Source organism: Trichomycterus rosablanca, chromosome 4 (genome assembly GCF_030014385.1).
Source record: "Trichomycterus rosablanca isolate fTriRos1 chromosome 4, fTriRos1.hap1, whole genome shotgun sequence".
NCBI classification, from domain to species: Eukaryota; Metazoa; Chordata; class Actinopteri; order Siluriformes; family Trichomycteridae; genus Trichomycterus; species Trichomycterus rosablanca.
In genome coordinates this window covers 16296634-16368722 of record NC_085991.1, presented here as the reverse complement: position 1 = coordinate 16368722, position 72089 = coordinate 16296634, and the positions used below count along the sequence as shown (strand labels likewise).

General features: G+C 46.4%; 2 non-coding genes and 2 pseudogenes across 2 annotated transcripts; 1 reads left to right on the top strand and 3 right to left on the bottom strand.

Moving 5' to 3' along the window:
• Positions 1-44275: 44275 nt before the first annotated feature.
• LOC134312684 (U2 spliceosomal RNA) lies at positions 44276-44397 on the bottom strand (annotated as a pseudogene).
• A 117-nt stretch (positions 44398-44514) lies between these two features.
• LOC134312943 (U5 spliceosomal RNA) lies at positions 44515-44629 on the bottom strand. The gene has a single exon (XR_010011854.1). It is a non-coding gene; the product is annotated as a U5 spliceosomal RNA (small nuclear RNA).
• Positions 44630-45019: 390 nt separating this feature from the next.
• LOC134313468 (U2 spliceosomal RNA) lies at positions 45020-45193 on the bottom strand (annotated as a pseudogene).
• An 809-nt stretch (positions 45194-46002) lies between these two features.
• On the top strand, positions 46003-46185 carry LOC134312660 (U2 spliceosomal RNA). The gene has a single exon (XR_010011613.1). It is a non-coding gene; the product is annotated as a U2 spliceosomal RNA (small nuclear RNA).
• Positions 46186-72089: the final 25904 nt, after the last annotated feature.

The following is a 72089-nucleotide window of genomic DNA, read 5'->3' as shown; positions in this document are numbered from 1 at the left end:
CTGTACAACCTCTCCAGCCCCCAACAAGAAGTCCACAGGCAACCTTGGGTGACAGCTAAACATGTGAAAGTACGGAGTCTGTCCAGTTGTCTGATGAGGAGTGGTATTATAAGCAAAGGTTAGTTGAGGAAGGTGACGCGGCCAATGCCTCTTTTCAGCCAATGGCAATGTTCGCAATAGATCGTGTAGCGTACGGTTAAACCGTTCGCATTGCCCATTCCCTTGAGGGTGATAAGGGGTAGTTCTACTCTTCTGGATGCCATACGTTTTACACAGCTGCCGAATCAGTCACAGTACTTGCCCTCTGATCCTTAGTAGCAACCGCCTGTGTAAACTTAGTAAAAATGTCAGTCAAGATTAGGACATTTTCCTTACCATCACTTGCATGTTCCAAAACTGTGAAGTCGATCGCCAAGATTTCGTTTGGGCGGGCGGCCTGTAACGTCCCCCGAAACGCACGAACCTTGGGCTGGACAGCCTTTACCTACGTACATCTTTGGCACTGTTGACACCACCGTTCCACATCTTGGGCCATATTTGGCCAAAAACACCGGTCTCGCGGCAGCTGAAGGGTCCTTTCTGTGCCCTGGTGTCCATGTTCATCATGCACACTACGACGGACCTCCTTCTGTAAACACTGCGGAAGCAAAAGCTGAAAATGTTCTGGTCAGCCCCCTGGAAGGTAGACAAGACGGTATAAGACCCCCTCCCGCTCAACCAACCGATCCCATTGGCGGATTAACACTTTACTAAGATTGCATAAAGCTTCCCGCTCTTCTGCCCTAGGACGGCGACCCTCTCTGCAAAACCCCCAAACTGGCCCAATCACTGGGTCAGCTTTTTGCAGCAAACTCAGGTCATTGGACGAGCGCCCTGGGAAAGCAACAACCTCTCGGCACTGACCCTCTATGATATCCAGTTCTTTCCCAGAACCCACGGCCACCAGGGTTGGAACTGCAGTCCCCACTGCAAAACGCTCCAAGTACTGCCGAGACAAAGCATCAGCATTCTGATTATGCTTACCTGGATGATACTTGATAGTAAAGTTAAAGGATGCCAGCTGAGATGCCCACCTTTGCTCCATTGCCCCCAACTTGGCAGTCTGCAAATGACTCAAAGGATTATTATCGGTGAAGATGGTAAAAGTGTGTCCGAGTAGGTACTCTCTAAACTTTTCCGTCACAGCCCACTTCACTGCGAGGAGTTCAAGCTTCATGGAACTATAATTTTCCATGTTCTTTTCCGAGGGTCGTAACCCCCTACTAGCGAATGCAATCGGCCGCACCTTTCCATCCAATTCTTGTGAAAGAACCGCTCCCAGCCCACCATGACTGGCATTTACTTCCAAGATAAAAGGCTTGCTAAAATCAGCATATGCCAAAACTGGGGCAGAGGTAAGTCGTTCCTTTAAAGCCTGAAAGGCATATTCACACTCTTCATTCCATGACGTATCCAAAGAAATACGAGGGGTCTTCCTTTTCCGCCGTGGTCCACTCAATTTCCCTATCAGATGGTGCAAGGGAGCCGCTAACTTAGAGAAACCCTCAACAAAACGTCTATAATAGCTTGCGAAGCCCAAAAATGAGCGAAGTTCAGCAAGATGGCCGGGACGCTTCCATTCCTTTACCACTTCGATCTTGGCAGGGTCAGTCGCCACCCCTGCAGCAGAGACCACATGGCCCAAATAACTTACCTGGTGTTGAAAGAACTGACACTTGGACAATTTAACCTTTAAATTGTGTTTCTGAAGCCGGGAAAACACCTCCTCTAATCTTTCTAGATGTTGTTCCACAGTGGCCGAAAACACAATCACGTCATCAAGGTACAAAAGCACAGATTGGTAACGACAGTCACCAAACAAGCGTTCCATGAGACGCTGAAACGTACCTGGAGCATTACAAAGCCCAAATGGCATACGATTAAATTCGAATAAGCCGAAGGGAGTACAGAAAGCAGTCTTGGACTTATCTTTTTCAGCAACTGGCACTTGATTATAGCCACTAGCCAAATCAAGAGTAGAGAACCATTTCGCCCCACCAAGCGCATCCAAGGACTCTTTATTCTCGGAAGAGGATAAGCATCACGACGGGTCTTTGAATTTAACTGTCTATAGTCCACACAGAGCCGAAGGCTTCCATCTTTCTTAATCACCAGAACAATAGGAGAAGAAAAGGGACTACAACTCTCCCGAATCACCTGGCTATCCAAAAGCTGTTGAATATGGGATTTCACCATTTCATACTGAGAGGGGGGAATCCGTCGATAGGGCTGGCGCACTGGGACATCATCCAACAATGGAATCTCATGGGTGATTAAAGTAGTACACCCCAAATCCGCCTCTTCTTTAGCAAATACACTACCATACTTGTGGAAGAGGGCCTTAGCCTGCAAAACCTGCTGCTCGGTCAACCCCTTAAAGTCAAAAACCAAAAGATCAGAAGGAACGGTACACACTGCTTCCTGTGTGGAGATGACAGCCAGACCATCTTCCCAAGAAGAATTCACAGAAACAGGTGCTGCTGACCCCGGGGAGGTCACCGCCACTGTTTGCACAGTACCAATTGCATGGCGAGGTGGAAGCCACACGTCGGTAGTGCCCACATTAACAACAGGCGCATAGAACAGACCCTTCTTTGCAATAACAAGGGTAGGGGACACAAGCAGACCTTCTGGCATATGTCCATCTTCAAAGCCCAAAGGCTCCAGCAAAAACTCCATGGACTGCCCCAAAACTACCACATCTAACTCCAAATAACCTACATAAGGTATATCAAGTCCATTTGCAGCCTTCAGACCCAACCACCTACAGTCTTTCATTTCCAGAGAAGAAAAATGTATACCAAAGAAACTCTCAGTTATAGTGGTAACCATCGACCCGGTGTCAATTAAACAAGGAACTACGTATAATGCCCCCCATGGACACAGATAACACAGGGCAACTACCTACCAGCCGACTATATATGGGAGAACAACAAGGCACTGAGCCAGAACCATCCTTTCCCAGTGTGTGGCTCTGCACACTGGGGATTTCTAGTTTTCCGACTGACTAGAGTTACCGCGTGGAGCCTGGTGTACCGGCCTAGTACTATTCGGAGGAGGGGCAGCCTGGCAGTAACGGGCAATATAACCTGGCCTATCGCATTTAAGGCAAATAGGTTGACCATCAGAAGTACGTTTAAAACGACTACCCCTTGGTAAAGAAGACACATTCGAATTGCTAGTAGAGGGGCCTAAATGTCTGACCAACATATCTAATTGGACCTGCTGTTTTAAAACTATATCCCTCAACTCAGCCAACTCAGAAGATTGTGCAACAGTGCCCTCGCACTGGGATACAAGCTGAATCTCATTACTATGCCCCAAGGCACGCTGTCCCCGGTCACGACCTGGCTGGCACTCCTCCATCCACCTGATGGCTTCCTGGCGTACGTCTAAAAGAGACACATTATCAGTAGTTCGCACAAACCTTTTAAGCTCCCTACGCAGGGTAGAGTCCTTCACATTCTCACAGAACTGGTCACGTAAAACCACATCAGAATTGGCAATAGCGTTACACTTACATTGCTTTACCTTATCCATAAGTTCCATCAATGCATGAGAAAAAGAGACTCACTCTCCCTCTGCTTCCTATCAAAAAAGCGTTGTTGCCAATACACGTAAGATTTTGTACAGCCATAAACCTCCTTTAAAACAGTTATAATTTCATCAGGGTTCTCTCTAATAGTAGCAGGTCTGTACTTTATCTCCTTACGGGCCTCCCCCTCTAAATGATCAAATAAAAACAGAGCCTTGTCTAAATCAGACATACTTCTTGACCTTGTACAGCATTGGACTTCATCAACCCACTCTTCTACAGAAAGAGCCCCTGCTACTGTGGAGCCTGAAAATTTAGGACATTTCCTTTCCCTGGGCAAATAAAATGCCTGCTCCCACCGTGCAGGTTGGGTAACATTTTCCCTTCTATTGTCCCCGGTACCTCCATTTTGTGTCGCGGAAAGTCTCTCATTTTCTGATTGGAGGCGCTCCACCTGCTCCCGCAGCCTCTGCAGCTCGCCTTCCATGGCTCCTCCTGGTACGAGTCCCTCGGTTGGAATGCCAACTGTTTCCTTCCCTTTTCCTTATGTCCTCCGAAACCACCCCACCCTGATGCTGCTCAAATTCCCCACTATACCTTAATTAATAACCAAACTGAAAGGGAAACAACGTCAAGAACAACAATCCTGCCGACAACGCCAGAATGTGGCCTCCCCCAATGAGCTAGATGCCAGACAACGCCACCCCTTGGTTTATTCCTGGAGCGAAGGGGAAGCTCCGTGTACAAAAAAACTCACAAACGCAGGTTTAGAAAAGTACAAAAGATCAACTTTATTAAGTGTTCTGAAGTCATTAAAAACCACTGTCAGTTTGGTTTCAGGACAAGAATAAAACAAAACACAGGCTCTGCCCAATAGGAGTAATTGGGGGGGGGGGAACCCACAGATTTAATGTCAGTAACAAACGTGGCTAAATTCTACAATATAGTATGACACGGTAATCTCACACTACACAGCACTGCAAATTGATCACACTGGTGAACAACACCCGATTATACCCACCAACCTGTTGGTTTCCCACCATCCCTCAATTACCCAGCACTATAAGACCTTTAAAAATAGAGCAGCATTCCCATAAAAGCTAAGGCCTATAAGTTTGAGGATACAACATTTAAAGTTGCCAATAGCAGCACAGTCGAACAGTTTCAGAGTACAAAGGAAAAAGAAAAAGAATAAGAAAACAGTTGGCAACCCAAGCAGCTGTACAAATCTATAAAGTGCATATAAAGAAGTGAAAATGTTACATTCTGTACATTAATTCATGAAACACACCATAAAACACTTTTCATAATAATAATGTAAACCGAACATACCAATTTTCACTGAGCAACTGGATAATGCTCCCAGGCAAATATTACGTGACCTCGAGCCTGGACAATTAAAAATGCACAAAAAATGAATTGTGATATACAATATAGCATGCACTTTACTATCTTTGCTATTCAATAAATACTAAGTCTTAACCCAGTAACTTTATTAGCAGCATCCAAGCTAGCAGCAGTAACTCGAACCAGTCGGAAACCAGCAGCAGTAGCCAAAAGCTACAACCAGGGGCCACAAAATGGTTATTTAGCTTAACTACATGTTTAATAAATAAAACACATACATACCTGCTCTAACATAGAGCAAACGGCATTAGTCAGACACTATCCTGCTGTTTGTGTTCTCCCACACGGCCAGGTTATTTTAGCTGCCGGCTAATAACAGGCAAAACAGCATTGGATTATCAATCATATCAAACAAAACAGAACCGAAATAAAACGAATGCACTCCACAGTACCCTTTCTTACATGTGGTTCTATATCCACTTTAAACTGTACACCACGCTGTCGTCAAACAGCACCAGCTCAGCTCCACTCAGAGCAACTAATGCTACCGGGAACCAAGGCGTCTCGTCTATGCCCGTCCCTCACTATCTAGACAGAAAAACCCACTTCAGTCGCTGGCTACAAATATTACATTTGAAGCAAACAAACAAATAACGCAACCGACCTTCACAGCAGCCAATGCTCCACCAAACAGCCCAGGACGCCGAACACCGCTACCCACGCTAGCCCAGCAACGAGGCCAATCTTCCGGTTGATAGCTAAATTCCGGTTAACTAATGATGTGTAAATATGTAGTTCATTAATAAATGGATACACAGGTCTGCAAAAAAAAAATTTTTCAAGAGCTGTTTTGGTTATTCCACGTAATCTTTATGTTTTTGGGTGTGCTGAATCCGAAAATGACCTCCGTTTTCACATTTTCTGACAATTTAGGTAACTATGTTAAATAAGGCAATACCTCAAAATAAATGAAAGTAGACTTATAAAATTAATTTTTTATTACAAATTTTTCATGAAAATCATTTTTTTTAACTGGAATGAGCTCACTAACACACACTAAAATCGATTATTCTTCCCTGTGAGGCTCCTCTTGGTACATTTACGCTTGTGAGTAGCATCTGCAATGTCTCTCTGAAGCGTCCAATAGTAGTCTGCCATCATTGTAATGCTCCATCTTCCCTGGTATCTTCTTTCCATCTCTTTAATGTCCTGGTGGAATCGTTCACCTTGCTCTTCACTCACAGCTCCCAAATTTTCAGGAAAGTTGTCAAGGTGGGAGTGGAGGAAATGCACTTTCAAACTCATCAGGCAACCTAAAGCTTGAAATGCTTTCAGCATTCGTCCGACGATCTTTTTGTAGTCAGGATCTTTGTTATTGCCTAAAAATTTCTTTAAAAGTAAGGAACGAACTCCTTTTCACGATGTCTGAACCATGAAAAAGACACTCCTGGCAACAATAAATTCCTGCTTTTGAGCCTTGATCCGAGTAACTCAGCGGCATCTTTGGGAAGATTCAAGTCTCTTACCAAATCATTCATCTCCTCCTGGGAAAACAATTTTGGTCTTGTTTCATCTTCAAAGTCAGAACTTGATTCATCATCTGGTTCAGGTATGACTCCATCTTCATCGGAGCTAGTTATCTCTTCCAAGGTAGCAGGGGCCTTGGGTACTGGTATATCTGTGCCATGGGGGATGGGACGAATTGCTGAGTGAAGATTGGGGTATGAAATGGAATGCTTCCATTTTGAATTATACCCTTTCACATCGCATGAACAAAAGTAACAATCGTCACTATGGTTCTTTTGCTCTCGCCATACCATAGGAATTCCATAACGGAAAGTTTTTTCTTACCCTTGAACCAATTTCGAAGGTCCTCAACACACCGTTTGCACAATTTATGAGGCGCCCAAGCTTTATCTTGATCTCCAAGCTTTAGTCCGAAGTATGCGAAGTATACTTTTTTCACAAAGTCTGTAATATTCAGCTGTTGCTTCAACACTGTATATTCACCACAAATGTAACAGAAACTGTCAGGCGAATTAATACACTTCCGCTGAGCCATAATGCTAATTTTAAGAAACACGGTTGAATAATGACGAGCTAATACGAACTGAGATAAAAAAGTGTGAACAGGCGAGAACCAAGAAAAAACTATTGAATCAAGCCCGGGCATGTCAGAGCCTGCGCGTTCAGCTTGCAACATGTTGATGCTGGTTTCATTAGCTCACTGTGAAAGTTCATTTCTTTGAAAGTTATATATTTTTGGCATTGTATATCTTGAATGCACTGATGTGAATTAATTAATAGTAATTTTGACTTTAAATTTGGTTAAAAACCCTAAGATCAAAAAATATATAAACTATATGCTATAGTCTCTAACTGTACAACAGCAAGGTGGAGCTGCAAGGTAGATATGACTAATAAAAGGGCGGGTAAGTGTACACTACAACAGGGGTTTTCAACCGTGCAAGGCATCACGAGATTATTATTATGAACCGGTGGTACAGGAGATTGAGTCGTGCCTCATCAAGGGGAAACAATAGCTGGTCAGTGATGGGTTATGTATAATAAAAATGTCAATACATTTTTTCATGCTTTTCCCAGCTTTATTTAATGTTGTGTGTGAAACATAAAGGACAAGAAAACTGTGGAATACTGATTCAATTTACCTTCTCAAAAACACCAACTACAACTGTTGTTCAAGACCTGATAACTACAGGTATATAATTTGGCCTATATACATGTATATATAAAAATGATATATAAACAGTGTCTAATTTAAATAGTCTCTGCATATGCAATTTATTGTGCATTACTGGAAAAATGTTAATTAATACAGTAAGGAATTAATTAGTTAACAGAATGACGTAATAGTATGTACACATATCATTCATTTATGATGCACTAATTATTAGATTATGTATAAACCCATTGTTTTAAATTGGTAGTTAAGTGTTAGTATATGCTTAGTTTTGTACCAGTATTGTAAAGTGTTACCGATATTTAGATAAGATAATCCTTTATTAGTCCCACAGTGGGGAAATTCACAATAATTTAATATTAGATTTATCCAGTCTGCCAATTAATGTTTCAACAAAGCAATACATGAAATTATACAGACATGAATCATTAGTTACACAGCAAACTTGAATAAAATAAAAGTGATCTAAATGACTAAAAGGCTTATTTTTTTGTTTTGCACACACAGATGTAGTGTGGAGAAGTATACAGATGATGGCAGAATGTATCTACGTCGTTGTAGACACTGTAACAGCTGTACTGTTGGAAAGGGAACTTGAAGAGAGGAAATGGTTTAAACCTGCTTAAGAATGTCAACAGACTTCGAGCCACATGATTGTGCAGTTCAGCCATGGCATTGCTCGCTTATCTTTGTCTCATTTTACCTTACTTAGGTAAGACACAACATTTCATTTAAATGTTTCTTATTAGCAGAATACAGAATACAAACAGCAAGAAAAAATTAAATTAATCTGTACTTAACATGTATGTTTAAATATGATGTGATGGTAGATCCTCAGAAGGTTTATTCTTACTCTCCCACCTTTTTCTCTTAGTCATTAAAAAATTAATAAATAAATATAGACAAAGAAAAAACATCTGATATACAGTTACCATCCATTTGTATAACTAAACAATGATTTAATTATCACTTCAATTTTTCTTTTCAACAGGTTATAATTCAGCACAGTATATTAAAGCAGTTTCTACCATCAGAAATGAACTGGAGAGAACCACAGTTATATTATCCTGCAATTACAGTGGAGATGCTGGAACTAATAACCTGCTGTGGTATCGTCAGTTCTCCACATTCAGACCAGAGTACATCATTCTGGTTAGTGAGTTTGATAAAAAAGCTGCAGTTTCTGGGTTTTCTGTAAAGATAAATGAAGATAAAAATCGAGTGGATCTGAACATCTCCTCTGCTGCAGTATCAGATTCTGCTCTCTACTACTGTGCTCTGCAGCCCACAGTGACAGGAAATCATTCTATACTGTACAAAAACCAAACACCTACATTAAGTGTGCTCTGTTATTTCATGGTGGGGAAATATACGGGGCTGTGAAAAAGTATTTGCCCCCACCCTGTTTCTTCTATTTAATTTTTAGATTTAAATGTTTCAGGTCTTCCAACTACGTTTAATATAAGATAAAATAGTAAATACAAAATGCAAGATTCAAGATTTACTTAAAACCTGTATCCCCCATGTAAAAAAGTAAGTGCCCCCCAAACCTGATAGCTGGATGTGCAACCCTTGACAATAACAAAAGCAATAACGTTACATTGCAGTAGCTCTCCTGTGTGATCTGACCACTCCACAGCTCTTCCATGGAGATTGTCAAGAGCACTACATTTCTTGCTGTTTACCCAGTCCCTCAACACCAGCTTTATAACCACAGCTCATGTGCAACCTTCCATTCTCAATACATTCTGCAGAAAACAGAAAATCCTGAGCAGCTGCATCACTGTCTGGTTTAGGAATTGCACAATAATCAAATGCATGAGTCCCCAGAGAATAGTAAGGACAGCTGAAAAGATCATCACGGTCTGTCCTCCATCTCTTACTGACATTTACAACAAACACTGCATCAACAAAGCCCTCATCATTGTGGAGGACCCCCCAAAAAGATAGTAATGTTTCTATGTCACAACATAGTGCATCAAACCATTCTGTGTTTAAGGTCTGCGTGGACAGGCAAGGTGTCCATGCTAACCACTGTCAAAATCACCTACAATAGACATGCAGGCATTGAAACAGGACAGCAGCAATGGAAAAGGGACGACTGGTCTAACAATCCTGCTTTCTCTATAATTATGTAGATGACTGGGCAGATGTGCATTGTTGACCCATGGAAGAGATGGCACCATGGTGCACTGTTGGACAATCCGCATGGCAACGTAAATAAGTTAAAGGACCTGCAAGTGGTGTCCTGGTACCAGAGATCACAGAACATCTTCAGATTTCTTGTGGAGTCCATGACTTGACGAATCGAGCTGTTTTGACATTTTGGATGCTTTATTAGCCATGTTTTTCATTTTAATCACTAGTTTATTTTAAATTAACTCATTAAAACAGAGCTCAAATAAGTGGCTAAAATACACTATACACTGATCAGCCATTACATTAAAACCACCTCTTTGTTTCTACACTCACTGTCCATTTTATCAGCTTCACTTACCATATAGAAGCACTTTGTAGTTCTAGAATTACTGACTGTAGTCCATCTGTTTATCCAAATGCTTTGTTAGCCCCCTTTTATGCTGTTCTTCAATGGTCAGGACCCCCACAGGACCACTACAGTAGGTAGGTAGGTATTATTTGGGTGGTGGATCATTCTCAGCACTGCAGTGAAACTGACATGGTGGTGGTGGTGTTAGTGTGTGTTGTGATGTTATGAGTGGTTAAGACACAGCCATTTTTAAACACCTTACTGTCCCTGCTGGACTGAGAATAGTCCACCAACCAAAAATATATCCAGCCAACAGCGCCCTGTGGGCAGCGTCTTGTGACCACTGATTAAGGTCTACAAGATTACCAACTCAAACAGCAGCAATAAATGAGCGATCGTCTCTGACTACGTCTACAAGGTGGACCAACTAGGTAGGAGTGTCTAATAGAGTGGACAGTGAGTAGACACGGTATTTAAAAACACCAGCAGCGCTTCTGTGTCTTATCCACTCATACCAGCACAACACACACTAACACACCACCACCATGACAGTGTCACTGCAGTGCTGAGATTGATCCACCACCTAAATAATACCTGCTCTGTGGGGGTCCTGACCATTGAAGAACAGGGTGAAAGCAGGTTAAGTATGTAGAGAAACAGATGGACTACAGTCCATCTGCTGGGATCTGGGTTTAAATCTGCTATTGGCCAGCTGGGCGTCTTACATAGATATTTCTTCCTTGCATCCAGTGTTTCCCGGTAAAATCAGACCTGCCACCACCCTGACCAAGAGTTTGATAAAAATGAATGAAATTAGAATATTTTAAATACGGTCTCACAACACAGCCGACTAAATCTACAGCAGTGACTTGGTAAACCATAGATACTGTAAATGATGATGTGTGTAGTTATGCTGTAGCATCTGCACTTCCTGTGTGTGTGGCTTCCTAGAGACTTATGTGCTGAGTTTAATCCAGAGTGCACAAAGTTGTGTTCAGAAATGGCTCAACTATGCAACTTAGTGCACATTGGGAGATACATAACACTGATTCTCATTGTAGCATCAGGTAATAGTAAAATATTTATTTCTATTTTGGTAATTTATTTATTTCTATATTGGTTCAACAGTTCAGACATGATTGTATTGCATTATTTTTAGTTCAGGTTCTCTTCTTGTATTAAATTATACATTGTTTTTTATCTTTCCAACAGGTGGTTTTGCAGATGAAATTGGACCAATAGATGCCAACATTGTCCGGAAAGAAACAGAGACTGTTACTCTAAAATGTTCATATCAGTCAAGCAGCAGCAGCATTTTGCTTTACTGGTACAAACAAAATCCTAACAGTGCACCACAGTATTTACTGTATAAAGGTGCCAAATTACGTAGTAGTGAGGAGCGCAAACCGACTGACTCTCGATTACAGTCAAGCACAGGTGATACATCTACTGAACTCACCATCAACAATCTACAGCTGACAGATTCTGCTCTCTATCACTGTGCTCTTAGAGACACCCAGTAATACAAAGTTATTGAGATGCTGTACAAAAACTCACATATTTGAAGTTCCTCAAAGCTCAGAAGATCAAAGTTTTTATTTTTATTGTTATCAGTTAACCACACACACACACACACACACACACACACACAGACACATGCATACACAGTGCAGCATAAATGCACATGCCCCCTCTGTATGATCATGTATTATTAAACAAAACATAAAAACATGATATTTAACACCCAAGGTAAGGTACTTAAGGTAGGTAAGCTACTTTAGGTATTTATGATGTCTCCAAGGCTTTCCAACCCAAAATAAACAGATTATACTGCAGACAAAATATGTAAGATTAATTATTTGTTCTTTAGAATCATAATTTAATACATTTGTGCCTTTTTGGCTCTAAGACTCCAGACTCTGTCCATAGACATGGTACGCTCCCCCATTTCTTCACATCAGTCTGTGAAAAAGCATCACTGAATCACTTAGTTAAACAAGTCCGAAACAACTCTTTTTTATTAGGATGCCTGTTGTAGCTGGTGAACGTGCCCCGGGTTCCCAGCGAAGCAGGCGTTACAGAGCTCAGCAAACAAAGGCCATAAGTAGGAGGTCTGCTAATTAGGGCTGATCACCCGCAGCTGTGGGCTGGCTATATAAGCCAGCTCCGTGCAGCAGCGGGTGTCGCACCTTTTGTTTGTTCTTTTCTCTCTCAGTGGCAGCTCACCCACGCTCCTTTTTTAGGGTCAGCAGGTATCCCCGGGTGGCATTTAGGCCAGTCGGGTGTGTAGACTGAAAGGTCGAGGTAAATAGCATTGCTTTATCTCCTCTAGGGCCAGTGTGGTGCGACGCCGTGCAGTCCTCAACTGCTTTTGTTTTTCTCGTGCCGGTTTTGCGCTAGCAGCTTTGCTAACCGTTAGCACCGTGTTCCGGTGAAAGCCTTTTCTAATAGCGCATTACCGATATTGTGTCCCGATTTCACAACCGCTGGGTGGCGGCGCCGTGAAGCACTCGGCTGGCGAGCCTACATCCCTGGTTTGAATCCCGACCATAGCTGTGTCTGTTCTCGCTAATTAAATTTCTCTCTTTTTCAAATCGGCGTGCTTTTTCTCTCGGAGAAGCCCAGTTAAAGTGTTCGCCGATTGTGCTCCGCCTTGATCACCGCTTCCTGGGTTGGTCTGCAGCGAGCGTTTTCTCCTATAGCGGTCCTACCGCAGCGCTAAACAGCGCTTCTCGTTTGATTTAAACCCGCGCTCTAATAGCGTGGTGGTAACGCACCCTACGTGCACCGGTGCGACCCTGGTTCGCGTCCCACTTCATTATTTATTTGTTTTCCTTTTTCAGTTTCTGTTGTCCGCAGCGCCAGCGGTCTGCATCGGAATTCCTGATTGCTTTTTTGGTTTTGATTATTTTCTTTTATTGTTTTTTTGCTTTAAAAAATAAAATTATTCTTTATTTTTTAATCTGCATTTGAGTCCATCCTTCTTCCACGTAACAGCAACACGTAACAGACTGCGCCATCAATTTGTTGCCCGTCACCACTCCCCCTAGAGGGCGCCTTTTCTCGCTCTCCGGTCCAGAAAAGGTAGCTATGGAGGAGTATGTGCGCGAGGCCCTTAAACAGGGGTTCATTCGTCCTTCGTCCTCCCCAGCCGGGGCAGGGTTCTTTTTTGTGAACAAGAAGGACGGCACTTTGCGTCCCTGTGTCGACTACCGCGGTCTGAATGCCATAACGATCAAGGATCGGTACCCGCTGCCGCTGATGGCCACGGCTTTTGAAGCCCTTCAGCGAGCGTCTATTTTTACAAAGCTCGATTTACGCAGCGCGTACAATTTGATCCGGATCCGGCAGGGGGATGAATGGAAGACTGCGTTCATTACGCCCACTGGCCACTATAAGTATCTGGTGATGCCATTTGGGTTAATGAATGCCCTCGCAGTCTTCCAGAGGTTTATCAATGAGGTCTTGCGGGAGACTCTTGATAGATTCGTCTACGTTTACCTAGACGATATCCTTATCTTTAGTCGGTCCATCGACGAGCACATAGGGCATGTCCGGCGGGTTCTCCAGCTTTTGCTCGATCACCATCTGTTCGTCAAGCTGGAGAAGTCTGTCTTTCACTCCCCCATGGTTTCGTTCCTGGGGTTCGTAGTGTCAGAGGGCACCCTTCGCATGGACCCGGCTAAAGTTGTTGCTGTGGAGAAGTGGCCAACTCCAAGTTCTGTACGCCAGATGCAAAGGTTTTTGGGCTTTGCTAATTTTTTCCGGCGTTTCATTCAGAACTTTAGCTCTGTTGCTGCCCCGTTAACGGCCGTTACTGGCAAGGGTCTTTTCAAGTGGTCGGTGCAGGCCCAACAAGCTTTCGATAAGCTGAAAGCTCTCTTGACAACTGCTCCTGTTTTGCAGTTGCCTGACCCTAAGGAACCCTTCGTGGTCGAAGTGGATGCCTCAGAGATTGGGGTGGGGGCAATCTTGTCCCAGAGAGTGGGGCCAGGAAAGAAGCTGCATCCGTGTGCCTTTTTTTTGCACCGCCTGACTCCGGCTGAGCGGAATTACCCGGTCGGAGACAGGGAACTTCTAGCCATTAAGTTGGCTTTAGAGGAGTGGCGACACTGGCTCGAGGGGGCCAAACATCCTTTTCTTGTCTGGACAGATCACAAAAATCTGTCATTCATCCAGCAAGTCAAGAGGATGAATTCTCGTCAGGCCCGGTGGTCCTTATTTTTTGATAGGTTCCACTTCACGCTGTCGTATAGACCGGGCTCCAAGAACACTAAGCCGGATGCCCTGTCTAGACAGTGGGAACCGACTAGGCCGGAGACCGGACCTGATCCCGTGATCCCCTCGACCCAAATAGCTGCCCCAGTCACCTGGGGCATTTCTAAGGTCATTCGGGACGCCCAAAGGGCCGAACCCGACCCCGGTGGGGGACCTCCTGACAGACTGTATGTACCTTCTACTGTACGGCGTCAGGTGTTTGAGTGGGCTCATGCTTCCCCTTTTGCGGCGCACCCAGGCGTGACTAAGTCCCTGGTTTTGCTGCGCCGAAGATTTTGGTGGCCGGGGATGGAGAACCAGGTACGTGACTATGTCCGTGCCTGCTCTGTGTGCGCTCTGAACAAGAGCCCCAGAGAGCGCCCGCGAGGGCTTCTCCACCCGTTGCCGATACCTGCAAGACCGTGGTCCCATATTGCCCTGGACTTTGTGACAGGCTTGCCAAAGTCCAGAGGGTTCACGGCGGTATTGGTAATTGTCGACCGGTTTACCAAGTCTTGCCTGTTTGTTCCACTGCCCAAGCTACCATCTGCCATGGGCACTGCGCAAATCATTCTGCAACATGTGGTGAGAGTGCATGGGGTCCCATCAGACATTGTGTCTGATCGGGGCCCGCAGTTTGTGAGCCAGTGCTGGCGGGCCTTTTGCCAACTTATTGGCGCCAAGGCCAGCTTATCCTCAGGGTATCACCCTGAGTCGAACGGGCAGTCGGAGAGGCTGATCCAGGATCTGAGCAAGATGCTCAGATGCCTGACGGCAGGGAATCCGACCACGTGGTCGGATAAATTATTGTGGGCAGAGTTTGCTCACAATACCCTGCATCATTCGGCGATTGGTATGTCACCGTTTGAAGCTAAGTTCGGGTACCCTCCGCCGCTCTTTCCTGAGCAGGAGCAGCAGGTAGTGGTCCCGTCTGAACAGCTTCATGTCCGCCGCTGCCGCGCCGCCTGGCGTAAAGCAAGGCAGGCACTTGTGGCCACCCAGCGCTCCATGAAGCGCATTGCTGACCGCAGGCGGCAGCCGGCTCTCACCTTCCGGCCAGGCCGTGTGCTTGTCTCGACGAGGGATCTCCCCGTTCGAGGTGCCCCTCACAAGTTGGCACCCAAGTACATTGGTCCGTTCAAGGTGGTAAAGCGGATCAACCCGGTGACTTATAGGTTGGAGCTTCCTCCCCGGATGAAAGTGCATCCAACCTTCCACGTCTCCCAACTCCGACCATTTATGTGCGGGGGAGTTTCACCCCCTCCAAACCTCCCGCCCCTCGTATTATCCAGGGTGCCCCTGCCTTCACTGTCCGCCGGCTGATGGATAGCAGGAAGGTTCAGGGTAGCACCCAATACCTGGTGGATTGGGAAGGTTACGGCCCTGAGGAACGTTCATGGGTACCGGCTCGGCAGATCCTGGACCCTGAACTAATCCGCGAGTTCCGACGGATCCGAGCTGCGGGTCTTGGGACCTCAGGAGCTGTCCCTAGAGGAGGGGGTTCTATTAGGATGCCTGTTGTAGCTGGTGAACGTGCCCCGGGTTCCCAGCGAAGCAGGCGTTACAGAGCTCAGCAAACAAAGGCCATAAGTAGGAGGTCTGCTAATTAGGGCTGATCACCCGCAGCTGTGGGCTGGCTATATAAGCCAGCTCCGTGCAGCAGCGGGTGTCGCACCTTTTGTTTGTTCTTTTCTCTCTCAGTGGCAGCTCGCCCACGCTCCTTTTTTAGGGTCAGCAGGTATCCCCGGGTGGCATTTAGGCCAGTAGACTGAAAGGTCGAGGTAAATAGCATTGCTTTATCTCCTCTAGGGCCAGTGTGGTGCGACGCCGTGCAGTCCTCGAACTGCTTTTGTTTTTCTCGTGCCGGTTTTAAAACTTTAAAAAACAAAATTATTCTTTATTTTTTAATCTGCATTTGAGTCCATCCTTCTTCCACGTAACATTTTTAAACAAATTATTCATTAAAATCGAATCAGGGAGCTGTGCTCTTATCTGTGGTAAAGATTCATTTATTTTGCTCACTCTCTTTCATAAGGTGTCATGCGTAAACAACTCCTTGGATCAGTGCGCATTCGTTTCAAAGATTCAGTCACTCTCCATGTGCGTCATCTAGGTTAGCTGGCAATGAAAAACTGTCTCTTTTATTGGTTGTAGAGGTATAAGTGACAGTTTAGATAATTACCAGTTTCAGCTTTTAAACGTGAAAGCCGAGAGAATAAATTATACACTTGATATGGATTTACAGTGCCTTGCAAAAGTATTCAGCCCCCTTGAACTTTTCAACCTTTTGCCACATTTCAGGCTTCAAACATAACGATATGAAATTGTAATTTTTTGTGAAGAATCAACAAGTGGGACACAATCGTGAAGTGGAACGAAATTTATTGGATATTTTAAACTTTTTTTAGAAATAAAAAACTGAAAAGTGGGGCGTGCAATATTATTCAGCCCCCTTGCGTTAATACTTTGTAGCGCCACCTTTTGCTGCGATTACAGCTGCAAGTCGCTTGGGGTATGTCTCTATCAGTTTTGCACATCAAGAGACAGAAATTTTTGCCCATTCTTCCTTGCAAAACAGCTCGAGCTCAGTGAGGTTGGATGGAGAGCGTTTGTGAACAGCAGTTTTCAGCTCTTTCCACAGATTCTCGATGGGATTCAGGTCTGGACTTTGACTTGGCCATTCTAACACCTGGATACGTTTATTTGTGAACCATTCCATTGTAGATTTTGCTTTATGTTTTGGATCATTGTCTTGTTGGAAGATAAATCTCCGTCCCAGTCTCAGGTCTTTTGCAGACTGCAACAGGTTTTCTTCCAGAATGGTCCTGTATTTGGCTCCATCCATCTTCCCATCAATTTTAACCATCTTCCCTGTCCCTGCTGAAGAAAAGCAGGCCCAAACCATGATGCTGCCACCACCATGTTTGACAGTGGGGATGGTGTGTTCAGGGTGATGAGCTGTGTTGCTTTTACGCCAAACATAACGTTTTGCATTGTGGCCAAAAAGTTCGATTTTGGTTTCATCTGACCAGAGCACCTTCTTCCACATGTTTGGTGTGTCTCCCAGGTGACTTTTTATAGATATCTTTGAGAAATGGCTTTCTTCTTGCCACTCTTCCATAAAGGCCAGATTTGTGCAGTGTACGACTGATTGTGTCCTATGGACAGAGTCTCCCACCTCAGCTGTAGATCTCTGCAGTTCATTCAGAGTGATCATGGGCCTCTTGGCTGCATCTCTGATCAGTCTTCTCCTTGTTTGAGCTGAAAGTTTAGAGGGACGGCCGGGTCTTGGTAGATTTGCAGTGGTCTGATACTCCTTCCATTTCAATATGATCGCTTGCACAGTGCTCCTTGAGATGTTTAAAGCTTGGGAAATCTTTTTGCATCCAAATCCGGCTTTAAACTTCTCCACAACAGTATCTCGGACCTGCCTGGTGTGTTCCTTGGTCTTCGTGATGCTCTCTGCGCTTTAAACAGAACTCTGAGACTGTCACAGAGCAGGTGCATTTATACAGAGACTTGATTACACACAGGTGGATTCTATTTATCACCATCAGTCATTTAGGTCAACATTGGATCATTCAGAGATCCTCACTGAACTTCTGGAGTGAGTTTGCTGCACTGAAAGTAAAGGGGCTGAATAATATTGCACGCCCCACTTTTTAGTTTTTTATTTCTAAAAAAAGTTTAAAATATCCAATAAATTTCGTTCCACTTCACGATTGTGTCCCACTTGTTGTTGATTCTTCACAAAAAATTACAATTTCATATCGTTATGTTTGAAGCCTGAAATGTGGCAAAAGGTTGAAAAGTTCAAGGGGGCTGAATACTTTTGCAAGGCACTGTATATATTCTGAAAACATGAAGGAAAACATTTACAAAAAGTGTATTATTTTCCTAATAGAACAGCACAAGCATATAAATTTGGTCTCAATTTGAAGAAGAGAAGCTCAGGTAAGCAGCAGTTATGATTTTATGCTGCTGTGTGGTTGATATGGGTCACGGTGCTGCTGTTTACCATGCGCTTTTATTTCGCAAAGCATAATAGCAAAGCATTATCAAATATTGAACTTTATTTTGATGCTCATTTATTTGAAGTGAAACGGACAGCATACATGTGATTGTGAGATTCTTCCGGTTTGTTTTATATAAATATTACCAATATGAATACAAATACAGCCTGTAATAATACAAAATATAAACAATGCAAAAATTACATTCATTTGTAAAGAGGAACCAACAGTCAGTCATCTGCGTCTCCACGCCCCATCTGCCGGACAACAATGGCAAGGCAGTACAGCATGATTCTGTTATGTTTTCCCCCAGCCAATCTCCATGGCACATGGGCCCATTACACAAACAGACACACTCTGCTTTGATCATACTGAAAACAGTGGTAAGTCATGATCCAACAGCAATAAACAATATCTTTAGCACATGCTACAACATGCTATACCCTCCCGATAATCAATGCATCCCAAAGAAGCAGAAGCAAGGCAAATTTATTTATATTGTACCTTTCACATACTGCAGTAATTCAAAGTGCTGTACAAATTACATAATGCAAAGGTAATAATTAAACTTTAACAGATGAAAATAGAATTTAAAATAAAAACATAATAAAACATGATCAAAACAACTGATTTATGATAGAATAAATCAAACTAATTAAAAATCAAATAAAATGTACAAATAATACATTTATGAAAAGTGCCATTACAGAATAAAAAGTAATCAGTGTTTTAAACTCAGCTGTAAACCTGCTCAAATAACAATGTTTTTAGTCTGGATTTAAAAGTGTGTAAAATATTTTAGTCTTCACATTAGGCCGGACTATATGGCTTGTTTTTTTAATTATCTGAGATTTCTGCTTGGCTTATATCTCTCTAGCATATCTAATAAATATGCTGGTCCTACACAGTTAAGAGATTTATAGACCAGTAACAGCACCTTAAAGTCTATTCCAGGTGTCGACAACCTACATTTAAAGAAAAGTCAAACTGTCATATTTAACCAAAATTAAACTACCTTGGGAATCACAACATTTAATTATTGATGTAATGTTTTAACATCTTGGTTGGAAATGTGTCTCAGTATATGGTAGTATAGGCAAAAATAGAATAGTGAATGATGAATTCTAACATCTTGCAGTTTTAGAAGTTACATAAAGAAAAGACTTCTCCACAGCTCAAACATAAAGAAATATATTTTTGTATATCTGCATAGATCGGGTAACAAACATATGAGCTCATTATTTGCAGTCCTTAGCCTCCATACACATACTTCTGTGGTCCACAGCAGCAGTTCTAAAAAAGATGAAGCAAATGATAAAATATTACCTGCGCTGATATTAGATGCATCTTTGTGGAACATCAATTATTTGCAGGGTCGTTCTTTGGGCTAAACCACCAATAAAATCCTCTGTTCCCAAAGTATAACAAGTGTAATAAATATTTTATAATGTGTTAAAGAAACTAAATGTAAGCAAGTCCATTACTGAATGACTCAAAATGAGCAAAATTAAGGTCCAAAATCCCATTGAGATGCTGTGGCAAGACTTTATTCAGACAGTTTATGCTCAAAATCCCTCCTTCCTTTTGGAATGGAGACTTTCTGCTTCCCCCTGCTTAATGGTAAGGTGATTTAATACTGGTTTACATGGTTTTGTGTAATGTTGTTGATTAAGCTCAGCAGTACAAGCACAGTGTGGTATAATATATTAGGCCCAGACAACTGCAGTGTGTAGATTCATGATCTAAAAGGCTTATTTTAATACAGGGAGGAGAGAGGTTTTACACTGAAAATAAACATAAGTACTTGCAAGCCAACACAAACCACAAGTAGTAGTGAAGTAAAGTGTTGTAACAAGAAAATTATACACCAGATGGCGACTCCATCTACAGCTTACAAAACACTGAAACAGCTACACAGTTTAAACAGGAAGTCAAGTTAAATGGTTCAACAGCAAAATAAATTATTGCAGGCTGAGAAAAGTCATACTGCAGTTCAGCCATGACACTGTTTGCTCATCTTTGCCTTCTTCATATTCTTTTAGGTAAGATAAATTTAACCTGTTGTAAAAAGTCTTTCTTTTTTCTCCATTAGCTTTTAACATTAAATAGTGTAAATAATATAAGAAGAAAAGAAAAAAAGAGAAAATAAATAAAATTAATAGATCTGTTTTTCTTTCAAACAGGTTATAATTCTGCAGCAGACATTCGGCCCGTCTCTCCAACTAAAACTGTCCTGGAGAAAACGTCTGTTACTCTGTCCTGTAATTACAGTGGAGATAGTACTAATGATTATCTGTTCTGGTATCGTCAGTACTCAACATCCAGACCAGAATTCATCATTTTGATTACTGAGGGTAATTATGAAAACAAAGCTCATCCTGATTCTGGGTTTTCTGCTACAATAAATAAAGATAAAAATCAAGTGGATCTGAACATCTCCTCTGCTGCAGTATCAGATTCTGCTCTCTACTACTGTGCTCTGCGGCCCACAGTGACAGGAACTCATACTATACTGTACAAAAACCAAACACCTACATTACATGTGTTCTGCTGCTTTATGGGGGAAATGTTTTAAATCGGTCAGGTTAAATTTAGACCTAAATTTATAGTATGTATTAGCCATACTGTCACGAGTACTAATTCTCTCCCTGCTTCTAACAATACAGACTCCATTTTTCTTAATCCCATAAACTCTCACATGACCATCACTTGTCCCCAGTCAAGTCAAGTCAAGTCAACTTTATTTATATAGCGCTTTTTACAATATACATTGTCTCAAAGCAACTTTACAAAATCCAGGACCAACAGATACAAAAACCCCTGTTGAGCAAGCCGAGGGCGACTGTGGCAAGGAAAAACTCCCTGAAAATTACAGGAAGAAACCTTGAGAGGAACCAGACTCAGCAGGGCCCATCCTTCTTGGGTGGCCTGGAGGATACTTTAAATAAATACACGATTTACACAAATCATACAAACACAGAATTAAATGATCTAAAAGTCATAACTGGTAATAAATAGATAAACAAACAATTAAATAATAATAGAGTTGTTATCCGCTCTAGTCTTCAATAAAGTCTGTAGTGATTTCTTGTCGTTGCAATTACTCCAGACCCGTCACATCTGACAGGAGCAGCATCGTTGTCCCGGCAGTCTCGACTTTAATCCTTAACCTCGGCGGGTAAAACAACAGAGAATGTAGTTAATAATGTACAATGCTAGTTGACAAACAGTTTTACAGAGTTTTAGACTCCGGCAGCCCTAATTATTACAGCATAACTAAAAGGGAGAGCAAGCAGGTAACAAGGTCATGAAGGCTTTCACAGGACATCAGCGCCCATCTCCCCACCGTCATCAAACCTGAGTGATCGGACAAGAGAGGCAGGACGACAGCAACCCAACATCCCTGATCACCACAAGTTTCTATGACCAAGAACCCCCAAGCTCTGCGCCTTTGTCTATACTAATCAAAAGCCTGAGAAAATAAATATGTTTTCAGTCTAGACTTAAACATTGAGACTGTGTCCGAATCCCGAACAGAGGCAGGAAGATTATTCCAAAGTTATGGAGCTTTGTAAGAAAACGCTCTTCCACCAGCCGTGATCATTTTAATTCTAGGAACTATAAGTAACCCTGCATCTTGTGAACGAAGTGGACGTGCTGGATTGTAGTAATTAATAAACTCACTCAGATACTGTGGAGCCAGACCATGTAGCGCTTTATAAGTTAGTAAAAGTATTTTGTAATCAATGCGAAATTTAACTGGCAGCCAGTGTAGAGATGATAGAACAGGAGTAATATGGTCAAATTTTTTAGTTCTAGTTAGCACTCGAGCTGCTGCATTTTGAACTAACTGGAGTTTGTTTAACCCTTTAAAGCCGGCCCATTCAAATTTCGAAACAATAATTTTGATGGCTTGAAGCCTTGTATCTCCGCCGTCCAATCACTGATTGTAAATCTGAAAACTGCCCCAGGTAGCTGACAACCCAGGCTAAAAGGCAATGTCATTGGTCAAGCGGTTTGTGTCGTGGCTGGTTTGCATATTTAATGAGAAGGCGGAGAATTAATTTTTTTCATTCGCCCCGCCCTCACACGGAGCGCGGAGACAGGAGACGCGTGACAGCCGGGAGCGTTACCACCGCGCTGAAGTGGTGCTGGGAAACGGGGGCGCGAGAACCCCTAATACGTTTAGGAGCGAGTGGAGAGGAGGGGAACTCCGAGGAGCGCTAGACCCATCACCGCGATCAACTACAGCAGTGAACGGTCGGCACGCTCTGGGTCGCGGAGCTGACACACACCGATCTGAAACAAGAAAGAAACAAATAGGCAAAGTTAGGCAGGGGTAGACTGCGGATTCGAACCGGGGATATTTGGCGCGACAACCGCTTGCTCAGCGGAGTCGCCACCCAGCGGTTGAAGAATCCAATGTTTGGTTTAACTAAAGGCACTGGTGCCAAAATTATCCTCAGCGCTAACACAGCGCTGAGTGAAACCGCTAATGCTAAATGCTAGCGCAAAAATGAACTGCAGTTCGAGGACTGCGCGGCGTCGCACCACACTATATCTAAGAGACCAAAAGAACATACCAGTTACCTCAAACCTTGCGGTTTTACTTGCCCGAATGGCATACGCCACCAGGGCTACCAGCTAAGGCTACGAACGTGTGGACGAGCTGCCACCACGGACCGGAAAACAAACAAAGGTGCGACACCCGCTGCTGTGTGGAGCTGGCTTAAATAGTCAACCCCACAGCTGCGGGTGATCAGCACTAATTGGGAGGCCTGGTATAAGAGGCCTTAGTTTTCTGAGCTCTGTAATGTCTGCTTCGCTGGGAACCCGGGGCACGTTCACCAGCTACCACAGACCTCGTTATAGAACCCCCTCCTCTAGGGACAGCTCCTGAGGTCCCAAGACCCGCAGCTCGGTTGCGCCGGAACTCGCGGATCAGTTCAGGGTCCAGGATCTGACGAGCCGGTACCCATGAACGTTCCTCAGGGCCGTAACCCTCCCAATCCACCAAGTATTGGGTGCTACCCTGAACCTTCCTGCTGTCAAGCAACCGGCGGACGGTGAAGGCAGGGGCACCCTGGATGATACGAGGGGCGGGAGGTTGGGGAGGGGGTAAAACTCCCCCGCACATAAATGGTCGGAGATGGGAGACATGAAAGGTTGGATGCACTTTCATACGGGGAGGAAGCTCCAACCTATACGTCACCGGATTAATCCGCTTTACCACCTTGAACGGACCAATGTACTTGGGTGCCAACTTATGTGGGGCACCTCGAACGGGGAGATCCCTCGTTGACACAAGTACTCGTTGGCCTGGCCGGAAGGTAAGAGCCGGCTGCCGCCTGCGGTCAGCTTTGCGCTTCACAGAGCGCTGGGTGGCCACAAGTGCCTGCCTAGCTTTGCGCCAGGCGGCGCGGCAGCGGCGGACATGAAGCTGTACAGACGGGACCGCTACCTGCTGCTCCTGCTCAGGAAAGAGCGGCGGAGGGTACCCGAACTGAGCCTCAAACGGTGACATTCCAATCGCCGAATGATGCAGGGTGTTGTGAGCAAACTCTGCCCATATCAACTTATCCGACCACGTGGTCGGATTCCCTGCCGTCAGGCACCTGAGCATCTTGCTCAGATCCTGGATCAGCCTCTCCGACTGCCCATTCGACTCCGGGTGGTAGCCGGAGGATAAGCTGGCCGTGGCGCCAATAAGTTGGCAAAAGGCCCGCCAGCACTGGCTTACAAACTGTGGACCCCGATCAGACACAATGTCTGATGGGACCCCATGTGCTCTCACCACATGATTCAGAATGATTTGCGCAGTACCCATGGCGGATGGTAGCTTGGGCAGTGGGATAAAAAGGCAAGATTTGGTAAACCGGTCGACAATTACCAATACCGCCGTGAACCCTCTGGACTTTGGCAAGCCTGTCACAAAGTCCAGAGAAATGTGGGACCACGGTCTAGCAGGTATTGGCAACGGATGAAGGAGGCCCCTCGGGCGCTCTCTGGGTGTCTTGTTCAGAGCACACACAGAGCAAGCACGGACAAAGTCACGTACCTGGTTCTCCATCCCCGGCCACCAAAATCTTCGGCGCAGCAAGACCAGGGACTTAGTCACACCTGGGTGCGCCGCAAATGGGGAAGCATGGGCCCATTCAAAAACCTGACGCCGTACGGATGAAGGTACGTACAGTCTGTCAGGAGGTCCCCCACCGGGGTCGGGTTCAGCCCGGTGGGCATCCCGAATGACCTTCGATATGCCCCATGTGACTGGGGCCGCTATCAGGGTCGAGGGGATCACAGGATCAGGTCCGGTCTCCGGCCTGGTCGGTTCCCACTGTCTAGACAGAGCGTCCGGTTTGACGTTTTTGGACCCCGGTCTATAAGACAGTGTAAAATTGAACCTTCCAAAAAATAAGGACCACCGGGCCTGACGGGAGTTCATCCTCTTGACTTGCTGGATGAATGACAGATTTTTGTGATCCGTCCAGACAAGAAAAGGATGTTTGGCCCCCTCGAGCCAGTGTCGCCACTCCTCTAACGCCAACTTAATGGCCAAGAGTTCCCTGTCTCCAACCGGGTAGTTCCGCTCGGCTGGAGTCAGGCGGTGCGAGAAGAAGGCACATGGATGCAGCTTCTTCCCTGGCCCCACTCTTTGGGACAAAACTGCCCCAGCTCCGACCTCGGAGGCATCCACTTCGACAACGAAGGGTTCCTCTGGGTCGGGCAACTGTAAAACGGGAGCAGTTGTCAAGAGTGTTTTTAGCTCGTCAAAAGCTTGTTGGGCCTGCACCGTCCATCGGAACGGACCTTTTCCTGTGAGGTCCGTTAACGGAGAGGCGACTGAGCTAAAGTTCTTAATGAAACGCCGAAAAAAGTTTGCAAAGCCCAAAAACCTTTGCAGTTGGCGTAAAGAACTTGGAGTTGGCCACTTCTCCACAGCCGATACCTTAGCCGAGTCCATGCGCAGGGTGCCCTCGGCCACTACAAACCCCAGGAACGAAACCGTGGGGGAGTGAAAGACTGACTTCTCCAGCTTGACAAACAAATGGTTGTCGAGCAAAAGCTGGAGAACTCGTCGGACATGCCCTATATGCTCGTCGATGGACCGACTAAAGATAAGAATATCGTCTAAGTAAACATAGACGAATTTACCAAGAGTCTCCCGCAAGACCTCATTGATAAATCTCTGGAAGACTGCGGGGGCATTCATTAACCCAAATGGCATCACCAGGTATTCATAGTGGCCAGTGGGCGTAATGAACGCAGTCTTCCACTCATCCCCCTGCCTGATCCGGATCAAATTGTACGCGCTGCGAAGATCGAGCTTGGAAAAAACAGAAGCTCGCTGAAGGGCTTCGAAAGCCGTGGCCATCAGCGGCAGCGGGTACCGATCCTTGATCGTAACGGCGTTCAGACCGCGATAATCGATACAGGGGCGCAGGGTGCCGTCCTTCTTGTTCACAAAAAAGAACCCTGCCCCAGCTGGGGAGGAGGAAGGACGGATGAACCCCTGTTTAAGCGCCTCACGCACATACTCCTCCATAGCCACCTTCTCTGGACCGGAGAGCGAAAAAAGGCGCCCCCTAGGAGGAGTAGTGCCGGACAAAAGATTGATGGCACAATCGAACGGTCTGTGGGGGGGCAAGTCCTGCGCCCGGGACTTGCTAAAAACCTCCCGTAAGTCATGGTACACAGGAGGAACAGCTGCCAAATCCGGGACCTCCATCTGCGGTTCCGTCGGAGCAGAACCCGTGCTAGCTTGCAGCAAGCACGAGTCGCGACACCGCGTTCCCCAGATGAAGATTGATCCGGTGGCCCAGTCGATCTGAGGGTTGTGTCTTTGCAGCCACGAATACCCCAAAACCACCTGGAGGTGAGGAACGTGAGTTACAAGAAAGGTAATCCGTTCCTCGTGGTTTTGCAGACGCAACGTGAGAGGTTTTGTCTGTTGGGTTATCGGGCTGCCCGCTACAGGTCGGCCATCCACCGCATGGACCGACACTGGTGATGCTAGCGGTTGGACCTCAATCCCCAGCCTGTGTACCAGATCGCTGTCAATAAAATTCTCCACCGCACCTGAATCGACACAAACCTGAAGGTTTGTGTTCCCGAGGCCCCAGGACAACCGGGCCTGCAAAAGCAGACCTTGGGCAGGGATGGTAGGTTGGCTCGCTCCCGAGTCCCTGACTCGAGAGCGGCCTAGAAGTTTTTCGGCCGCCGGGGTCTGGAGAACGAGCCCGATGCCGAAGGAGCATTGGCACGGGCTGAGCCCAACTGCATGGGTTCGGGATCCAGGGCCGGTGGAGGAGACTTAGGGGGCGCCAGTGAGCGGGTAAACGGGGGACAGGTACCGCGTTCCCGGTTTCGCTGGCGAAGACGGGTATCGATGGCTGTGGCCAGCACATAGGAGGCCTTAAGGGTCGTTGGACGGTCCCTGGTGGCCAGCTCATCCTTTATCTTCTCAGATAAGCCACGATGAAAGATGGCGGTGAGAGAGCCCTCATCCCACCCACACTCCGCCGCTAGTGTCCTAAATTCAATTACATAATCTGCGACTGGCCGATTACCTTGGGTTAGCTCAAGTAAGCGTGGGCCTGCCTCACGACCCCCCGAGGGGTGGAAGAAGGTCTCCTTTAAGGCCTCCTTAAAGGCGCTTTCGGACGAGCATTCCGGAGCGTTCTGCTCCCAGAGGGCGGTAGCCCATTCCAAGGCTCGGCCAGTCAAGAGAGATACGATATAGGCAACCCTCGACCGCTCTGTGGGGTAGCGGGAGGGCTGCAACTCGAAGACTAGGGCGCACTGGAGGAGGAAGCCACGGCACCTCTTGGCTTCTCCCGAATATCTTTCAGGAGGAGGGATGGGGGTGTCGCGACCTCCACACCCTCCAGAGTGGGGTGGGGGGTGTGAGCCGACTCCTAAAGCTGGAGGCTGCTGGGTAAGCGCAGCTACCTGCTGCGCCAATTGATTGATGGCCACCTCGTGCCTGCCTAACGCCACACCCTGGTGGCGTATCACGTCGATAGGGGGTGGCTCTTCTGCTGCGTCCATGGTTGGTCGCACCTTTCTGTCACGTGGGAAGAAAGGACGCAAATGCAGAAGTAAAATTATAACAAAATATTTATTTATTTATTAAAGATAACAGAAAGATAAACAGCTAAAAAAACCAGAACACAAAAACCCGATCGGAAACTCAGACGGAGCTGCTGACGCAACTAAATGAAAAATAGTCAACGGAAAACCAAATTGAAGAACGCGGGACGCGAACCCCGATCAGCCGCGTGACAGCCGGGAGCGTTACCACCGCGCTGAAGTGGTGCTGGGAAACGGGGGCGCGAGAACCCCTAATACGTTTAGGAGCGAGGGGAGAGGAGGGGAACTCCGAGGAGCGCTAGACCCATCACCGCGATCAACTACAGCGGTGAACGGTCGGCGCGCTCTGGGTCGCGGAGCTGACACACACCGATCTGAAACAAGAAAGAAACAAATAGGCAAAGTTAGGCAGGGGTAGACTGCGGATTCGAACCGGGGATATTTGGCGCTACAACCGCTTGCTCAGCGAAGTCGCCACCCAGCGGTTGAAGAATCCAATGTTTGGTTTAACTAAAGGCACTGGTGCCAGAATTACCCTCAGCGCTAACACAGCGCTGAGTGAAACCGCTAATGCTAAATGCTAGCGCAAAAATGAACTGCAGTTCGAGGACTGCGCGGCGTCGCACCACACTATATCTAAGAGACCAAAAGAACATACCAGTTACCTCAAACCTTGCGGTTTTACTTGCCCGAATGGCATACGCCACCAGGGCTACCAGCTAAGGCTACGAACGTGTGGACGAGCTGCCACCACGGACCGGAAAACAAACAAAGGTGCGACACCCGCTGCTGTGTGGAGCTGGCTTAAATAGTCAACCCCACAGCTGCGGGTGATCAGCACTAATTGGGAGGCCTGGTATAAGAGGCCTTAGTTTTCTGAGCTCTGTAATGTCTGCTTCGCTGGGAACCCGGGGCACGTTCACCAGCTACCACAGACCTCGTTATAATTTCTACTCAGAAAACTTGGCTTTAATGGTAAAATTGTAATATTATTAGTGTTTACGCTTTGGAAAAGCTGAGGTGATTCTGAGAGTTGCGTTCTAAGTTTAGTCAGTCAGCTGCACAACTCTCCTTTCTGAATCGATTGTAATGTTTTTTATGTCCATCTAGATGGAAATAAATACGTGTGGAGAGTTTATCAGATACCCTTTTAGTCTCGTTTGTTTAGTAGTTTGTAAAGTATGCAGCAGTTTTACACAAATAAGTGATTAGTAGTGAACCTAAGCTAAGCTAAGCTACCGGAGCTGTTTGTTGCATCCTGCAGCCATGTGGTTTGAAAAGGCTGCTAAAGGCTGCTCTCAAACTCCAAAGTTAGATTTTATGCATGTAATCTTGAAATCAGTTATAGCTTACTTGTTTTACTTCAATACTGTCTAAAGTCTGCTTAGAAATCACCTTAGCTTTGCTCATAATATCATTACATTTTGCATTGCATGCATTTAGCATGACTGGCTGAGGCAGAAAGCATAAAGGTGTGGATAATATGTCAGTCTGGGCAATTTATAACCTTTATTTCCATGGTATATTTTATCTGTGGTAATTTGTACTTATAACAGAGAAATATTATTTTATCTATAAAATATTTCTGTCAAATTTGCATCATTTTCTAAAAAATTGCTGCATTTATTTGAAAGAGACTAAAGTATGCTATGCTACCATATAGGTGCATATAGGTAGGTAACATGTCAGTCTGGGCAATTTATAACTTCTTTTTTTACCATAATATATTTTTTTCTGTGGTAATTCTTACTTGTATCAGTGAAATATAGTTTTATCTATAAAATATTTCTGTCAGATTTGCATAATTTTCTAATGTATTGCAAGAGATATTTGAAAGGGACTAAAATATGGTATCAAACTTTTTTTGAAAGCATACAGGTGCATAACATTTCAGTCTGTGACTATTTACAACATTTTAAATATAACCATAGAATCAAGTTTGGTCTTGTATTTATTGCTCCTCTTAGATAATTATTGTTTTATGTGTAAACCATGTGCCAGATTTGAGAAACTTTTGTCATATGTATTGGTTCAGTGTACTTGAGTTTACTTCTAAACATGAGCCTGTGGACATTAGCTTCTCTGGCAAAAACATATAGAGTATTTGTGATTGAATTCTACATATATGTAATTATTTTTTTAAATAACATCACTGTCACCACCTTTATTCACTGTAATCTCTTTCTTTTATTATTCTGAGATGGATGGAGACAAGGCTCAATATTCACGCCTTATGGAGTCTCTGAAGAGGAGACAGCGGCTAGGCCCTGACGAGCTTAGACTTATTGCTGAACATGACAGCGATGAAGATCATGAAGGCATGACCATTGAAGAGGAGGACTTCATGGACATGGAGCTCCTGGATGAAGGGGAAGAAGAGGATGAAGAGGAGCAAGATGAGCAGAGGGATCAACTGTTAGGATTCCGCCGGCGCTTACCTTTTATTTTCGGGTTTCCCAGCGTTTTGTTTTTATTCCGGGTTGCATTTTGTTTTTCTCTGTTTTCTTTAGTTTCCCCCGATCGCTTTTGTTCTTGGTGGGGTTTTGCGTTTGTTTCCCGTTTTTGCTCCCTTCTCCCCCTAGCGGCCTGGAGCGGTACTGTTTTCAGAGGTTGCTGCGGAAACCAGCCTATAGATCGCTGGAGGGCGGACTCCACACACACCTGCGCCTCATTCTCCGTCTCATCAACTACTGCATTTAAACGCCGGCTTTTCCTTCACTCCTCGCCAGATTGTCTGCTCGCCATACGACCTTCTCCCCGCTCCTGGTTCCGCCGCTCCTGGTTCTCCTGTGTTCCTGCGGCTTCCTGTTTTCTGGTCCCCCCGTTCCTGGTCTTCCTGCGTTCCTGCCGTCCTTCTGCATCCATTCTCCACCTGTGCCCTGCACTCCGGCTCCACTACTCATCGTTCGTTCCCTGCATCCCGGTTCATCGCTCCTGGTCACCTGTCCGCCCTGCAGTTCCCCGGCGCTACCAGTACCGCTCCTGCCGCTCCCCTCTCGTTTCGGTTATCCTTTTGGTTGTTGTTTTGTCTTCATTTAATATTGTTTAATAAACGTTGGTTTTTACGTTTGGGGTTGGTTGTTTGTGCATTCGCCTTTTGGGTTCCCCCCCCCTGGTTCTTGGTGGGCTACGACCCCACCATAACAGTACAATCTGGCCCCAATGGAACCCACGGGTGCACAAACGGGTGAGGACCTGACCGTTGAGATGGTCCTGACCCGACCTTAACCAGATGCTGGGGACACTCAGCCAGCAGCTCGCTGACTTGACCCGACAAGTAGCGCGTCTAGTACCTCCTAACACTGTACCTCCTGCTTCTTCCCAGGTTCCGGTCGTACCTCCGACGGGTCCCGTGGTTCCAGGGTCCTCCGTGGAAACACCTGTCCCCAACCCCGAGCCTTTCTGTGGAGACCTAGAGAGGTGCAGAGGGTTTTTGTTCCAATGTGAATCCATTTTACGTCAGCGTCCCACTACCTTTGCCACCGAGGCCAGTAAGGTGGCCTTTATTATTGGTCACCTGAGAGGCAGGGCCCTGACCTGGGCTGAAGCGGTACAGTCACAGACGGACCCTCGAGAGGGCTCGTTTGTTGATTTCCTCGCCCGGTTCAGAACAGTGTTTGACAACCCGGATTATTCGGGGAGTGCCTCTTCCCGACTATTTTCCCTGCGTCAAGGTTCCCGGTCCGTGGCGGAATACTCTATTGAGTTCTGGACCTTGGCCGCCGACTCCGGGTGGAACGACGAGGCCCTCCGGGAGGCCTTCCAGCGGGGCCTCATCGACTCCCTGAGGGATGAGTTGGCGGTAAGGGACGAGAGCCCCGACCTCCACTCCCTGGTAGCTCTGACCATCCGCCTGGATAACCGCCTCCGCGGCCGCCGCCATGAAAGGGCGGCCAGACCCGGTTCCGGGCTACCTTCCCCTTTGACCTGTTCGAGCCCCTCAGAGCCCTCAGGTGCCTCCAGTTTTGTCCCTAGACCCTTAGTACCAATGCCTGAACCCATGCAGTTGGGGCGTGCCCGGTTAACCCTCCAGGAGCGGGCTAACCGCTTCAGGGCCGGGCAATGCCTTTATTGTGGTCAGGCAGGCCATATTCTCTGGGCATGCCCTGTCCGGCCAAAAGAGGGCGCCCGTCAGTAGCCGTGGGGGTACTGGCGGGCGACTCTCAGCTATCCCTTCTCCCCCACCTATCCCATTCCTCCCGGCAACGCAACCTCCGTATGCAGGCAACCCTCTGCTGCCATGGCTGCTCGATCCCTCTCCAGGTCTTAGTGGACTCGGGTGCGGAGGACAACCTGTTAGACGAAGGGTTGGCTAGTCAGCTGGGGGGGACCCTGGAGCCCCTGGACCCTCCCATCACTGCGCGAGCCCTGGATGGGCGGGTCATTGCCCGGGTGACCCACCGTACCGCGCCTTTGTCCCTGATCCTCTCAGGGAACCACCGGTAGACCCTCTCCTTCGTAGTTATCAAGGCTCCTCAGACCCCCCTAGTCCTGGGCTACCCCTGGTTGGCACGTCACAACCCCCACATCGACTGGGCTCGTGGACGAGTTGTGGGTTGGAGCGACTTTTGCCACGCCAACTGTCTGGTCTCCGCCATCCCTCAGCCGGGGGACGGGACAAGCACCACCCCCTCTGCAGCATCCCCTGACCTGTCCAAGGTGCCCCGGGAGTACCACTTCCTCCGCGAGGTGTTCAGCAAAGACCGGGCCCTGTCTCTACCTCCTCACCGACCCTACGATTGTGCCATCGACTTGCTGCCTGGTGCCCCACTGCCTACCAGTCGGCTCTTTAACCTCTCTCGTGCCGAGAGGAGCACGATGGAGAGCTACATCTCTGAGTCTCTAGTCGCCGGGATCATCCGCCCCTCATCATCTCCCTTAGGAGCTGGCTTCTTTTTTGTTGAAAAGAAGGATAAGACCCTGCGGCCATGCATCGACTACCGGGGCCTCAACCAGATCACGGTCAAGAACCGGTATCCCCTGCCTTTGATATCGTCGGCCTTTGAACCCCTGCACGGTGCTACCATCTTCACAAAGTTGGACCTGCGTAACGCGTATCACCTGGTGCGGGTCCGAGAAGGTGACGAGTGGAAGACAGCGTTCAACACCCCGCTCGGCCACTTCGAGTACCTCGTGATGCCCTTCGGGCTTTGTAACGCCCCAGCAGTCTTCCAAGCCTTGGTCAACGATGTGCTCAGGGACTTCCTCAACCGGTTCGTGTTCGTCTACCTTGATGACATCTTGATTTTTTCCAAGTCCCGGGAATAACACGGAGCGCATGTCCGGAAAGTCCTCTCTCGGTTGTTAGAGAACTGATTGTTCGTCAAGGTCGAGAAGTGCGAGTTCCACGTCGGCTCTGTGGAGTTCCTCGGGGTCGTTCTGGAGAGCGGACAGGTTAGAGCCGACCCCCACAAGATCCGAGCGGTCACAGAGTGGCCTACCCCAACCACTCGGAAGGAGCTCCAACGCTTCCTGGGTTTCGCTAACCTCTATCGACGATTCATCCGGAGCTACAGCCAAGTTGCAGCACCCCTCACTCGCCTCACCTCTACTAAGATTTCCTTCACCTGGCCCCGGGAGGCAGAGGAAGCTTTTCTCCGGCTCAAGACCTTATTCACTTCCGCCCCCATCCTCATCCAGGCCGACCCCGACAAGCAGTTCGTGGTGGAGGTAGATGCATCCGATACGGGGGGTAGGGGCTGTGCTCTCCCAGCGAGTCCCGAGAACCCTCTGCACCCTTGTGCTTTTTTTTCACGTCGCCTTTCTCCTGCTGAGGCAAATTATGATGTCGGTGACCGTGAGCTGCTGGCGGTGAAACTGGCCTTGGAGGAGTGGAGGCACTGGCTGGAGGGGGCCGCTCAGCCCTTTGTCGTCTGGACGGACCACAAGAATTTGTCTTACGTCCAGACGGCAAAGAGGCTGAACGCCAGGCAAGCCAGATGGGCACTGTTCTTCGCCCGTTTTGACTTTACTTTGACCTACCGGCCTGGATCCCGGAACATCAAACCGGACGCCCTCTCTCGCCAGTTTGCCCCGAAGGAAGCCCTCACCTCTCCCGAGACTATCCTTCCGCCGAGTCGACTTGTTGGGCTCCTCACTTGGGACGTTCGCCGTCTGGTCACCGAAGCCCAGGCCCAGGAACCAGACCCCAGGACAGGAACCCAAACCCGTCTCTTCGTCCCGGCCACAGCTCGCTCGCCGGTCCTTCAATGGGCCCATGAGTCCCGCGTCGCCTGCCATCCCGGGATGAGTCGTACCTTATCCCTCCTAAAGAGGCATTTCTGGTGGCCATCCTTGGGGAAGGATGTTAGGGAATTTGTGGCGGCCTGTACCACCTGTGCACGCAACAAAGCATCCCATCAGTCTCCTGCGGGGCTACTCCAGCCTCTCCCTATCCCGGGTCGCCCATGGTCCCATATCGCCTTGGACTTCGTCACGGGTCTTCCGGACTCCAACGGGAACACAGTCATCCTCACCATTGTGGACCGGTTTTCCAAGGCCGTGCATTTTGCTGCTCTGCCGAAGCTCCCCACAGCCTTCCAAACAGCAGAACTTTTAGTTAATCTAGTTTTCCGCGTGCACGGAATTCCGTTGGACATTGTGTCGGACCGAGGGCCCCAATTCACCTCCCAGGTTTGGAAGGCCTTTTGCAGGGCACTGGGCGCCACAGTCAGCCTTTCCTCCGGCTTCCACCCACAGTCCAACGGTCAGGCGGAGAGGACCAACCAGGGCCTGGTTGAGTATGCCCACAACTCTCTAGTGTCATCTGCCACAGGACTGTCCCCCTTCGAGGCCTCCCTAGGCTACCAGCCACCCCTGTTCCCCGAACAAGAAGCCGATGTGGCAGTCCCCTCTGTTAGGCACCACCTTCACAGGTGCAGAAGACTCTGGCGCGCCACCAGGACCACCCTCCTGCACACTCGGGACGCCAACCGACAGTCGGCCGATCATCATAGAAGGCCGGCCCCCCCCTATGCTCCTGGTCAAGCTGACTGGTTGTCCACCCTTCACATCCCCCTGCGTGCTGAGTCTAGGAAACTCTCCCCCCGCTACATCGGCCCCTACACTGTCGAGAAGATCATCAACCCCACGTCAATACGACTGAATCTCCCCCGCCACATGCGGATCCATCCCACATTCCACGTCTCCCAGCTCAAACCCGTGGTTTCCTCACCCTTGAACCCTCCGGCCGAACCCCCACCACCCCCCCGGCTCGTCAATGGGCATCCGGCGTACACGGTTCGCCGGTTGCTGGATGTCCGTAGGCGTGGTCGGGGCCTCCAATACCTGGTGGATTGGGAGGGTTATGGGCCTGAGGAGCGGTCGTGGGTTCCCCGGGTTGCCATGCCATCCTTGACCCCAACCTGGTCCGTGAGTTCCACCGTCTACATCCCGATAGACCCGGTAGGCCACCTAGAGGTGGCCGTTGAGGGGGGGGTACTGTTAGGATTCCGCCGGCGCTTACCTTTTATTTTCGGGTTTCCCAGCGTTTTGTTTTTATTCCGGGTTGCATTTTGTTTTTCTCTGTTTTCTTTAGTTTCCCCCGATCGCTTTTGTTCTTGGTGGGGTTTTGCGTTTGTTTCCCGTTTTTGCTCCCTTCTCCCCCTAGCGGCCTGGAGCGGTACTGTTTTCAGAGGTTGCTGCGGAAACCAGCCTATAGATCGCTGGAGGGCGGACTCCACACACACCTGCGCCTCATTCTCCGTCTCATGAACTACTGCATTTAAACGCCGGCTTTTCCTTCACTCCTCGCCAGATTGTCTGCTCGCCATACGACCTTCTCCCCGCTCCTGGTTCCGCCGCTCCTGGTTCTCCTGTGTTCCTGCGGCTTCCTGTTTTCTGGTCCCCCCGTTCCTGGTCTTCCTGCGTTCCTGCCGTCCTTCTGCATCCATTCTCCACCTGTGCCCTGCACTCCGGCTCCACTACTCATCGTTCGTTCCCTGCATCCCGGTTCATCGCTCCTGGTCACCTGTCCGCCCTGCAGTTCCCCGGCGCTACCAGTACCGCTCCTGCCGCTCCCCTCTCGTTTCGGTTATCCTTTTGGTTGTTGTTTTGTCTTCATTTAATATTGTTTAATAAACGTTGGTTTTTACGTTTGGGGTTGGTTGTTTGTGCATTCGCCTTTTGGGTTCCCCACCCCCTGGTTCTTGGTGGGCTACGACCCCACCATAACATCAACCAACAACCTCCTATCGGTAAATGCATGTATTCCAATAGTGTGTATTTGTAAATGTGTGTGTGTACATATATGCTGACAATAAATGTCAGCATTTGCACCCACACACACAATCAGGGCTGCCATCAAAAAGTTAAAATTAACAAAAGAGTACAAACTGAGATTATGATTTTTACTAATGTTTGCTTTCTTTTATGGGTTTGGTTAGTCTTTCTTGTCCCATGTCAGGTAGGAAGCGGAAACGCTTTCCTGACTCGGTATCCTTTCCTTCCTATGCTGATGCAGACACAGAAGCACCAAAGCCCATACCATTTAATCCCTCTCGTCCAGTAGGCATAGATCTGGGAAGTGTGCGTAGGGCTGTATGGTCAGCCACAAGTACCTTGCGTGAAATAGACTTCTTCAAGTTGTTTTTCACGTACACCATCGTTGCCGAGATTTGCCAGTTTACAAACTCTAAGGGGTGGGAGCTTGTACTGAATAGGCCGTCTTATGCGAACCATCATGGGGCATGGGAAGAAGTGACCCCGGATGAATTCTACCGGTTTCTTGGGCTCCTTATTTACATGGGTTTCACGTCCCTGCACAGCATTCACAGATATTGGGGAACCAAATCTCTTCAGGGTTCATGGGCCAAGTTATTCATGTCCCGTGACCGTTTCAAGGAATTGATGGCAGCCCTCCATGTTGTAGATCCTGCCACAGGAAATAATCTTGATCGTCTTAGGAAGTTGCGTTACCTGATGGACCACCTCAAAACCAAGTGTCAGCAGCTTTTCCAGGCTAATGAAAATCTGAGCATAGACGAGAGAATGGTAAAATCAAAAGGTCAATCAGGATTCAAGCAGTATATGAAGGGCAAACCTACTCGCTGGGGTTTCAAATTGTGGGTCATTGCAACTTCAGATTCGGGATATACCTTAGACTTTGATGTTTACACAGGCAGTCTTGATGGGCGCATAACTGATTTGGCTATAAAAGTGATCGAAGACCTTGTGCAACCATTTAAAAATCAAGGTCACACAGTTTGGTTTGACAACTTCTATACATCACCAACTGTTATGGTCCGACTTAAGGAGTGGGGAATCAATGCTTGTGGGACATGTAGGATTAATCGTAAGAAATTCCCAGTGGATTTCAAAGATGTCAAGAAATGGGAGCGGCAAGCTAACCGTGGTGATATGAGGTGGTGTAGAATTGACGGAAATGTCTTAGTTGTTCAGTGGAAGGACACGCGAGCAGTTACATGCCTCTCTAATTTCCACAATGCTAATGATTCATCAGAGGTTTCTAGGATGGTAAAGAATGGTGCCACGTGGGACAGGAAAGTAGTCCGTCAACCAGCTGTAGTAAAGGACTACAATAAACACATGGGAGGTGTTGACAGATCTGATCAAATGTTAAACACATACAATCTGCTTCAGAAAACTCAAAAGTGGTGGAAAACACTTTTCTTCCATTTTGTGGACATAGCCGTCGTTAATAGTTTCATTTTGTTTCAGGACTGGCATCATTCCAATCCAGCATCACGTTATGGGTTTAGTTCAGCAGGCTACAGCCAGATAAACTTTAGGGAAAATCTGTCGCGCCAACTTGCAGACATTTCCGTCGATTCAATTTTGCCATCTCAGCTTTCAGTAGCTCCAACCACTTCCTCATCGTTTTACGTCACCCACATTCCTCAGATGGAGCAAGTATCAAGAAATTGCTGGCTTTGCTACAAAAAATTCAAAAAAGAAAATAAAACAAAGATTGCATGCATGGCTCCTGAGTGCCAAGGTAGAAGATTTTGTTTAGTTGGCAATCGAAACTGTTTTCAGTCTTGGCATTCTAGCGAAGGAGATGAGTTTCGCAGTTAGACCTACACAGGGCTTCTGTCTTCTGCTGTCAGTCCCTCTCATCTTTCCTCAACCCCTGTGTTTGTGTATATGTTCTTTGTTTCTCTTTCTCTTCACAGGTCAAAGTTCAGTGTGCATTGTTCATTGGAAGGAGGTAATTTGAGGTAATTATCCATTGTGCATTGTCTGTTAAATATTTTGTTGTGAATTTTTGGCAAAATGGCTTAGATGAGATTTGATATCCTGTTGCCTCAAAACTGTTTACTGAATTGTTCAATGATTATCCTGAACAAATAATTGCTTTTTCTTGTATTGTTGAATTGGATTATTTGAGAGTTTGTTTTATGGAGTGATGTTCTTCAATAGTGCTGAACTATATTGTATTGTTGTTTTGAAATTATTTATAGAATGAGAAGTGTATATAATTCTAATAAAAATCTTTAATGTTTTTGAACTATACACTGTTGTTAGAGTGCTTATTTTGTCAAATACATTTTATCTGCTGTCTTATTTCAAAAATATGGATGTTGACAATTTAGTAATAATTAAGAAAAAAGTACACTTTCATTGGTTTATAGTGTATGCTGACATTGGTAAAAAGTGAGGTAAAAAAGGAGCTACACGAACATTCTAAATTGCTAAATGACACCTTCTGCTAAATTGATCATAACTTTTGAATAGAAGATGATAGATTCAAAATTATTTTCTTGACAAATGGCTCACAAAATTGCAAACATTTCATATGTTCTATATTGTTCTCTATATTGCACAGAAATGTGTTAAAAATGTAAGTATTTATGAATTAAATAAAAAACGAGAGATTTTTTTAGGTTGATTTTGAAGGTTTTTTGTAAACATTTATTATATTACACTTGAAAAACATTGTGTTTCATATACTTTTAAAGAACTGATTCTCCTGGTTATAATGGTGTGTGTATATGCAGGGTTTTTTTTCATAAAAGTACACTTTCATTGGTTTATAGTGTATGCTGACATTGGTAAAAAGTGAGGTAAAAAAGGAGCTACACGAACATTCTAAATTGCTAAATGACACCTTCTGCTAAATTGATCATAGCTTTTGAATAGAAGATGATAGATTCAAAATTATTTTCTTGACAAATGGCTCACAAAATTGCAAACATTTCATATGTTCTATATTGTTCTCTATATTGCACAGAAATGTATTAAAAATGTAAGTATTTATGAATTAAATAAAAAACGAGAGATTTTTTTAGGTTGATTTTGAAGGTTTTTTGTAAACATTTATTATATTACACTTGAAAAACATTGTGTTTCATATAATTTTAAAGAACTGATTCTCCTGGTTATAATGGTGTGTGTATATGCAGGGTTTTTTTTCATAAAAGTACACTTTCATTGGTTTATAGTGTATGCTGACATTGGTAAAAAGTGAGGTAAAAAAGGAGCTACACGAACATTCTAAATTGCTAAATGACACCTTCTGCTAAATTGATCATAACTTTTGAATAGATGATAGATTCAAAATTATTTTCTTGACAAATGGCTCACAAAATTGCAAACATTTCATATACTCTATATTTTTCTCTAAATTGCACAGAAATGTGTTAAAAATGTAAGTATTTATGTATGAAATAAAAATTGAGAGGTTTTTTAGGTTGATTTTGAAGGATTTTTGTATAGATTTGTTTATATTACACTTAAATAACCATACTGAGTTTTATATCATTTTAAAGAACTGATTCTTCTGGTTATAATGGTGTGTATATATAGTCTATGCTATGTACGGTATTTACACAATAAGGTTTTTTCTATGACCATGTTACATAGTGTCCGAAAATGGAATGTTCCACTCAGGCATGAAAGGGTTAAGGATCTACCAGAGCATCCTGTTAGAAGAGCATTACAATAATCTAACCGAGAAGTTATAAACGCATGGATCAGTTTTTCGGCGTCATTAACAGATAGTATATTTCTTATTTTAGAAATGTTACGCAAATGATAGAAAGCAACTCTAGTAATATTATTAACGTGTGTATCAAATGAGAGATCTGAATCTGTTGTGACACCTAAGTTTTTTACATCTGGGCTGGGAGTAACAGAGAACGTGTTTAAGTTTAGCACCAGGTTAGACAACTTGTCTCTTGCAGCTTTAGAGCCAACAAGTAAAACCTCAGTTTTATCTGAATTAAGTAAAAGAAAATTTATTTATTTATTATTTATCATTTATTATTTACATAAACGAATTGAGAGCGGTCAGTCAGATATGATTTAAACCAAGAGAGTGCGAGTCCTTTAACACCTACTGTATTTTCTAGCCTCTCCAGTAAAATGTTATGATCGGCCATATCAAACGCTGCACTAAGATCTAATAGAACAAGAAAAGAGACACATCCATTATCAGAAGACATTAACAACTCGTTAACTACTCTAATTAATGCACTTTCGGTACTATGGTTGGGTCTAAATCCTGATTGAAATTTTTCATGAATACAATTTTCATTCAAATAAGAACATAGCTGTTTGGAAACGACTTTTTCTAATATCTTTGAGACAAAAGGAAGGTTTGAAATTGGCCTATAATTAGATAAAACATGTGGATCAAGATTAGGTTTTTTAATCAGGGCTTTAATAACAGCACTTTTAAACTATTTAGGTACATATCCAAGGCTAAGGGATGCATTGATTAATGTAAGCAGGGGCTCTACAATAGCTGGGAGTAAATCTTTAAGTAGACGAGTTGGAACAGGATCGAGTATACACGATGATGACTTCGATGATTTAATCAACACAGTTAGTTCATTTTGGGAGATTGGATTAAAGGAATTTAGTTGGATTAACTCGTTACTGTTATCATTACTGTTATCACCAATGCTGCTCGGAGTGAGTCCATACTTAACATTGGCAAGTGACACACTCTGACTCTGAAGTCGTATTTTTTCTATCTTGTCATTAAAGAATTTTAAAAAATCATCGCTGGTACAGTCAGGCGGTATATTAGATTCAGTTTCATTGACGTTTTTAGTTAATTTGGACACTGTCTCAAAAAGGAATCTGGGATTGTTTTTATTTTTCTCTATTAGGGACGAATAATATAAAGATTTAGCTTTTATAAGTGCATGTTTATACTCAGTTAGAGCATCTTTCCAAGCAATCTTATACACTTCCAGTGTAGTGTGACGCCACTTGCGTTCTAATTTCCGTGCTGCTTGTTTAAGTGCGCATGTGTGGTCATTGTACCAAGGAGCAAGTTTTTTCTCCCTAATCAGTTTAGTTTTGAGTGGGGCTACGTTATCTAAGGTTGTGCGTAATACAGTCTCTAGGTTTTGAGTTGCCTGATCTAGTTCTTTAGGTTCTGATGCTGGTATATTTGGTAATTCTGGTAGGCAGTTTATGAACGCTGCTGCAGTTGCAGATGTAATAGTGCGCTTATATTTAAAACGATTTGGTTGCTGTACCTTATTGGACAGGGACACTTCATAAATTAGTAGAGAGTGATCAGAGATTAAGTCATTCTGTGGTACGATTACCAGGTTGTCTATGTTTATACCATAAGTAAGTATTAAATCTAAGGTATGTTTACAGCGGTGAGTGGGTCCTGTTACATTTTGGGTGATGCCTAAAGATTCTAAAATAGAGTCAAACGCAGTTTTGAGTGGATTACATTTATCCTCATAATGGATATTAAAGTCACCAACAATTAAAGCTTTCTTAGTTGATAAAACTAATTTAGAAAGAAAATCGGCAAATTCGTTAAGAAATTCTGAGTAAGGACCAGGGGGTCGATAAACAGTAACCAGCTTAAACATACTAGTTTTATCAGATGAACATTTATTGGTTATGTCAGAGATAAGAACTTCAAACGAGTTTGTTATGGGAGTTGATTTTACAGTGATACCTATGTCCTTGTCATAAATTGTGGCTATTCCTCCACCACGACCACCAAGACGTGGCTTATGTTCATAACTGTAACCCGGAGGAGATGCTTCATTTAAACCTAGATACTCATCAGGTCTAGCCCAGTTCTCAGTTAAACAAAGTGCACTAAGACTATTATCTGTAATTATTTCATTTACAATTACTGTTTTGCATGCAAGTGACCTGATGTTTAGAAGTCCTAACTTTAGTTTAGCTTTACTATGGTTTTCATGATGCTCATTTAGATTAATTTTAATTAAGTTATTATGACATACTTTTTGATTTTGTTTTGGCTTACACCTGCCACGGTAAACAGACACAGTCTCAATGGTTTGTGACCTAAGGATTCCGGGTGACGTCCGATGGCGACTCGCAGACAGTTGGTTAGGCCTGTTAGTCTGCTGCCTGGTCTTGGCTCTGGATAGTCATTTAACACTATCTGCCGCTACACTAACGCGGTGGTAAAGCCTGTCACCTATGCTGCAAGAAATGCGAGCAGCACCCTCCCATGTGGGGTGGACACCATCCCGCTTCAAAAGACCAGGCCTTCCCTCAAAGGTGGACCAATTATCTAAAAATCAATGCAGTTTTCTGAGCACCATTTAGACATCCAGCGGTTCAGCGACAACAACCTGCTGTAGGTTTCGCCACTGGGTCGAATCGGTAAGGGGCCAGAGCACACTACTGCCTCAGACATCGACCTAGCTAACTCACACACCTCTTTAACATTACTCTTAGTAACCTCAGACTGCCGTAAACGAACATCATTAGTGCCGACGTGGATAACAATCTTCGAAAATCTACGATTAGCATTAGCCAGCACTTTCAGGTTTGCTCTGATGTCAGGCGCCCTGGCCCCCGGAATACAAGTGACTATGGTTGCTGGTGTCTCTATGGGGGTTGCAATACGCACGTGTCGGAGCTGAGAGTCTCCTATAACCATAGCACTTACATTAACAGGCTGCTCAGCGGGTGGCTCACTGAGTGGGGAAAACCTGTTGGACACGTGCAACTGAGATGGTCGGTGCTTTGCCCTACGACTATGTCGCCGAGACGTCACCCAGTCGCCCCGCTGTGAGGACTCTAATGCCGGAGTCTGGGGTTCTACACCTGAACTGCTGGCATTCGGGACTGCTACAGCTGAAACTAAGCCCTCACTAGTAGTAGTCTGTTCTAACGCCCGAATGCGCCCTTCTAACACTGAGATCTTCTCCGTCAGACTAACAACTAATCTACACTTATTACATGTAAAGTTATCACTAAACACGGAGAAGGAATAACTGAACATGTTACACTCGGAACATGGATATAATGCTCCTGCTAGGACCATAATAACAGAGAAATGTACTTAGCTTTACAAGATGAGTTGGAGATGATGTTTATGTTGGATTCACCGGCGCTTCTGCTGGTAGTCACAGAAGAACGGCTTTAATTCCGGATGAAACAGGCGATGATAAGCTGGAATACAAAAACCACCAACCAAACCAACACAAACGCGCTTCGTTCGGACAAAAGCGGCTGTAATTCTAAAGGAGAACGGTGTTATGCGCTGGTGTACTAAACAAATAAACGCGCTTCCTACGAACAGAAACGGTTATAACTCCCCACAAAACAGAGGTGTTTTAAGAGCTGAAATACAGAACACAACCAAACACAAACGCGCTTCGTGCGGACCGAAAACGGTTTTAATTCTGGATAATTAAGATGTTTATGCGCTGAAGTACAAAAACAAACAAAACCGGCTTCGTTCGGATGCCGGTAGCAGAAGTTTCCTAGTTTCCAACACAGCACGAATTTACGTTAGTAAACACAAGCGCTTTTTTACGATAAACAAAATAAAACTAAATCAACAACACACGGAAGATTAACTTATAAATTATATGTTTAAAACATACGTATATAAAAAGTTATTTAGCTAAAGGCTACAAACAAACAACTAGGCTAGCGTCTCAGCGTGCGTACCCACGCTGAGACGCTAGCTCTGGTCCTCTTTCTCCTTTTTTCTTTGTTCTCCTGGATTCCCGCTCTTTTTCACCTCCTTCTCCGGTTTCTTTTTGGCTGTCTGTCTCCTCCACCGTCTCCTCCCCCACCTGGTCTGCTGTCTCTGCTTCTTTGTTCTTTCTCTCCTGCATTTTTCCCGCCTTTTCCGGCTCCTCGTGTTCAGTCTCTCTCCTGAACCCCATTTCCTCAAAGTCCTCTGCAAATAAGCTTGCAAAAAGTCCTCTTCGCGCTGGGCATCGTCTGTAAAGATGTTCCTCGCTTCCACATATGCTGCATGTCTTGGGAGCTCCACATTCTTGTGTCCTGTGATCCTCCCCTCCACATGTGCGACATCTCTGGCCTTCACAGTTTTCTTTTGTGTGTCCTAAGGCTCCACACCTTCTGCAGTACTGTGGCTGGCCTGGGTAGTACAAAAACCCGCGATGTGGCCCAATTGCGAAGCTACCTGGGGGATGCACCAAACCTCCCGTGGTCGTTGGATCCACCTTTAGCTTCACCATAAACCTTCTCTTCCCGTTCCAAATACCAAACCGCCCACGTACCTTCTCTCCTGGTGACACGGCGTTGCAATACCTGGAGAGGAAAGCCCTGATGTCTTCATCCGGCACAAAAGGGTTGTACATGTGTACCGTCACTGGTATCTCCTCCATAGCAAACAGCGGCACCAGGCGTATGTCTCTCAGGTCCTCGTCCTCCATCCTCCTTGAACAGAGGTCAAAGAACGTCGTGCAGTCTTTAAAAGAAACAAAAGTAATGTCCAAAAAGCCAGCTGCCGAGAAGTCTTGTAGACAATAAATCTGTGATGCCGTAACTGCACATCGGGTTCTAAGCAAGTCTTGTACGATCCAGTCCCATCCGAATCTCCTCCTTCTTTCCTCAGTCACCTCCCTGCAGATTTCGATCCTAACGCTATGTTTAAGCCGCGCCAACCTGGCCGGCCGTCTGTCGCCTTCTCTCTGCATGATAAGAACAGATACTACACTTGATCTTAGCCAAAAGGCCGAGAAGCGATAACCCGAAATAGGCGCCGGGCCCCGGGCCCTACCTCTTGAGGGCCCGGACTAGCGGACGGCGCTGACCGGCCACCATCACGCCCACACACCTTCTGTCATTCCACCAGCAAAAGAGCAGCTTTGCAAAGACAAAGCCTTCAAAAAATAAGTTGAACTTGTCAGCGTTCCTCTCCACGGAAATCTTTAGTAAAAGGCGAAAGATTTGTACGTGAATGAAGAGAAACTCCAGCCCTGCTCACCGGTCGCCCGGGCCTCCGTAGGCCACCGGCTGCTCAAGGAAGAGGGCTTGAGGTAGAGCGACGAAAACCTGCGGCAGGAGGGCCCTTGGGTCGTCGGGTGGGTGACGAGGCAGCAGAAGAGGCAGCACAGCCTTTGCCTGGAGAAACACAGAGCGGGGGAAAATGAAGCCTTTCTCTTTTTTATTTTTATTTTTATTTTTTAAAGTAAAACGGAGGGAAAATGAAAAAGCGGGAAAAAGGGGAGTCCCTAGCGCAAAAGGACCGAGGAAACCCCGGGCCTAGGCTAAGCAAAACTTCTAAGGCGCCGTACCCCTAATACCAACAGTGCCCAGCAGGGGCCAGTCACCAGCATTCGTCAATTTCTCTTTCGTTTGACCGTTTATGAGGGTGCACCGTGCCAGGAGGCAATGCAATACCTGGTCGATGCGTGGAGTGGACGGAGCAAGCCCCTCTTCCGACTCCGGGGCCTAAAAATCCATTTAATATATTGTCCTCGGGTAGAGGACGTATCAGATATTAAACTGATAAGAACAGATTTTTCTTTCGAAAAAGTTTTATTGTCACCATTTTACATTTTAAAACATTTATCATACACAATTTTTTAAAAGACATCTTCACATAAAAACAATAAAACATACTTTATACAATTTCTTAAAAGCTTCTGTTCTCATAAAACGTCCACATGGTAAAAGAACATTTAAAAGCTTCTTTCAGTATGTTAAAAGTTCATCTTGTTTTTAAAAGTGAAGAGTAATATCGCTTTTAAAAGGTCTAATAAAAGTCCAATAAAAGTCCAGGTAAAACAACGCAGTTAAAACAAGCTCCTCTGTGCAGGACCGGGGTGAGTCCTCGTCCACCTTGCACCACCCCGCTCCTTTGTTGAAACCGGTGTCACGTTCTGCAGCTCAGCGGAGATCCTCACCCTGTGCCCGATGCTCCGTCCTTCTCGTGATCAGTTGGCGGTGCATTGACGGGAGCCATCGCCCGTTGTGGTGGTCTGGACCCCCCTGCGTGTGGCCCCAGCCCCCTCCTCCGATTGGCGACGCACAGCGCCTCCTGCCGCGACGATGTTGCCACCAACAGGTCGCGGGAGGTCCACAAGGCGGCTGTCACGCTGGTAAGGGTGAGCCAGAGCGTGGTGAACTCCGCGGCTGGCAATTTTTCGACACCTTGACCCACCCCGTTCACCGCTAGCCGGTAAACTCGTGGGTGGACCTCCCCTGCTGGTAGGCTCGGGCATTGTAGCGGGCCGGTTTTGGCCCACAGGTCAGAAAGGTGTGTGGGCGTGACGGTGGCCGGTCAGCGCCGTCCGCTAGTCCGGGCCCTCAAGAGGTAGGGCCCGGGGCCCGGCGCCTATTTCGGGTTATCGCTTCTCGGCCTTTTGGCTAAGATCAAGTGTAGTATCTGTTCTTATCATGAGCGGAGAAGACGACAGACTCACCCCGGTCCTGCAAATAGGAGCATGTTTTACCAGCGTTCTTTTACCGGACTTTTATTGGACTTTTTAAACCGATATTATTCTTCACTTTTAAAACCAGATGAACTTTTAACATACGAGAAATAAAGCTTTTAAATGTTCTTTTACCTGCGAATATTTTATGTAAACAAAAGCTTATATCAATTGTGAAAAGTATGTTTTATTGTTTTTTTATGTGAAGATATGTATTAATTTTTGAATGAAAAATTATTTTAAATTTTGAATGAAAATTGTTTTAATTTTTGAATGGAAAATGTTGTAATGTAATAAATGGTGACAATAAAACTTTTTCGAAAGAAAAAAAAAAAAATCTGTTCTTATCAGACTACTAAGATGTTTGAAGGCGAATACAGGCCGGCCAGAGTGGTGCGGCTTCGACACACCGTGAGGATGGAGCTGATGGAGGATGCTGGACGAGAAGTCAAGGAAAGGTTCGGAAGGGACTGGCTGGTACTGCGGGTTCTGAGGGACTTCTGTGGAGTGACACCAGGAAGGATTCTCTGCCTACAGAATTTTGCAGCATCAGGATTCATGGACGTGACTTTTGCTGCCTTCTCGGACTGCACAGCTTTTGACAAGTGCACACGCTCCAAGGACCAAGACTTGCTGAGGGGAATTCGATTCACTCCACTCTTCGCCATGGATGTGGTTCCGTTGACTGTACACCTCTACAACCCGTTCGTGGAGGAAGAAGTCATTCGGGCGTTTCTTGGACGTTACTGTGACTCGGTAGGAGCAGGGGAGAAGATCCAAGGACGCCACGGAATATGGACCGGGACAAGGAGGTCCCAGGCGAAGCTCCGGGTGGACCCAGCAATGTCTGGAGGGTTGGTACACCCTCCAGGCAGTTTTGCTATTGGACCACACCGGGGTTTCCTCCACTACCCAGGGCAGCCTGTGTACTGCAGGAGATGTGGTGGCCTTGGCCACACAAAGGCAACCTGTACTGGACAGCGATGCCGCTTATGCGGGGCCCAGGACCACGTGGCAGCCAACTGTGGGGTGCCCAAAGAATGTAGCTTATGTGGAAGTAGAGAGCACCTCTATAGGGAGTGCCCTATGCGGAGCAGGTCTTTCTCCAGTCTCTTTGAGGATGAACCAAAGGTGACACAAAAGACAGGAGAAAAAGCCGGGCAAGGCTCCAGCAGGGAGGAAGCGGGGGCAAAGAACAGTGCAGCAGCTACGGAAGCAGGTCAGGCATCAACGATGGCAGCACAGGTCCAGCATGTTACCCAAGTGGAGGTTCTGGAGCCTCAAAAAGCCGACAGCAACCCTCAAAGGCGACAGGAGGGAACGCATGCAGAAAAAATCAATGATACAGGACTAGACAGCGAAACATCTGGACAGGATACAGAACAAACACAGAAGACGGAGGACACAACGACGGAACCGAGGATGGAATCCTGGTCACCCATTAGCTGGGCGGACGCACTCGAGGAAATGGACCTGGCCTCTGCACAGAGCTCGACGGAGTGGGCAGAAAATAGCATCCAGGACAGCCTGGAGGGGCTGGTAATGGAAGAGGACCCAGAACCGGGCCTCTCCAAGGTCCGAACCACGAGGGAAGCAGAAGACGGGGAGGAAGACCGGGAGCCTAAACGAGTTCGGGTGAAGGAGCTGAGGGATTTAGAGCAACTCTCAACGAGAGAGACTGGAAGCGCCCTACAGGCTGTCAAGGAAGGAGAACAACCGGTCATAGGGCAGCCGACCCTGTATGTGAGTGGGGAAGCCGAGAGGAGTAAAGAAAAGGAAGGGAGGGAAAATATTTGGACAGAAGTGCTGGCAAGGCGGGTGGGGAGGGGCAGGTCAAGAAGGAAATAAGAAGGAAATGGGGTGGGATATAGGGAACCCACTTTCTAGGAAGGGGAGAGCGGAAATGCAGAGAAATGAAAAAGGAAAAAAATATAAAGAAAATCAAATGGGAAGGATGTTTAAAATAGGGACATTTAATGTTAGAGGGCTGAAAAATGTAAATAAAAGAACAATGGTGTTTAGATTATTAGAAGATTTAAGTTTGGACATTTGTTTCATACAAGAGGCGCACCTTAAGGACTTAGAGGATGCGAAAAGGTACCAAAGGGGAGGGGGGAGATCAATATGGTCTATAGGGGGGGTGCATTCAAGCGGGGTGGGGATATTGTTTAAGGGATGGGGAATCAGTTTAAGAGAAGTGTTAGAAGTAGAAGCTGGGAGGCTGGTGGCGGTTGATTTAAGTTGGGAGGGGATAAAAATGAGAGCAATTAATATATATGGACCACAAAGGCCACAAGAGAGAAAGAGCTTCTATGAAGAGGTTAATTTGTTGGGAGCAACAAATGATTTTTTGGTTGTTGGGGGGGACTTTAATGTTAATTTGGAAGGAGGGGGAGAAAAGAAGGAGCTAGTGCAGAGTTGGGTGAAAAGCCATAAATTGGTCGATGTGATGGAGAAGGTAGGAAAGAGGGGTGCAACCTGGAGGAACACGAGAGGGGATGAAAGCAGGTTAGATACAATATATGTTAGCAAGGGAATGGAGATAGTGGCGGGGGAAGCGAGGGAGGTGGATTTTTCAGATCACGACATAATTATAGCAGAAGTAAAGGTGGATGGGAGGGGGTTTGGGAAGGGATTCTGGAAACTTAATGTAAGAGTCTTGGAGGAACAGGAGGAGGAAGAGGAGTTCCAAATATTTTGGGAGGGAGTAAGAGGAACGAAAGGGTTATATGGGGGGATAACAGAGTGGTGGGAACAGGCGAAGGGAAGGATAAAGAAATGGGGGATCAGGAAGAGTAGAGAAAGAATAAAGGAGGAAATGGAGAATCTAAGAAGGATGTGGAGGGAGATAGAGATAGAGAAGCAGAAAGAAAATGAAGGAATAGAGACTGACAAGGTGAGAATACAAAATATAAAGAAACAAATTAGGGCGGTATATGAGAAAAGGGCAGAAAAGTATATGTTACAGGCAGGGCAAGAGTTTAGGGAGAGAGGGGAAAGCGTGGGATCATATTGGTTTAGGAGAGCTAGGGATAGGAAAGAGGAGAAAGGGATAGAAGGATTGAGGGATGAGACAGGACAAATTAGAGAAAAAGGGCAGGAAATGAGACGTATAGGGACAGAATATTATATAAAGTATTTTGAGGAAGCAAGGATAGTGACAGAGATAGGGAAGGAGTTTATAGATAAATTAGAAAAAAGAGTACCAAGGGAGGTAGAAATAGAGATTAATGGACCGATTAGAGAGGAAGAAGTGACGGAGGCAATTAAAAATCTAAAGAGGGGAAAGGTGCCAGGAATTGATGGATTACCAGGGGAATTTTATATAAAACACAGGGACATATTGGCAAGGGATTTAACAAAACTATTTAATAAGGTACTGGAAGAGAAGGAGGTGAGGGGTACAATGGGGACAGGAGTGGTGACACCCATCTATAAGAAGGGAGAAAAAGATAACCTAAACAACTACAGACCACTAACAATGCTAGGGACAGATAATAAGATTCTAGCAAAGATCTTGGCCACAAGGCTGAGGAAGGCATTACCACATGTCATACATGTTGACCAGACATGTGGTATCATAGGTAGAAGCACAAGGTGGAATACGCAGATGATACGAGACATCATAGCCTGGTCTGAGGAAAGACATCTACCGCTAATGCTAGCGAGACTCGACCAGGCCAAAGCTTTCGACAGGGTACTGTTACGATTTACTGATGGGTGGACTCAATCGCGGGGTGTATGTCGCCCTGAGGGGGCAGAGTCGATCCGAAGCAGAACTCAGAGAACCCCTTCAAGACAAAAAATGAAACCGCGGAACGGAAAGGGGCTGGGCGAGCCCAAGCCAACTGAAAAAGAGAAGATAACAAAAGTTTCACTACTCTGAAGTGGCGAGCCCAACTAAGTACGAGATATAAAAGAAAGGGGGCTAAAGAGCCCGGTTCGCTACACCAGACACGACCCAAAGCCGAATCGTGATGCGCATTTGAAACGCGCCTCGGTGTGATTCGAACCGACGCCGTCCTATACTAACCCGCGGTGACTTAACCGGATGCGCCACAGCGCCACTAACAAATACGGCGCTGGTGAGCAATATGAAGGGCAAACAAAGGATCGCTTCTTTTGTAAATAAAGAGATTAATTCTTTCTATCTCTGACTATTTAAAGGCGATATCAAACAAAGGGGTAATTATGAAAGGAGCAGGCTAAAATATAAACCCGTCTTAACCAAAAGTGGATTAATGAGAGAATTCTAACGCGTTACGCCCACACCCGAGTGAGAGGCGATACGCTCGTGAACACCACCGATGAGTACGGAAAACCCCGAGCTCATGGGCGGGACGAACTGAGCTTGGTCTGTCTAGCGACCATGCAGAGAAAGCACAGCGAGGAACGTTAAGCGACACAACGAGCACAGGAAAAGAGAAGAGACTTAAAGGGCAAATTCCCAAGTTTAATTAGGGAAATGCATAGTAGTCACACCGGTCCTGACCTGTCCCTGAATCACTTTGATTACCTCGACCGTAGGTCTACCGCGAACCCTCTATGAGGCCTCGCGTTACCAGTATCCCTAACGAACCGTGCAAGAGAGCACAAAAGAGGGTGTGACGGGGATGCCTGGCTAAGCGTTCCCTTAAGTACCTGCTCAGCCAGGTGTTCCCCGTTGCTGCTGATTGCGCGAGGGCGGCTTGGGCTTTGTAGTTCTGCTCCCCCTAGTAGAACTACCACGAACCCGCCCTCGGGTGGCAATGAGAGGAGTCTCACGCGCTTGGCTCCCCCTGGTGGGCGCAGAGGGAGTCAAACGGCTTCTGTCCATGCAAGCACCGGAGTCAGCTGAGTGAGACGCGGATTGGCCCCCCCTGGTGTCCACCAAGGGGACGGACCGACTCCTAACAGTACCCCCCCGTCTAGAAACGGCTCCCGACGTTCCCATGCCTGCTGCTCTGTTCTCTCGGAATTCGCGTATCAATGCTGGGTCTAAAATATGACGAGCTGGAACCCAGGACCTATGTTCGGGTCCATAGCCCTCCCAGTCTACCAGGTACTGGGTGGACCCCTGGACCCGTCGCGAGTCGAGCAATTGGCGGACGGAGTAGACCGGACCTCCGTTGATCACCCTGGGAGGCGGTGGGTGCGGTTGCGGCATGGTCCGGCATAAGTAGGGTTTTAGACGGGACACGTGGAACGTGGGATGAATCCTCATCGCTGGGGGGAGATCCAAGCGATAGGCGACAGGATTTATTCTCCTGATGACCTTAAATGGACCCACGTATCGGGGAGCCAGCTTCCCAGACTCGCCTCTAAGGGGCAAGTCCCGGGTGGAGAGCAGCACTCGCTGGCCCGGTCGAAACCGGGGGGCTGCCTGACGTCTCCGGTTGGCCGTGCTCTTCATGGTGGCCGCACTGGATTCCAGTGCGGCCTTGGCCCTGCGCCAAGCTTGCCTGCACCGGCCAACGAATTGCTGAGCTGCCGGGACTCCTACCTCTCTTTCCTGGGATGGGAAGAGTGGGGGAGGGAACCCAAACTGGCACTCAAAAGGCGACATGCCTATGGCCGAGTGCCGGAGGTTATTGTGGGCGTATTCAGCCCAGGGGAGCTTGTCGGGCCATGAGCGCGGGCAGCCGGAGGTCAGACATCTGAGGGAGCGAGTGAGATCCTGGATGACCCTCTCGGATTGCCCATTTGACTCTGGATGGTACCCAGAGGTCAGACTGACCGAGACCCCCATTAGCTGGCAGAATGCTCGCCAGAACCTACTCACAAACTGAGGGCCTCGATCTGAAACGATATCCATGGGGATCCCATGGGGCCTGACAACATGTTGGAGTAGGTTCTGGGCGGTCAGCCTGGCCGAGGGAAGTCCCGAGAGAGGTATAAACTTACAAGCCTTTGAGAAACGGTCAACAATAACCAGGATCGCGGTCAGCCCTTTGGAGGGAGGAAGGCCCGTGACGAAGTCCATCGAAATATGGGACCAGGGCCTTGAGGGGACGGGTAGGGGCATGAGCAGCCCCTGGGGCCGTGCCCTGGGTTCCTTGTTCTTAGAGCACACATCGCAGGTTGAAATGAGGGCCCGGACCTCCTTCTGCATGGCTGGCCACCAGAAGCAACGTTTAAGAAAGTCCAGGGTGCGAGCAACCCCTGGGTGACCAGTGAGGTTTGATGCGTGACCCCACAAAAAAACCTGACGGCGCATGCTGGACGGCACAAACAACTTCCCTTCAGGGCCCCCACCGGGATCGGGTTCCCTGCGCTGAGCTGCCAGGACCTTGCGCTCAATGTCCCATATAAGAGGGGCTACAATAAGAGCCGCTGGGATGATGGGTTTGGCCTCTGAGTCTGGTTGGGGAGGATCCCATTGACGGGAGAGAGCGTCTGGCTTGGTGTTCTTAGAGCCGGGACGGTACGAGAGGTTGAAATTGAATCTCCCGAAAAACAAAGACCAACGGGCCTGCCGGGAGTTCAACCTTTTGGCCTGCTGAATGTAGGCCAGGTTTTTGTGATCAGTCCATACTAAGAACGGAAGAGGTGCGCCCTCCAGCCAGTGACGCCATTCCTCCAAAGCCAATTTGACAGCCAGAAGTTCCTTATCGCCAATGGGATAATTACGCTCGGCTGAGGTGAGGCGGTGGGAGTAGTAGGCGCAAGGGTGCAGTTTCCGATCCTCCCCCGAGCGTTGCGAGAGGACCGCGCCTACCCCCACATCTGACGCGTCCACCTCCACAATGAACGGGAGCCCTGGGTCCGGAAGATGGAGTATGGGAGGGGAGGTCAGGAGCTCCTTAAGGGCGTCAAAAGCCTCTTGGGCCAAGCGGGGCCACTTAAAGCGACCTATCAAGCGTTTGGTGAGCTCGATAAGAGGGGCGGCTACGGAGCTAAAGTTCCGGATAAAACGCCGAAAGAAATTGGCGAATCCCAGAAAACGCTGAACGGTGCGTACTGAAGTCGGGACTGGCCAGTCTTTCACCGCCTGGTTCTTGGCGGGGTCCATCCTCAGCTCACCATGGGATACAATAAATCCCAGGAATGAGACGGAGGTTGCATGGAAGATGGATTTCTCCAGTTTCACAAATAAGTTGTGTTCCAAGAGTAGTTGGAGAATCCTTCTAACATGGGTAATATGTTCCGTGAGGGAGCGACTATAAATGAGGATATCGTCCAGGTAGACAAAAGCATACCGGTCCAGGGCTTCACGAAGTGCCTCATTTATGAATCTTTGGAATACCGCTGGTGCGTTAGTAAGGCCAAAAGGCATCACCCTATACTCGTAGTGCCCGGTCGGGGTGATAAAGGCGGTTTTCCACTCATCTCCCTTACGAACGCGAACCAAATTGTAGGCACTGCGAAGGTCCAATTTAGTGAAAATCTGGGCCTTCTGCAGTGTCTCAAAGGCGGTGTGCATCAGGGGCAGAGGATAACGGTCCTTGACCGTGATAGCATTTAAACCCCTGTAGTCAATGCAGGGGCGCAGGGTTCCATCCTTCTTGCCCACAAAGAAGAACCCTGCGCCCGCTGGAGAACTAGACGGTCGGATGAATCCCAGGGCTAAGGCCTCCTGAATGTACTCCTCCATGGCCTTCCGTTCGGGGGCCGCGAGTGCAAAAAGATGGCCCCTAGGAGGCGACGTACCGGGGAGCAGGTTGATCGCGCAGTCGAAAGCGCGATGAGGAGGCAATTGTTGAGCCTTGGCTTTGCTAAACACCTCCGCCAGATCATGATACACGGCGGGCACGGAGGAGAGGTCAGGAGGGGATGCCGATGGTTTGTTTAACAGGTCGCCCGGTGGTCGGGGCCGTATAAGACATGACTCCTGACACTTTGGACTCCATGAGTAGATTGAACTTAAGTTCCAATCGATGACCGGGTTATGTAGCCTAAGCCAAGGGTAACCCAGAATCACTTGCATCTTGGGGGAGCGAGTGACAAAGAAAAACAAATTCTCAGAATGTTCCCCTAGACGCATTGTGATGGAAGGGGTTCTAAATCGGACTGAGCCTTCCCCCAGGGGATTGCCGTCTATAGCCACTATAGGGAGGGGTGTGGTTAGGGGTTGAGGAGTAATGCCGAGGTGTCTGACCAGTTGGTGGTCCATGAAGTTATTGGCCGCCCCCGAATCCACCCAGACCGCCAATTTACCTGATGAACCGCCTCTCCATTCCAGGATGGCTGTCAGCGAAAGACCGAGATCGGGAGAAATGAACCGGCCTCGACCCGAGCTCCCCTTTAGGGCCGGGCCGGCACGTTTCCCGATTGTGGGTGCTTTCCCCGGCGGCCCGAGGCTCCGAGATGGAAATTACGAGAAGTGCCTATTTGCATAGGTTCTTCCTCCACCGGAGGAGACACAGATGACCTGGCAACTTGGGGCCAGTAGTCCCTCGGGCTCGTAAACCGATTATCCTCCACCCGTTCACGGGCACGCTGTTTGAGGCGGAGGTCGAGGCAGCTTACCACCTCATATAGTCGGTTAAGTGAGGATGGGAGGTCGCGGGTCGCCAATTCGTCCTTAAGTCTTTCGCTAAGACCACGAAGAAAAATGGCCCTTAGAGCGGCCTGATCCCACCCACACTCGGCGGCTAGAGTTTTAAAATCGATTATATAATCCGTGGCCGAGCGGGACCCCTGCCTCAGGTCCAATAGGCGAGGCCCTGGTTCCTTGCCCCCCTGAGGAACATGAAAGGTCTCCATAAGTGCTTTGGAGAATTCTTTCTCCGATTCGCACTCAGGTGCCTTCTGTTCCCACAGAGCTGTGGCCCAAAGTAGGGCACGGTCCGACAGCAGCGAGATCATATAAGCTACCTTTGACCGCTCGGTGGGAAAACGGGAGGCTTGTAACTCAAATATCAGAGAGCATTGCAGAACGAAACCCCTGCATCGGTGGATCTCCCCCGAAAAGCGCTCGGGGGGGACGATCGGGGGTTCCGGGTTATGCCCCCCCGGAGGAGTGCTGACCGAGGACTGGGAAACCGCTAGCGTGCTGAATCGTTCAGCTAGCTGGCCAATCAAGTTCTCATGTCGGTGGATTGCCGACTCCTGCAGCTTGACGGCCTGCTGCAGGGTTGTGTGACCCGCTGAGTCCATTGTGCGTCACACCCTTCTGTTACGATTTACTGATGGGTGGACTCAATCGCGGGGTGTATGTCGCCCTGAGGGGGCAGAGTCGATCCGAAGCAGAACTCAGAGAACCCCTTCAAGACAAAAAATGAAACCGCGGAACGGAAAGGGGCTGGGCGAGCCCAAGCCAACTGAAAAAGAGAAGATAACAAAAGTTTCACTACTCTGAAGTGGCGAGCCCAACTAAGTACGAGATATAAAAGAAAGGGGGCTAAAGAGCCCGGTTCGCTACACCAGACACGACCCAAAGCCGAATCGTGATGCGCATTTGAAACGCGCCTCGGTGTGATTCGAACCGACGCCGTCCTATACTAACCCGCGGTGACTTAACCGGATGCGCCACAGCGCCACTAACAAATACGGCGCTGGTGAGCAATATGAAGGGCAAACAAAGGATCGCTTCTTTTGTAAATAAAGAGATTAATTCTTTCTATCTCTGACTATTTAAAGGCGATATCAAACAAAGGGGTAATTATGAAAGGAGCAGGCTAAAATATAAACCCGTCTTAACCAAAAGTGGATTAATGAGAGAATTCTAACGCGTTACGCCCACACCCGAGTGAGAGGCGATACGCTCGTGAACACCACCGATGAGTACGGAAAACCCCGAGCTCATGGGCGGGACGAACTGAGCTTGGTCTGTCTAGCGACCATGCAGAGAAAGCACAGCGAGGAACGTTAAGCGACACAACGAGCACAGGAAAAGAGAAGAGACTTAAAGGGCAAATTCCCAAGTTTAATTAGGGAAATGCATAGTAGTCACACCGGTCCTGACCTGTCCCTGAATCACTTTGATTACCTCGACCGTAGGTCTACCGCGAACCCTCTATGAGGCCTCGCGTTACCAGTATCCCTAACGAACCGTGCAAGAGAGCACAAAAGAGGGTGTGACGGGGATGCCTGGCTAAGCGTTCCCTTAAGTACCTGCTCAGCCAGGTGTTCCCCGTTGCTGCTGATTGCGCGAGGGCGGCTTGGGCTTTGTAGTTCTGCTCCCCCTAGTAGAACTACCACGAACCCGCCCTCGGGTGGCAATGAGAGGAGTCTCACGCGCTTGGCTCCCCCTGGTGGGCGCAGAGGGAGTCAAACGGCTTCTGTCCGTGCAAGCACCGGAGTCAGCTGAGTGAGACGCGGATTGGCCCCCCCTGGTGTCCACCAAGGGGACGGACCGACTCCTAACAGGTACATAGGGAGTACTTGTATGAGGTGATGGAGAAGATGGGGATGGGAGAAAACATAATACAGTGGATTAGGGCATTATATACAAGGGCAAATTGTAGGGTAAATATTAACGGACATATAGGTCCAGTATTCGAAGCAAGGGTGGGGATAAGACAGGGATGTCCACTATCCCCACTACTATTTGTAATTTACATGGAGCCAATGGCAGAGGCGATTAGGAAGGACGAGGAGATTCTAGGAGTGTGGGTACCAGGTGCGATGGGATACAGGGTAAAACTGTCACAGTATGCGGACAACATGACCATATTAGGTAGGACAGATAGGGACGTAGAGAGGGTGCTGGAAATAGTAGAGAGGTTCGGGAAAGGATCAGGGGCAGAATTAAACAGGGAAAAATCAAAGGTAAAATTTTTTGGGGTGATGAAGGATAGGAAGGATACGGTAGGGGGACTGCTGAGAAATGAAGGACCGATTAAAATTTTAGGGATTAAATTTGAGAGGGAAGGGTCGGCGGGAATAAACTGGGAAGAAAGATTAAATAAAATGAAGAAAAGTTTAGGAATGTGGGCTGAGAGAAAACTATCGCTCATCTGTAAAAGCTTAATAGTGAAGGCTGAAATATTGCCAGCGCTGTTGTATATAGCTTATGTGTGTGTAATAGCGGGACAAAATCAGAACAGATGACCTGGCATTATGCGCAGGCTGCTAAATGGATCAAAAAGAACCCAGAAGGAAAAGAAAGGGAAATATGTACAAACCATAAAAGGTTGTACCAGAAGGTAAGATAAAGAAGGGTAAGAGAGAGTGGGGTTAAAGTCCAAACAGAGATAAAGTGGACAAGGATACAGCCACTAGGATTAGAAAACAAGTTAAAAGACTTAAACTGGATTATGGCACACAGAAGGCCATATCTTGAGACGATGGCAGATAAAATTGTTGTGATGATAAAACTTGACCCCAAGGACTTGGGTCAATGGCTACAAACCGCACTTGTTGAGAGCATGGGATGCAAATATGGACATTTAGTACATTCTATGGACATGGACAAATATGGACATTTAGTACAATCATTTAGTACTTTGCTTCTTCTTTTTATCTTTTGGAGAGTGTCTAACTAAATTTCGTTGTATGCAAGTATAATGACAATAAAGGTTCTTCTTCTTCTTCTCTTCTTCTTCTGAATCCCTATAGCTACATAAGAAAATGCACAGAGAAAAATACGCTTAAACGTATTTTAATCCATCCATTTTAATTCAATTTAATTTTTTTACATCTTAACGACAAAAAAAGACGTGTCTCATGCAAAACTGCATTCTAGCCAGTGGGTGACCCGTTCCATCTTAACTGGTGTTGCAGTTACATTTTGTAGCTCCATTTTAATTGGTACAGCAGTTATATTTGGGTGCAGTCAACAATTTTTAAACTATTGTGTAGTTTGCTTTATATTATTACAGGCAGTTAAAACAACTAGCTAATTCATGTTTGCATATCTTGTAGTTTATGAGAAAACATGTTGTGAAAATTTAAATACTGTCCATTCAACACTGAAAAAGGAGCACAACTACTGAGAATAGTCCACCAACCAAAAATATCCAGCCCACAGCACCCTGTGGGCAGCGTCCTGTGAAGATCACAGCACCCTGTGAAGCATCTATTGCTGCTGCGATATTGAAGGACTTTGATTGTCACACCCATGATCAGCTTCAGTTTTTAATGAAGTGAAAGTTTTGCAGTCAGAAAACCACATGCTGCACACATTACAAGGGCATGGCTGCTGAAGAAGAGGGTATGGGTACTGGACTGGCCGGCCCGTAGTCCTGATCTGTCCCCAACAGAGAATGTGTGGAGAAATTTGAAACTAAAAACGCAACAACAACGACCCCATACTGCTGCACATCTTAAGACGTGTTTGCAGGAAGAATGAGACAAAATAAAAGCTAAAACACTAAATCACTTGGTCTCCTCGGTGACAAAACGTCTTTTAAATGTGGTGTAAAGGAATGGCAACATTACAAAGTGGTAAATGCTGTACGGTCCCAACTTTTTTGGAATGTGTTGCAGGCCTGAAATGCAGGAATAGATGTTTAATAATAAATGAAATTAAGTTGAGCAGACAAAACATGAAATATCTGAGGTTCGTCTTGTCTGCAATCAAATAAAAGTCAAAGTAAATGTAAGAAACTCTGTGTTTTTCATTATTTGCTTTTTCCATGCCGTCCCAAATTTTTTCTGATTTGGGGTTGTAATTCAAAACATTTAAACACAAGAGTAACATAATGATAATTAGAATGTTGCACAGGTTGAAAATGTTCTTTGTCTCTTTCATCCATGTTTTATACTGTATTCATTAAAGTGAATATTGAAAGTGAGACTTTTGGAATAATCATATCTGATTGGTTGACACTATGGCAGGACTTCTGGTTCTAACCCTTTGATCAGACAAATAATTTTCACAGGTCAATACTGCAATCTGATTAGCTGTTACAATGTTATGAAACACATCTGTTCTGTTCACAATATAACACTGGACACAGGGAATAATGCTGAAATCCTTATAAACAGTGACCAGAGGTAAAACTTTAATCTAGATCTCCAGGACTCCTTTTGCTGTGCAGCATTTAATCTATCAGCTACACCATCCTGACATTCTATATTGTAACAGTGACATTCTATGAAGTTTTTAATCAAATAAATCCAGACATATATTATACTTTTTTGTGATCTGGATCAGTTGTGTGTGTTAATTAGTATTAAATAAAACAGTCAGCTAGTCACACCCACAGACCTTCTGTCATTCCACCAGCAAAAGAGCAGCTTTGCAAAGGCAAAGCCTTCAAAAAATAAGTTGAACTTGTCAACGTTCCAACATAAAAGGGCATTGTGTCACGATTTTTAATTTGTGCATGTGGGAAAGTTGAAAGAGCTTAGTGTGCCAAGATTCACCTGGAGTAACTCCCAAGGAGCAAAGTCCAGGCTGGATTAACTGTTCCTCCCAAAAAGTCAAGAGGTGAGGGAATACATAAACTGCCCCATGTGGGCTTCGGAGCATAATTTGGTTGGGGCTACTATGGTCCTTAACGAGCAGAGGAGAGGACAATATTATTGGCGGCTTAATACAAGCCTGCCAAAAGACAGCGCATTCGTTGAGGCATATTGGGTAGCTTTCAGAGGCTGGGTGGCATTAAGGAAAGGGTGGCCCACATGGGGTGACTGGTGGAAAGGAACAAAGGACCGCACAGCCATTTTTTGTAGAGAATGGGCTAAAATGAGGGCCTTTGAGAGACAGGCAGAGACTCGGACGGCTTCAGCAGAAATTCAGTTTTTGAGCAAAGATCGCGAGAGGTGAATCTACAGACTGGGACCGTTTTACCATATTGAAAGACCAAATCCGTGGCTGGTTTGAGAGTCAAGCAGCGGCTTTCATGATACAGGCCAGAGAGCAGGATAGGCTAGAGGGGGAGCGGCCATCTAGGTTTTCGTTCCAAGCTGTGAGGGCAAGACAGAAAAAGGCCTTAATTGAATGCTTGGAAGTAGATGGGAAAGAGATCAGATAAAAAAGGGGGATGTTGAATGCAGCAGCACATTTCTATGAAGGACTCTTTAGTCAGAGAGGTCAGGAGGGAAAAGAGGCTGAGTTGTTATTGGGAAACCTGAAGAGGAATATAAAGACATGGAAGAAGACGTGACTCTAGGGGAAATGGAGGGCGCCATGCGGTCCTTGAAGCAAAGCTCAGCGCTGGGTCTGGATGGTTTGCCAGTGGAGTACTATGCAGCTTTCTGGGACATCATAGGTGCTGATGCAGGTCTATCACAAAATGATAGAACAAGGAATGTTGTGCCCCTCAATGAGGAGGGGCTGTATTTCCTTGTTACATAAGAAAGGCGAAAGATCAAAGTTAGGCAACTGACGGCCAATAACACTGCTGACGACAGATTATAAAATCTTGGCTAAAGTCATCACACTGAGACTGCTGAGAGTGATGGGGACGCTCGTTCACCCCGATCAAACTTGTGCAGTGGAGAATAGAACTTGCGTCTTAAACTTGTGTCTGGTGAGAGACGTAATGTGCAAGGCAATGGAGCAGAAAACACAATAGTAAGTATAGATTAGGAAAAGGCCTTTGATCGTGTAAGCCACAAATTCCTCTTTGCTGTACTCAGAAGGATGAACTTTGGACCAAAATTTGTAGGCTTGGTGAAGATGCTGTACAGAGAGGCAGAGAGTAGGGTTTGTGTCAACGGACTCCTGTCCAGGTCAGTACAGCAGGCAGGAGGCGTGCGACAGGGGTGCCCGCTGTTCCCACTACTGTATGTTTTGGTAATCGAGCCGTTAGCTGCAAGCTTACATAGAGACCACAACCTAACAGGTTTTCATGTGTCGGGAGGGAGCGGACGTAAAGCCCTAGTCTCACTGTATGCAGATGATTTAAGCCTCTTCCTAATGCGGGAAGAAGATTTCCCCCATGTAGAGCACCACATGGGAATTTATTGCCGTGCCACCGGTGAACACAGCTAAGTCAATGGTTATGCCATGTGGTGCCTGGAAGGGTAAGACCGGCGGAATGTAGAACTATCTAGAATGTGTGGACGGGATTAAAATCCTGGGGGTAACATTTTTTTACTCAGCTAGTGGTGCAAGGAATTGGAACAACCTTTTAAAAAAGATACAGCAGAGACTGGCTTGCTGGGGAACAAGAAGACTGTCCCTTATTGGAAGAGTCCAAGTGATGAAGACCCGGCTGTCTCATCTGCCTCGAGTATACCCAATTCCTAAGGCTGGCGGGCCAAGATTGGAAAGGATGACCTTTGAATTCATATGGAGGGGGAAAATGGAGCTAGTTCAAAGGGCCATCATGTATGCCTATATTGGTTCGGGCATGCGCGTACCCCACAGTACCCAATGGGATGTGGGGGAGAGGAGAGAATAAGACATGTGTTCTGGTCCTGCCCCTGTGTCGAGAGTGAAAGTGTGAGGTTTGAGTTACAAGAAGATGGTTTGGAAGAGAATGGGTCGTGTTGAGGATCCTACGGGAGCTGGCTGGAGTGGATTTTTCCAGGGCTGGTTTTGTCGACGTGACCTTCACTTCCCTTCACTGCTGCATCGACGTACATGAGAAGTGCAACGCCTCTCCAGACCATCAGGCATTGAAAGGACTATGGATCAACCCGCTTTTCGCCATGGAGGAGGTACCACTTGTCTTCCATTCGTACAACCCCTTCTTGCCAGAAGAAGTCATCCGGTCGTTCCTAGGACGCTACTGCGAGAAGGTATCGGAGGGCGAAATGCTCTGGGACCGCTTTGGCATCTGGTCTGGAAGGCGGAAATACATGGTGAAGCTGCGGAAAGATCCTGGTTCTCCTGATGGGAGATTGCACCCGCCAGGAAGCTTCACAACTGGGCCCAACCGAGGCTTCTTGTGGTACCCAAGGCAGCCAATTTATTGTCTGCGATGCGGGGGAGTGGGCCAGTTCTGCGGACATGAGGGCCATTTAGCGGTGAGCTGTACAGCCCCCAAGCAGCAGGAGCTCACTGACAGTGATAGAGCGGCCCTCACCAGCTGGAGACGGAAAGGGGTGGAAGTGCGGTCTTTAAGAGGGTTGGGTAGGGGGAGGGGGTGGCATGATCGGGGAGGAGTGGAAGGGTAGGGGTAAAATAGCAAAATGAGGGGGAGGGGGCCAGGGCAGAGTGGACAAGCATGTCTGACATTGGCCACTCTGAACGTCAGGGGCCTAGTGCAGGAGATGAGACTTCCAGACGCTGGAGGATCAGCGAGTAGACGTCTTCTTCTTGCAGGAGTGATACCTGTGTACGCGGGACGAGGAAGATCTAGTCCACAAAAAAGGGGACAAAAGGGACCTGGCAAATTGGAGGCCTATTCACCCTGCTCGGCACTGACTACAAAATTCTAGCTAAGCTCCTCTCGCTAAGGCTCAGAAGGGTGATCGGTTCAGTGATCCACCTGGACCAGACCTGTGCGATCGCGGGTCGGACAAGCACTTTAAACTTGGCCTTGATTCGGGACGCGGTGGCATGGGCCCAGCAGCGGAATCTCCCGCTAGCTCTGCTAAAATTAGACCAAAAAAAGCCTTCGACCGGGTCAGCCATGCCTTCCTTTTTGAATTCTAAAGAGAATGGGCTTTGGCCCGAGTTTCGTAGCCTGGATCCGCCTGTTATACGCTGGAGCAATAAGTAGGGTGGGAGTGAACGGCCACCTGTCAAGACCAGTCGCACAGGCCGGAGGGGTCAGGCAGGGGTGTCCGCTGTCGCCACTGTTATATGTGCTGTACCTGGAACCTCTGCTCGCAAGCCTGCGCAGGTTCAGAGGTCTCCACATCCCCAGGGGACGGGGAGTCAGCGTGACAGTCTTGGCCTACACGGATGATGCCACCACCTTGCTGGGTGCAGAAGGTGACTTTAAAGCAATAGACCGAGTCTTGTCGGATTTTGAAGCTGCCACTGGGGCCCGGGTGAACAAGGCCAAATCGTCGGTCATGTTCCTCGGAGCATGGAAAGATAGAAAGATTGCTCCAGGAGGCTATGCTCGCTGTGAGGATGGCCTCCGGGTCCTTGGACTATGCATCTGGCGAACTGGTGGAGCCCACAAGACATGGAAAGAAGCCTTGGTAGGTGTGCAGGTGAGGGCGGCAAAGTGGGCCTCGAGAGACCTGACCCTAATGGGACGGGTGATCGCAGTAAAGTGTGACCTCATGGCCCGACTTGTCCACCTAGCATATGTGTATCCGGTCCCATACCAAGTGGGAAGAAGATTAGAACATATTTTGTTCCGTTTCGTGTGGAGTGGTAAGGCAGAGCTGGTGTCGCGAGGTACAATGTACCTTGACACAAGCCGAAGGGGGAGGGGCATGGTCTGCGCGTGAAACTCATGACACTGTACATTGCCAACCTGTTCGCCAAGTTCTGGTTCGGCTTCTCCCTCCGAGAGGTCATACCATGGCAAGGGACCGACCCATGGTCCAAGGAAACCCCTGGGCATTACAGACAAGCAAAATAATTTGTCTTGAAACACCGAGCACTATACCAACAGTGGCTGAGCGAGCATGTTGCAAAGCTTCCGGGGGACAGGCCGAGAGGAGACGTGGACTGGAAATCCTTGCAGCCCAAGTGGCTGGACGGGCAGAGCAAACACATCCACTGGCTGGCTGCCCTGGGAAGGCTCCCGGTATGGGAAAGATTGCACCGGCACGGGCAGAGCATAACTCCGCTTTGCCCGGCAGAGTGTGGAGAAGAGGAAACAATTGCTCATGCTCTGTGGACATGCCCAGAGGTGGCGGCCTTCTGGAACCTGGTGCTGGACTGGTGGTCGGAAGGGAAGGGTTCCCCCTGGAGTCAAGACCTGGTCCTGTTGGGAAAAGGAATGGTCGGGCAGAGCAAGCAGTGGCTAGTAATTTCCACCGCCAAGAAAGTCCTCTGGGGAAGAAGGAACTGGTGCCTGTGCATGAAGAGAGCCCGGCGCTCTCCACGAGCCCTGTTCGAAATCTTCCTCAGGAGGCTGGAGGAAGCCAGCCCTCTTTTGGGAAAAGGGGAGGGTAGGCCAGGGTAGCGAGAGACACATGGACTATGAGCACTAGAGTGGGGAGTGGTGGTGGTGTAACTGTGGACTGAGTGATGTAATGGTGAAATGAATTTTCTAAAAAATAAAAATCTGTTCTTAACAGTCTCAACAGACTGACATTAGAAACTAAAGACCCATAACGCTTTTAAATTTTGATTGTAAACTTTTAGCAAGCTTTTATCGAGTCGAATGTCAACTGTTTTAGAGGACCTGATCCACCCGGATCAAGCCTGTGCCGTGCCCGGGAGAAAGATCACGGACAGCCTAGTGCTGGTCCGAGACGCCATCTGTTTTGCAAGAGACAGAAACATCCGGCTGTTAGTTCTAAATTTAGACTTTGAGAAAGCTTTCGATCGGGTCTCGCACCAGTACTTGTTCCAGGTACTGCAAAAAAAGAGGACTTGACTGACTGGTACGGACAGGTCTTGGGCGCCAAGCTCAATAGGAGCAAGTCCCAGGCCCAGCTCTTTGGGCCATGGGGTGACTTACGACCAGACCTGGACGTAGATTTTAAAGAAACTGATTTAAAGATTTTAGGTATTAAGTTTGACAAAGAGGGTGGAGGACGGGGGAAACTGGACGGAAAAGATAGGGAAAGTTAGGCAACGACTGGGGTTATGGAGACTATGACGACTGACCATAGAGGGGAAGATTTTATTAATGAAATCTGTGATTTTACCTCTGGTTTTATTACTATGTTCTGTTTTTAGTCCCCCCAGACATTTTATTTTACAGATGGAGAGGGCGATGTTTTACTTCCTGTGGGGGTCCAAGTGGAAGCGAAGAGAAGTAGGAAGCGAAGAGAAGTAGTAAAGAAGAGACCTGAGAATGGAGGGAAGGGGCTCCCAGACCCCTACCTGTTTTTAACAAGCAAATTTACTGCCCTGCACATGGCATACGCGACGACCCCATCCAGAGAGAACAAGACGGCAACTATGGTAAAGTTCTGGATGGGGTCGTACCTGAGGACTCTGCATATTTTAACTCCTCATCTGAGAACCCCAGTTGCTTTTAACTTACCAAAAGAAAATGGTTTTATCAGAAAGTTTTTAAAGAAACATGTTTTAGAAAATGTAGATGTCACCATTTTAACTAACGCACGTTCTATCGTCTCCTTTGTGCAGGACCAGGAAGAAGTGAGTCCCATCCCAGGCCTCAGTCTGAGTGAGGTCAGAAGAGTGTGGAGGAACGCGGCCCACCCCGCCCTCCTGAACAAAATGAAAGATCCGATGTGGATGGCGTCTCATGAGATCCTCCCGGCCAGGGCCGTGATGCACTCCGGGGGAGTGGCGTCAAACCCCACGTGCCCACGGTTTGGGTGTGGCGAGCCAGAAACCGTGCGGCATGTGCTCTGGGAGTGCAGCGTGGCGAGGGACCTGTGGGCCAGAACCGGCCCGCTACAATGCCCGAGCCTACCAGCAGGGGTGGGTCAGGGCTTAGAAAAATTGCCAGCCGCGGAATTCACCACGCTCTGGCTCACCCTTACCAGCGTGACAGCCGCCTTGTGGACCTCCCGCGACCTGTTGGTGGGGAAGCGAGTGACGGTGCCCCTTCACCCGTTGGAGCGGTTGGCAATATCATCGCGGCAGGAGGCGCTGCGCGTCGCCAATCGGAGGAGGGGGCTGGGGTCACATGCAGGGGGGTCCAAACCACCACGGGTGATGGCTCCCGTCAATGTACCGCCAACTGATCACGAGAAGGATGGAGCATCGGCCACAGGGTGAGGATCTCCGCTGAGCTGCAGAACGTGACACTGGATTCAACGGAGGAGCGGGGTGGTGCAAGGAGGATGAGGACACACCCCGGTCTGGCACAGAGGACCGTGTTTTACCTGCGTTGTTTTACCTGGACTTTTATCAGCCTTTTTAAACCGATATTATTCTTCACTTTTAAAAAACAAGATGAACTTATAACATACTGAAAGAAGCTTATAAATGTTATTTTACCATGTGAACATTTTATGTGAACAAAAGCTTTTAAGAAATTGTAAAAAGTATGTTTTATTGTTTTTATGTGAAGATGTGTTTTTACATTTTGAATGAAAAATGTTTTAAATGTTAAAATGGTGACAATAAAAACTTTTTCGAAGGAAAAAAAAATCTGTTCTTAACAGTTTAATGGCGGGGAACGATACAAGAGTGCCGGTCCGAGTGATACGGCTGAAAAACTCAGTGAGAGTGGAGGTGAACAGCAACGCTCAGAGAATGGTGTTATTGGTGGACCATCTGATCCAGAGAGTACTGAGAGATCTATTCAAGCTGCAGGCCACGGAAATTTTCTGCCTACAGGACTTTTCCAACGTGGGATTCATGGACATACCTTCAGTCCATCTAAATCTCTGTGCTCCTTCTGCCTTTCCCATGCTGCTAGGAACTCTTGGCACACTGGCGGGTCTCTGAATGTTGAGAGCTCTCTTCATCTGGGAGGACGTGAGCTTAACAGTACACATGTACAACCCGTTCGTGGAGGAGGAGGACATCAGACAATACCTGCAAAGGTACTGTCTCAAAGTGGAAGGTGGGGAGAAGTTGACAAACAGGTATGGGATATGGAACGGGAGACGGGGGTACAGGGTGAAGTTCAGACCAGAACCGGGGGCACCGGGAGGAGTGGCACAGCCACCGGGGTCATTTGCAATAGGACCACATAGGGGGTTCCTATTTTATCAGGGACAGCCCTTGACCTGTCGAAAATGTGGAGGAGCTGGACACATAAGGGAGATTGAGAGTTTGAGAAGATTTGAGTTTGGACATTTGTTTTATTGAGGAAGTGCACCTAAAGGACTTAAAGGACATTGAAAGATTCCAAAAGGACTGGGGGAAAGGGGGAAATCAGTGTGGTCCATAGGGAGGGGGTACACTCCAGTGGAGTTGGGATTCTGGGGGGGACTTTAATATTAATCTGTTGGGAGGAGGAGTCGAAGAAGCAAGAATAATTGCGGATATAATTAAAACACATGAGCTAGTGGACATAGGGAAGGAGGTAGGAAGGGAAATGAAAGGACCTGCATGGAGAAATACAAGGGGGGATGAAAGTAGGCTTGATGGGATATTTGTGAGTAGAAGTATGGAAGTGGTGGCAGGAGAAACAAGAAGTGTGAACTTCTCAGATCACGACTTGGTGATGGCTGAGGTGAAAGTGGGGTGAAGAAAATATATGGGACAGGGTACTGGAAATTAAATGTAAAAATATTAGAGAAAAAGGGGATAGAGGAGGAATTCAGAGAGTTCTGGGAAAGGGGTTAGGGGACTAAAAGGACTATGTGAGGGAATTATAGAATGGTGGGAGATAGCAAAGGAAAGAATAAAGCAATGGGGACAGTGGAAGAGTAGGGAGCGGATAAAGGAGGAGAAGGAAATTTAAGGAGAATGTGGGGGGAACTAGCGAAATAAAATGAGAAAGAGAACGAAGGGAAGGAGGTGGACAAAGATAGAGTAGAAATAATACAGGGACAGATAAGGAAGCTATATGGGAAAAGCAGAGAAGTATATGTTAATGGCAGGACAGGAGTTTAGGGAGAGAGGGGAATGAGTAGATACATATTGGATAGGGAAAGCTAGAGAAAGAAGAGAGAGGGATAGAGGGAATAAGGGACGAGCAGGGACAGCTAAAAGTACAAAATGAGGAGATGTTGCAGGTAGGGACAGAGTATTATAGGAAATATTTTAGGGAGAGGGAAGTGGAGGTAGAAGTAGGAGAGGAATTTATAAATGAATTAGAAAAGGAGGTGCCTAGTGAAATACAGCAATAAATAAATAAAAGCATAAGGGAGGATGATGTGAAGGAGGCAATAAAAAGCCTAAAAAAGGGGAAGGTGCCAGGGATAGATGGGATATCGGGGGAGTTTTATAAAAAGTTTAACGAATTGATAAGCAGGGACTTAACAGAGGTGTTTAACAAAATATTGGAGGAAGGGGAAATGAAGGGAACAATGGCGACAGGGGTAGTGACGCCAATATATAAAAAGGGGGAAAAGGAAAATTTTGATAATTACCCCCAGCATCGATAATGGTCTGTAGACAGCAAAATAATGGCGAAAATACTGGCAAAAAGGTTAAGGAAGGTACTGCCACATGTCATCCATGTGGATCAGACATGTGGCATAGAAGGAAGGAGCATGAGGTGGAACCTACAGCTGATCAGAGATGTGGTGGCGTGGTCAGGAGACCGAAAGCTGCCATTGATGGTGGCAAGCTTGGACCAATCGAAGGTGTTCGACAGGGTGGCTAGGGAATTTTTATATAGGGTAATGGAAAAGATGGTGATGGGAGTAAAACTGGTTAGATGGGTAAAATCAATGTACAGGAGGACATACAGCAGAGTAAGTATGAATGGGTACCTAGGGAGGAGGTTTGAGACAGGGGGTGGTATAATACAGGGGTGTCCGCTATCGCCACTCCTATTTATAATGTACATGGAGCCGCTGGTGGAAAGGATTAGGAAGATAGTAGGGGTTGTGGTGCCGGGAGCAGGTGGGTATAGAGCAGTGGCGATTTCTCTAAGACTGCAAGAGAAGCTCAGCTTCCCTTAAAATGTCAAAAATTAAATGGTCAAATATGTACAGTTGTGTTAACATTTCATTGACTACAAATGCGTTAGAACACGTTCATCTCGAAGACAAGTTAGTTCAGAATCAGCTACTTATCATACTTTCCCTTAGCGTCAATGCATTTGCCTGCAGAAGCTGAGCGTCTCTTCACTTCTATGGGGCTGCATGGGTTCTGACTCATTTTGCCACGAACCACATCGTAAAGTTCGCGGACAAAACTATAGTGGTGGACCTCATCAAGGATGACAATGACCTGGTCTACAGAGAGGAAGTAGAGCTGTTGGTGGGTTGGTGCAGTGCTAACAACTTAATCCTGAACGTGGAGAAAACAAAAGAGATCATCATCGACATCAGGAAGAACCAGCCCAGTCACGCTCCACTTTTCATTAACACCACGGCTGTGGAGGTGGTCAGCAGCATAAAGTTCTTGGGGGTGCACATCACAGACAACCTCACCTGATCTGTAAACACCATGTCACTGGTCAAGAGGGCACAGCAGCGTCCACCTGCCCCCGCCCATCCTAATCATCACATTCTACAGAAGCACCATAGAGAGCATTCTGACGAGCTACATCTCTGTGTGGTGTGGAGGCTGCAGCGCCTCTGACTGGAAGAATGTGAGGAGAGTGGTGAGGACAGCGGAGAAAATCATCAGGACTTCTCTTTCCTACATTCAGGACCTCGCATCAGTGCGCTGCATATCCCGAGCACACAACATCATCAGTGACCCCTCGCATCCTCACTGTGGACCGTTTTCCCTGCTGGCTTCTGGTAAAAGATTCAGGAGTATTCGGTGCAGGACCACCAGGTTCTGTAACAGTTTTTTTCCCCCAAGCCATTAGACTGTAGAACTAACACTTTTGGACCGATTTCAAGGAAATACTAAGCCACATACCATCTGTGCACTAATTATCTACCCTTACAAATATACATATGAACAATTTTTAACTCCACTAGTCACTTTATTTATATTTTATTCATGCTGCTATTTTATAGGTATGTATATACTGTATATGTAGATGTACATTTATGTATCTGTAGCATATATCATATTTAATATTCCTGCTGCTACATTTCTATATATTTATATACTTTTTACTTATTTTTTTAATCCTGTGCTGCCACCTATCACATTCTTTAAATCTGTTTTGTGCTGCTATATAATTCATTGATATATTTTATATCTAAATCCTGTGATACTATGTATCAATAATTTTTTCTCTGTATATTCCATGCGAGCCAAAATGCAACGAAATTTCGTTCTGCATACACTTGTGTATAATGAATGACAATAAAGGTTGTCTAAGTCTAAGAATCATCCCTGTTTCCAGCAATGTAAAACGCAATCCGTTGTCTGTCAGGACTGATAATGGTGAAATCTTGCCGTAAGTGTATTTTTCGATGCTGGTCTGAGTATATAGTACAGTAAAAATATTTAGTTCTGATTTTATATATACTGTATATTTAGTTCTGTCGATAGACTGTGTGGGAGAGCCATTACGTTAAATATGTTTCTCTTTTTTCTTTTGTAAGTGGCGGAATGACACTTGTCTTTCTGCTTAGTCTTTTTGACACTGGTTCTGCTTTTAGATGTGCTGCGTGTTTTTTTCAAAATGATGTGTTTACGCCCAGGAAGGCGTTCTGGTTTATTTACGTGCAAACAGCACAAGCCCCGATCCTTCTTGACTCTGTGATTGTGTATTAGACATGATGTTGCTTATACAATACCTTTGGCAGCATTTTTAAATGGGGTTTGATGAAAGAAAATCTCTTTTAATCAATCAATCATCGGTACCACCATTCTAAATAACCCCCTGAAAATCGATCCTACATAACGGGTGACCCTTGAAAACTGGGTAGACCATTTCCAGCTTGATTCACATAATAATCCACATAGGCTTTTTTTGTGCTGATGTTAATACCAGAGGAGGTACTGAGTCTGATTGACTTTGACTCGGTCATGGTTGTTGGTGCTGGATGGGCTGATTTAAGCATGTCAGAAACTGTCTAGACAAATATGACTGTCTAAATTTACACAGAAAGATACAAACGGTTCTTGTAGAAGCTCTACAGGCATAAATTAACAGTTACAGTTTTTTTTTTTTTTTTGCACACAGGTGTAGGGAGGGAAAATATACAAATGATGGCAGGCAGACTCCATCTAACATTTGTCAAATGCTGTACTGTTAGAGAAGGAGAGGACATGGTTCAGACATGTATAGGAATGATAGCAGTCTTTGAGTGATTCTGTAGCACAATTTAGACATTGCTTGGATTTGTTTGCCTTTTTTCTATCGTTCTATTGAGTAAGAGATTACATCTAGTCTGCATTAAATGGCATTTCATATATGATATGTTGGTTTTCAATAAAAAGAACACTTGGCAGGGTGGCAGCATGGGCCAGATGAACACCTGCATTTACATTTACATTTTCAGCATTTAGCAGACGCTCTTATCCAGAGCGACTTACAGAAGTGCTTCTATAGTGAACATTTCATTTATCAAGTTTAGGTAAACAATAGTCGAAGAACATAAATCTGCTAAAACCTGTTAGAACCAAAGTGCCTTTTTTTTTTTTTTTGCAAACCTGCACAAACCTGCACATTTTTTTCTTTCAACCTGCACTGGGTTGAAAGTTTGGTTCAAAAAGTAATTTCATGTAATTGGTGGCACCACGGCAATGTGTATAAAGTAGGATTTAAATATTTAACAAATGCAAAGCATTGGGTGAATTAAATATTTGACAATCCATATAAATCACCAGCAACCACTTTAGAAACCACAGCATAGTGTTTAAGATTAAAATGCCAAAGATTGCTGTAAATTACAAACCAGAGAAAATGCATCAGTGCACATACAGATACTACAGTATCTGTGACTTGTGAATGAAGGAGTGAGTAAGCAAATAAAAAAAATAAACCTGGTCTATAAAAAGGTGCCACAGATCTAAAAATGATAAGAAAATGCACCAGAACCTGCTTTTATTCCCCACTCAAATCAACTGCAAATAGGAGTTTGTATAGAACTGTAAAGAAGCACAATCACCCTGTCCTTCCTTCACTTCTCACAATACAAACATGTTCATGTGTTCTTTTCTTCTCAACTATACAATGTAAGTACATCTCAGTATTTTTATCCAGTCACAGTACACAATGTGTTTTAGTTTTACTGTATATCACATAACACATATTTATCTGATTCACAGGGAAGAGTTTGGCACAGTCAATAAAACTACTGAGTGCTGATTATCGTCAGTATACTGGATCTACACCAGACTTTAATGTTTCTACTGGTACACATCAGCCATATGAGAACTCTAGCATTCCTGGTTTATCAGCTATAAGTGATGGGTAAGAAAACCTTGTGAATCTGAAGATCTCTGCTGCAGTATCAGATTCTGTTCTGTACTACTGTGCCATGAGGCCCACAGTAACAGGATACTCCTCTATGTTGTACAAAAACCAGTGTATACAGATCACAGACTGAGTAACATGCATTATTTTTATAACTATGTTACAGAATAAAGGGTGGCGGACCCAAGAGCAGAGCTCCTGGTTTATTTATTTTATGGGTAAACTGTGAAAGTGAA